Here is a 57,174-nt window from a genome sequence, read left to right on the forward strand (position 1 = left end):
TTAAGAATTGTGCAGACCATTGGTTGGAATTAGAAGCACATGGTGCAAACCAATAAGTCACTTAAATGAGTTGTCAGTAGGCAACAAGTGGCCCATAGAATCGCCTTATCCATTTACAGTAAATGGTTTAATTATCAGAAACATCAGTCTACCTACATGTTTAAAATGATTTATAGAAGTCATTAGGCCAACAACGAAACATCTACAAAGTAGGCTAGTTGTATTCTCACCGCTCAACAAGACAACTTGTTTTAGTTGAATCAAAAATTTTCAGAGTCCGCCCTGTTAGCTCAGTGATTATGCGCCCGACTCAAGATCAAGAGGCGTTAGTTCGACTCTCGGGGTGTGCGCTTGAGCAACGCACTTCAGGACTGCTCTTCAATCTGCTGTGCCTAGCGTAGGCTATGGAATAATTATCCGGCAATAACACTTCAACAACAGTCGGAAACTCCACTCCGTCAATCTCGGCGACCGGACCTGCGTCAGTGATTCAAAACCTCTACAACTAACCCAGTAGCGTAGCCAGTAATTTTGAAAGGGGGAGTTTTGACCACCCAACGGCGGGAGGTCTGGGGGGCCTCTCCCAGAAAATTTTGAAAAATTACTTTGATTTTGGTGCATTCTGAGAGCATTTTCAACAAAAATGTGGGTAGGCCTACAAATATTCCTGTAAAATGGTGCTGTCCGGTAGCATAGCAAAAGGATAAGATAATGTTTTCTTCGGCATTTTTCGGAAAAAAAAGCTAAGTCTCTGTGTTTTTTTGTTGCTAATTCCTGGCTGAGATGTTTGAATGTTTGGTATTGGCAAAACTCGCTCTTTTAATGCAATTTTGTTTAAAATTAGGCAATTTTTTTTAGACTGAAAGCATCATTCTCAATATCGTGACGTCACACGCGTGCCAAAAGGGGGGGGTTGTAACCGCCAACCCCCCCCCCCCCCTTGGCTACGCCACTGAACTAACCTATGCGAAACTCAGGGGCACCAGAACGATTTTTGACTGAGGGGGCAAGATTGCGAAAAAAGGGCACTTTGTTTACTAAAAGGCCAATTTTTTTTCAAGTTTTAAGATAAGATATACCGTTATTAGCGATAACGCTAATCTATCAGCTCACTATGTATTGAGTAATGATATAGCCTACAAGTGTCCGGTATACAAAGAAGGGCATCATGCTATGTTATAATGATGTAACCTACTGTCAAGCCTTAAAGCAGCCTACGGCCATGGCCGCTAAGCAAAGGTGGGCAGAGTTACTTTCAAAAGTAACTGAGTTACAGTTAGGCTACTTGACCAAAATAGTAACTGAGTTACTGTTACAGTTACCGATTTTTAAAAGTAACTAGTTACAGTTACTGTAACATCACTTTTGTGAATATAAAAGTTGTGTGAGCGAAATCAAAATTTTCCTATCTGGAAATTTGGTTGTCTGTTGGATTATAGAAACAACATTTAAATTCTCCCTTTGTCTGTAGCGTCCGGAAAAAAACAAGTCTATTAACTATCTTAGATTCTGACAGTTTTCAGACTCAAAAGGAGTCTATGCCTCCTTTAGTCATATAGTGGCGCCCGTATTTCTGAAATTGTGTTATTTTTAACTTTCAACGCATCGAAAATAGCCTGTGTTGTCGGATTCTTTCTCGTTGATTAATTATTGTGAGATTACATCTGTGTATACATTGGCATAGCACAGTTTGACGTTGATTCTATGCTAAATAGGTTCGCTTGTTTCAAAACGTATTTCTTTGTGTCAATTTCTTAAAGACTCGTTGTATTGTGAAGTACTCAGCATTAGCGTCAACGAACGGCCTTTTTATGCAACTTTAACGTTTTTACATTCAGCATCAGGAATAACCTTTTTTCCTAATTCATGGCTTTAAATAGAAGAACTTCGCATTATTTTTCAAATTCAGCAATGATAGCTCATCTACGCGAACATTCCTTTGCGTCAATTTCACACGTAATAAGGGATAGAATTGTTGAGCAGTTTAGAAATAGATTACTGTATTTGTTAACTGAGCTATTGAAATGAACTCTTGATCGTAATTTAAGAAAGGTTATATTAGACTTTCTGGAGTATTTGTTAACTATAATTCTATTCTATTTAGTCGTGATATAATGCTTAGGCGTATCACCTTGTAAATGCATTCTGGAAAAAGGGTTGTCAACAACCGGTAAATATGAATTTCATTTTATTCATAGTTTGTCTCATTTGTTAACCAGCCGTACATCTCTTATGAAATTTAACATACCAAACGTATGATGTCTATATTGTTGTAACTGTTTATTATTATTATACGTTTTCGTATTCGTAAAGTCACGGTTATTTTCCCCAGAGAAAAACCGCGACCTGACGAGGACAAATTGAGTGCTTCGAAGACAATTGCGCGTTTTTCCAACATAGAACAATCATCCCAGCTTGTTGGTGGTATGCGAGCAGACAAATTCGAGTGGAATCACCTCAGTGTAGATCGGGTGTTTTAACATCAGTCAACCCGCACCGCTATACGATCTTACAGTTACTAGTTACAGTTACTAGTTACAGTTACTAGTTACAGTTACTAGTTACAGTTACTAGTTACAGTTACTAGTTACAGTTACTAGTTACAGTTACTAGTTACAGTTACTAGTTACAGTTACTAGTTACAGTTACTAGTTACAGTTACTAGTTACAGTTACTAGTTACAGTTACTAGTTACAGTTACTAGTTACAGTTACTAGTTACAGTTACTAGTTACAGTTACTAGTTACAGTTACTAGTTACAGTTACTAGTTACAGTTACTAGTTACAGTTACTAGTTACAGTTACTAGTTACAGTTACTAGTTACAGTTACTAGTTACAGTTACTAGTTACAGTTACTAGTTACAGTTACTAGTTACAGTTACTAGTTACAGTTACTAGTTACAGTTACTAGTTACAGTTACTAGTTACAGTTACTAGTTACAGTTACTAGTTACAGTTACTAGTTACAGTTACTAGTTACAGTTACTAGTTACAGTTACTAGTTACAGTTACTAGTTACAGTTACTAGTTACAGTTACTAGTTACAGTTACTAGTTACAGTTACTAGTTACAGTTACTAGTTACAGTTACTAGTTACAGTTACTAGTTACAGTTACTAGTTACAGTTACTAGTTACAGTTACTAGTTACAGTTACTAGTTACAGTTACTAGTTACAGTTACTAGTTACAGTTACTAGTTACAGTTACTAGTTACAGTTACTAGTTACAGTTACTAGTTACAGTTACTAGTTACAGTTACTAGTTACAGTTACTAGTTACAGTTACTAGTTACAGTTACTAGTTACAGTTACTAGTTACAGTTACTAGTTACAGTTACTAGTTACAGTTACTAGTTACAGTTACTAGTTACAGTTACTAGTTACAGTTACTAGTTACAGTTACTAGTTACAGTTACTAGTTACAGTTACTAGTTACAGTTACTAGTTACAGTTACTAGTTACAGTTACTAGTTACAGTTACTAGTTACAGTTACTAGTTACAGTTACTAGTTACAGTTACTAGTTACAGTTACTATAGTTACAGTTACTAGTTACAGTTACTAGTTACAGTTACTAGTTACAGTTACTAGTTACAGTTACTAGTTACAGTTACTAGTTACAGTTACTAGTTACAGTTACTAGTTACAGTTACTAGTTACAGTTACTAGTTACAGTTACTAGTTACAGTTACTAGTTACAGTTACTAGTTACAGTTACTAGTTACAGTTACTAGTTACAGTTACTAGTTACAGTTACTAGTTACAGTTACTAGTTACAGTTACTAGTTACAGTTACTAGTTACAGTTACTAGTTACAGTTACTAGTTACAGTTACTAGTTACAGTTACTAGTTACAGTTACTAGTTACAGTTACTAGTTACAGTTACTAGTTACAGTTACTAGTTACAGTTACTAGTTACAGTTACTAGTTACAGTTACTAGTTACAGTTACTAGTTACAGTTACTAGTTACAGTTACTAGTTACAGTTACTAGTTACAGTTACTAGTTACAGTTACTAGTTACAGTTACTAGTTACAGTTACTAGTTACAGTTACTAGTTACAGTTACTAGTTACAGTTACTAGTTACAGTTACTAGTTACAGTTACTAGTTACAGTTACTAGTTACAGTTACTAGTTACAGTTACTAGTTACAGTTACTAGTTACAGTTACTAGTTACAGTTACTAGTTACAGTTACTAGTTACAGTTACTAGTTACAGTTACTAGTTACAGTTACTAGTTACAGTTACTAGTTACAGTTACTAGTTACAGTTACTAGTTACAGTTACTAGTTACAGTTACTAGTTACAGTTACTAGTTACAGTTACTAGTTACAGTTACTAGTTACAGTTACTAGTTACAGTTACTAGTTACAGTTACTAGTTACAGTTACTAGTTACAGTTACTAGTTACAGTTACTAGTTACAGTTACTAGTTACAGTTACTAGTTACAGTTACTAGTTACAGTTACTAGTTACAGTTACTAGTTACAGTTACTAGTTACAGTTACTAGTTACAGTTACTAGTTACAGTTACTAGTTACAGTTACTAGTTAGTAGTTACTTTCAGTTACTCACAAATCTGAACATGACTATCTGCACCTGGCCAGCTCTGCATGCATGTCCAGTTTAATCGCAATGTTTGTTAGGCTATAGGCTAAGGTGTTATAGCCATCCATGATAACACAACAGCACAAGTACAAAACCAACAATGTCTTTCAATCAAAAAAAACTTACTCTGTAGCCGATATGTTTATTTCCTTTGAGAAATACGAGCATTTCAAAGTGCTCGTCACTTAGGCCTTCCGTTTTGGGCTTTAAAATGTCTTTACCCAATCGTCGTTGTCGTGTGAATTTCTGGAGCCGAGGGTTTATCCTTTTACCACCCCAGATTAACGATGCATTCGGACTACACTGGAAGGCTACTAGAGAGCAGCCAGTCTTTGGTGTCATCATCCATGACACGCAGACCTTCCACTCCGTTAGGTGGCTTGAAGATGGTACAGTCATTGATGACGTGGTCTGCGGTCTGTTCCTATCGGCACCACATTCACAGGAGGAGGAAGAGGCCATTCCCCATTGGTGCGTAGTTGAGAGGAAAAGCCCGACGCCCGTACAGAGACGGTTGAGGCGCACCTATGCCTGTCTTGGTAGTGTCAGGCCGATGGGCGTGTGTCGGCGTTAGAGATGAACGAGTAAAGTCTGGTGATGAACAAGAACAAGATGCAATGAAAACAATATTTCCACTGCAGCACTTGACGGAATGGGAGTGTTATGTTTAAAAACAGTTTTTTCATCTGTCCGCTTGTGAATCTGGATCCGCTTAACTTGGGCTCAGGGTCCACTTCCAAATACTCCTGTAACAGATTCAACGCTCATTGCTTTCTTTTCTTGGTTTTTGCGTAAAGTGGTGCAAAAAAGTCCTCTGTGGCTCTACCACCATCCACTTCAATGATTCAATGATTGACATCCACTTCAAGAATTGACAGCCCTCCCCAAACTGAGCAAGACTCCAGGAGCCCAACCTTCTAAGGGTTAAAAGTCATGTCGACTTATTCTTGATGCCCCCCTTATCGAAAATTGTTCTTTGTAGTACCGCTTTGAAGGTGGATTACGACTATGAACAAAAGAATAAATTTTAAATTTCAATTTGTATTGAAAATACATGACGTAATGTCTTCCAACCTTATCACATTTTTTTCATTACGTAATATTTACCACCACCAAACCACTTTTGACGATCGAATTTGTTAATTTATTATTCGGTAAAATGTTTAGATGATGTCACGTCATTACGCCGATTTGAGATATAATTTCATTCATGACGTCGTCGTATGGATGAAAAACTTTTACAAGTTTTATACTCTGCTGAGATTAAAGAAGAAACATAAATGACAAGTATTGGAGAAATTGAGTCTCCTTTACAACTTAAGAATCGAACAACTAAAAACTGCTGAAACAAAACGTTTTGTTTAAGTGAAAGAATCACTGCAAGCAACCAATGCCAAAATGCGCGTGGAAGAAGTCATGGGAGTGTGAGATATCAAAAATTTAACAGGTTGTTATTTTTCTACATCAATGTGACGTTAGTTGAAACTTTAAAAAGTCTATATCTTTGCTTCTGTAGAAAATCTTTTTATCTACTGTACAATTTAGTCATCAAGGTTTTCGATACGTTTTTTAAAGGGAGAGCTAATTTTACCCCCCCCCCCCCCCCCCCTTGCAACTTCAGTTGACTTACTTGAGGTTGGGATCCAAATATTAAAAAAATAATATTAATATGTATTAATAAAAAATAAAAATAAAAGATGATGCCCAAAACATTGGGGAGGCAGCTGCCCCGCCTCCCCCCCCCTGCGCCACTGCTAAGTGATCATTTTAGCATTGTTGCAAGTTTGATTCTATTTACTTGTGCTATCGTTATTTTTATTTTGTTCTTTGGCCTCCAAGCACACAGATTTGGCCGCCGAGAAGGAGCTCCCGGTAGACCACGATGGCTGCGGAAAAAAAACGAGTTTTAAGGGATGTTACCTGTGTTGCAAAATTTTGTGCCGTAAATATTATTTTGAGGCAAAAATGAAAGATTATAATTAGGCTAAAACTAAAAGCGAATAGCAGAAATTGTTATATTGTTTTATACCATTGTAGTTCATGTTGAACGATGTTTTCCCCCAACAGTTGCTTTTGCCGCCCTATAATTTTATTTCTAGTTACCGGTAGGCCACGTCATATTATGAACTTAAATCACTGGTAGATTATTTCGTTTCAAATTCACACAGAAACGAGCATTGCTTGTTTTTCAAAGCGAAGGCAATAGGTAACCTGGGCTATAGGTTATTCGATTATAGGTAAATTGTTCGTAAAACAATTGTTCGTAAACAGTTGTTCGTAAAACAATTGTTCGTAAGCAGTTGTTCGTAAAATTAAATCCCTAAAACAATTCTTCGTAAAGCATTTCTTCGTATACATCAATTCTCAATTGCATGCACGAAGAAATGTTTTATGAAAAATTGTTTTACGAAGAATTAATTTTACAAACAATTGTTTACGAACAATTGTTTTACGAACAACTGTTTACGAAAAAAACGTCGGACACCGGTTATTCGTATAAAATTTTTACTTCTATTTCTGAGCAATCAACGCAATTAGCCAACGTCATTTCTTTAGAAATTTGTGAAAGTTCAAACAGCCAAACAACGAGAAGTAGGCTAATTTGTCATTTAATCCCAATCTGCTGTAAACGTATGTTTCCCAGCAATCGATAAGGTAGGCTATATTGGACCAGTCATCATAAAATCCCACCTTCTATCAGAAACAAATGCATGCCTCTAGAAAGCATCAAGGAAAAAAAATTGAAAACCTTAATCCAAGAGTGGCCAACCAACCAGTCGATAACGACCTAGGCTAGGCTTAGCTTAGCCTACTGGTAGATCAGATCGCGCGTTTCCAGGAAGGACCAAAAGTTTTATTTCCTACAGTGGCTCCAATTAATTGTCTCGCGCATGGAATAAACCGACGAGGACAATGTAGCCTATTGATTGTATGTAGAGTTGCAGGGTAAAAGTGTAGCCGACATGATGATTTCCGTAAACTCAATGTCAAGCAGGCTGCAGCATGGTTGTAGCCATAGGCGTAGCAAGGGGGGGGGAGAACGGGGCCATGCCCCCCCCCCAAATTTTCAAAGTTTAGATTCCGAAGTTGAACCCTTTGTTGAAAATATAATATAATTTGTATAAATTTATATTGTTTTCCAAGCCATCTGGCTATTAACACCCCCCAGGACTTGTTTTAGACACACAGAAAGACACCATAAATTTTGCAAATCGTAAATCGCGCAAAGTTTACGCGATTTACGCTTCTTTTAACTAATCTGTGGAAGCAATTTCAGAATCGCTTACTCTTTAGGGTTTTTGTGTAGCTGAGTTTTTTGTGTTCTCTAATTTTAGCCGCAGTTTTTGCCCGTTTGTGTGTAGATAAGAGCTACCTTTAATAAGTTAATAGCTGTTTATCTGCTAATAAGTTTCATACAAATATTACCCTGAAAGTGTTTCCAGAAAGCGTTATAATCCATTGTTTAAGTGTAATTTTGTAAAAATTTTCCGGGGGAGCATGCCCCCGGACCCCCCTAGAATACGCGTGCCTTCGGCACGCTCTAACCCCTACCAGCTTTATTGCTTCCCTTGCTTAACCCACCAGGATGCGCCACTGCACATCAGGTGGCGATGTCTTAAATCAAACATTTTGTCGTTCTCTTTTCATCAAGTATTTGGCCCCCCCAAAATTTTTTTCTGGCTACGCCACTGGTTGTAGCGATCCATTATTGCGTCAGACAAGTTTTCCTTCCTAACAAGTGAACCATTTTAACCCATTCGTCATCTTCTAAACATTTTGTATTTTTCCATCTAAGCTACTTTAAACAGAAAAAAGACAACAGAAATAAAACTGTTCACATCCACCCTTTGACGACGGTCAGACCAGCTCAGCTGAGAAAACATTATATTGACTGTGTAGTTTTACGTAACAATTTGGACGACTGTTAAAATGTAATAATTTGTGATAATGTTTCACTGTCCTGTAGTTTCACTATCCTGTAGTCTAATGTTTAAATTCAGTTTTTGTTATAGATCTACAATATTATACGAACACCTTCTGATAACAATTATAATTCGAGTGATAATTGTGTGGAAATAGTTAATTGAGTCAGATAGTCAAATTAGTTAGAATATCCGTTAGAGAGATAGAATTTCATTAGACAGCTAGGCTAATTGCCATTTTAAACCATCGCTAACCTAAAACTATCCACATTCTTAACATCCTTACACGTAAAATAAATATTACCACATTGAAATCATTGTTATAATCATTGTTATAACCAAAATATGACGAATCTGGTAAGTAGAATATGCTACCAAATTTTTATTTCTATGTCAAAAAAAGAAACAAAAAAAACGCGAGCTCATAATTATCTTCTAAAAAGCATGTTAAAAAACCTTTACGCGTTGGTTTGCCAACAATTGTATGTAATCTACAGCTCTTTTTTTAAGCACCATGCCAACAATCTAGTATTGCTTGTCAAACGTATTGTACACGCAATGGAAGTGATGAAGCAAATTGTTCAGCGGCAGACCACTTATTTCAACAGCCGATGTCGACAATTTCTTTATTTTTTCTAAGATTAGTTATCAAGAAATCGATGTCATATCGATATCAATGTGCATTGTAACTTACATTAAAAGAGGTAATTAACTTTTTCAAAATTTGCATTGAATTGTTTTTGTTCCGTCTGAAATCTCACCTTTGTCATCATTTTTAAAAACTTTTGCAAACCACTCTTGCTTCCCTGCTTATGACGTTTTTTTAACTCACGAAGCTTTGTTGCACTTTCAACATTTCTGTAAGCTACATTTTCTTACTTGGTCGTTTTACCCCAATACGCCCTGGATTTGTGTGTCTGGTTAGGGAAAGCTAAATATATCGAATACTGTTACTTAGTGATCCACTTGCGCTGATTTCAGTGTTAAGTAACTTTCTAGGCGCTATGGCTCAACACTAGGGCCACTTTTATTTGGACCTAAAAAAATTTTTTTCGACTTTATTTTTATCAAACTTTGACTTTATTTTGACCTAATGAAATTGCTTATTTGTAGAGGCACAGTTCTTCCTTGAAGTGACACCAGTTACCAAAACATACTATTTTGTCGATTTCAGACCCAAACATAATACAGTATTTCACCGAAAAGTCAAGGTGTTTTATGGATTAAGTTATGAAAAGTGCGTCGTGTTTTTTGGCGATAAATTTAGCTTTAGGCAGCTTTTGTTATTCTGTCCTTGTGGAAAAGGCACTATGCCTTGATTTTCTCCGCATGGCAAATTCTAGTAAACAGCAAATTAAATAGGGAAGACGTAATGTAACCCCCTTCACGAACAACAGGAAGGTGCTCACTGTCATAAAAAGCAATTCTAAACCAGGTTGCCCAATGCCCATCTCGTAACCAGCACAGGTAACGGAAGCGACGGTAAGCCGGCATCACGAACATCTGTGGACCGGTCTTTGTTTTTAACTGTTGCTACGACTGCGTCTATGACTCTATGTTTTTGAAGTAAGCACAAAACTTCCTGCTTTTATAGGTTAATATGGTTTAATTGTGTCGCAGTTCTTGATTTACAATGCTTCCACTAGGATGTCGACAAAAATTACTCTCAAGAAACACAAAAAGTTTGTCAAAAGCCATAATTTGACAAATTTTGACTTTATTGAAAATTTTGACTTTATTGTCAATTTTGACTTTATTTTGACCTATAAACTTCTTAGAAACAGTCACCCAGGTGCTGAAAATAACTTTAATCTTTGATTCGTGGACAGACGAGGTCCTTAAGAATTTTTGACTTTATTAACTCATCCGATGTATGTTGGCTATATTTCATTTGGCAGATTCGCAAACTTTCCTACGAAAATACATTAATTGAACAGCCGCCTTTGGAGTAAATTTTCAGAGCGAATGCGGGATGTTCTAAGTAAATGTTCTAGTAGATTCAAATAGACATCTACTCGAAAGCCTTGATGATCTAAAAGCAAGGTGCTCTGCACAGGATTTGGCAGAGTTCAACCATAGAGCAAGAGCTGACGTAATGCTCTTGGCTACGGCCGTGTGACACACGATGAAGAAGACTAAATGTTTGTGATAAATTCTGGATCTGTCTGCAAAACTTCGAATTAGATAAGAAAAACCTCCGAATTATTTTTTCGACTATGATTAAGCTCCATTTTTGAGATGTACTTTTTATTTACACAAAGATCTTAACGTTTTACCAATGTTACCTTTCAGAAATTGTTTTCTAAAGTTATAAAATATCTCCCTTTTTTATTTAATTTGATTGAAGCAACAAAACAGCGATTGTTCATTAAGACATCTGTCGTCAATCTTCAGTTTGCTCCTGATCTTTAACAAGTCAACAATTCCAATCTGGAGGCTGATCCTCCCCCGCGAATGACAAGCCGGAAATATCTGGCGGTAACTGGTTCAGGGAAGCGATTGGTCACGTGAGAGTTAGGGTCCCTGTTTCCTTGAAATATCTGAAAAACGAAAAACACGTTGCAAAGCTTCAGTTCTACCTCCCAAGTTACGGCTATGATCGAATTTTTGTTGAAAGTTGCCAGCACTTCCACAAAACCAGTCAAGCTATAATATCACTTTGCGGATTACCCAAGTGATATCATATTGCATGCTGTTAGAGCAGTGGTTCCCAACCTTTTGGTTGTCACGGACCCCTTTAGACAAATTAATAATTCTGCGGACCCCTACCTAAATTTTGCCTGAAACTCAATTAACGTACTATTGACTATTGTAATAATTATGCTACTCAACTACTGTACTGTGTCATATTGCATTGCCGCTGTGACTCCTGCACCAAATATCAGGTTAACAGTTGCTCAAATAAGAAAATGAATGAATTGTTCAAGAAATGTCAGCGGTATTTGAATATTAAGGTGATCCGAAGTGCCATGCCGAAACTTTTTCAACGTAAGCAAATTTAAAAAGAGGGCTGTTGTTGCCTTTCCTGAAGTAAACGACTGAACTGTGGTTGAGTTTTTGACAATGCAACACGCATGTCATCTTCAACGTCCAGGCGATGTTCAGTTTTTATTGTAACAAGAGCTGAGAATCCTGCCTCGCAAAGGTAAGTGGTTATGAATGGTAACAAAACAATAATCGCTTGCTTTGCCAAGAATGGGTAGGTTTGCAGTTGTGAGCACCAGAATTCTTCCACAGTTTTTGAATGAAATTTAATGCGTAATAACTCTTTCGATCTCAAATCATGAGAATGTAATCGACGTGCCTTGTGGTAAATGTAGTTTAAGGTCAATGTAGGCTACACACTGTAGGCAGCAGCATAAATTTATTGTAATAGATAGGCTACCGGTACTGTGGCGGTACAGTTTATTCTCGCGGGCTTGAGCTTGACACATTTGCATTTAAAAAGAGAAATAAAAGTAAAAAGATCGCTTTTCGTTTTTTTTCTCCAAAATTCATCAAGGTAATCACGGACCCCCAAATGCTTTCTCACGGACCCCCAAGGGGTCCGCGAACCCCAGGTTGGGAACCACTGTGTTAGAGTAAGACGATAAGGGGGTGCTAAATTGAAAATTTAGAATTAAAATTAACAATGGATAGAATTGCTTAGCAGTTTAGAAATGTCGCATTTGTAAAATAAGCTATTGAAAAGAACCTTTTATCATACTGTAATTTAAGAAATGTTATATTATATCTTTCTGGAATATTTATTAATTATATTTGTTTCTATTTAGTCGTGATATAATGCTTATAGGCATACCACCTTGTAAATGAATTCTGGAAAAGAGGGTTGTCAACAAACCGGTAAATATCATTTTCACTTTATTCATAGCTTTGTGGCATGAAACAGCTTAACCCGCTTTCGGGATTTTGCTCTATTTCGGTACCACAAACTTAAGTTGTTTCTGATAGAACACAAGGGTCGACTTGCCTTAGCAGGTGCCTTTCTACTAGCGGGCAACAAGAAAGATACACACACACACACACACACACACACACACACACACACACACACACACACACACACACACACACACACACACACAAACAAACTCAATTTAAATCAACCCCTTGTCAAAACGCGCTAGTTCTCAAGCTTGACCCGCCAACTCCTAGCCTGCTCCAACATCAGCAAGAGGATAATCGAGACAGGCAGATCAGCTTGAGGCAGCCAATAACCAAACTTTTACATCCACAGATTACCATCTACTGCGGTGGGTCCCTTCGGTCAGAGTAAGTCCCTCGCCTCCCTGGTAGGTATCTTCCATGTAAGTATGGTGTGCCTGCTGAGTGTTTGGGTGTGTGGACGGCTCCCGGAGCGGACGCACTAATGATGAGACAGAGAACAAATCCATTTCATATGAAAAATTGTAAACCTGCAAGATGTAGTGGTATCCATCTTGAACTCTGAGCGTTGCGCGAAAGGAAAAAAAATCTCGCTCATGTAAGGAAATGTCGGCCAAAGGGCGTGAGGACTAGCGAACCTCTCTCGCACTGGTGACCTCCGACGTTCAGAACAACACAGGCACTCTACCTTTGCGTGTCTCGGGCAAACCCAGCCCTCAGACACTGGTGTGGTGTTATGTGGCATGAAACAGCTTAATCCGATTATGGGATTTTGCTCTATTTCGGTACCGCAAAATTAAGTTGTTTCTTTTAGAACATAACCATAAGCCTACGGGTCGACTTGCCTTCGCTGAGCAACCCAACACAGGGAGCTCCCACTCTCCCATGTAAGGCAACGTCGACTAACGGGTGTGAGGACTAGCGACCCTCCCCCACAGCTTGTATAATTAGTTAATCAGCTGTGCCTCATATAAATTTCTTATACCGTAACTACACTTTGCTGTAACTGTTTTATTGTTTTCGTGTTCGTAAAGTCAAGGCTATTTTCCCAAGAGAAAACCCGCGACTCGACGCATTTTGACGACTGATTGCTTCCACAAGACAATTGCTCGCTTTTCCAACATAGAACAACGTAGGCCTACGGTAATCAGCTTGTTGGACGGTGGTGGTATGCGAGCAGAAAATTCGAATAGAATCATCTCACTCTCAGTGAAGATCGGGTGCAATATCAGGCAACTTGCACTGCTACACGATCTTACGTAGGCCTATATATTTTAACCGACTTGCCACCACATGCACAGATACAAAATTAGCCTACATATAGGTCTACACAGACAGTGGGCTGTAACAAATATAAAAAACATATTTGCAGACACTGTAACTCTGACAAAGAACTTCTGGGAACAAATGGACGCAATATAAACGTTGAGGTCCGACAAAGAAAGGATAAGAGTTGGAGCTAGACGGATTGCCCGAAAAACATTTTGACAAACTTTAAAGCTAATGGTTTGATGAAAGGTGAGTCCCATACTTGAATCCAAGCACCGGGTATGAGAAGGTAAGGTTCTCATTATACTAAGCTTTTGGCATTTAACGGGAGTAGGGTGGCCAGTTCCTTTCTCTCCGCCGCCTTTCCTTCAGCAACTACGCCCACCAAATTTATTACACCCTGGGTAGAGGTGAGCGGTGTTTTTCAACAACTAGCGCCGGGAGTCGAACTAGGATTGCATGATTGGAAAGCGAGCGCCTTATCTGTTGCGCCATCCCACCGCGGTTTGATGAAAACGAACTTTAAAAAGATGAACAATTTTTTTAGTTTTAAGCTCATTCTACAAACTAAGCGCCATTCTTTCGACAGCCCTCTCGACGCGCTGACAATGCAAAACACAATATTAAAAAATTAAATCAGGTGTGTGCAAACTTGCAGCGCTGCTGAGCCAACATAACCAGCTTAGACTGCGGGCCACAACAAGAAATATCTATTGTTCACTATACGCTATTATGACGAATGTGCACGCAACAAATGACCGCTGCGTGCGTGCAAAAGAATGGAACAGGCTATGGGCTACCACAGATAAAATGCTACTGCAATCACAAGATGTAACTACAAGGAATGTAGGTAAAGACTTGTTTGCTTGATTTTACACTTTCACTCAACAAAATAATGTTTACTAAATGTTGCAAACTTGAGTCATAAATGAAAATTATCTAACGGGCCACACATTATTTAAAATCCGGACCTTATCGTGGACCAAACATTTTAAGCTCGAGGGCCACATTTGGCCCCGCTGGCCTCGATTTGTACACTCTTGAATTAAATGAACACTTTAAACAGGGCAATGTTGGTATTGCTGATAGAATTAATTAAAAAATAAAAAGTTGTTTGTTCTATCGATAAACGTAGTTTTATCAAACTCACCATATTTTCCTCATTTTGTTGAATGGATCGCAACTGGTTTGCATTATTTCCATACAATATTTCGTATGAAGTGATCCAACAACAAGTGCTTGGCCCTGCTCCTTGAGTGGTGATTCCAGTAACACGAGTGGGCGCTCTCAAGTCAATCTGAATCCATTGCCCAACATCATTAACATCTGAACATAAATCAAATAAAAATAAAGTATTTACAGAATATAGATGTGGCACGAAGCAGCTAAATCCGTTTTCGGGATTTTGCTTTACTTCGTTACGTACCACAAACCTAAGTTGTTTCTGATAGAACACAACGGTCGACTTGCCTACGCTGAGCAACCCAACATCGGAAGCTCGCATGTAAGACAACGTCGACCAACGGGTGTGAGGACTAGCGACCCTCCCCCGCAATACAGAATATTATGCTGTCTGCATAAAAAATATCAGAATTATATAAAGGTTGCCACCCAGCGTTGCCAAATGGGGAAATAGGATACCAAATAAAAAAAATCTGGTGAAATTTAGAGGTCTTTGGTGTCAAGCTTTTTGACCTTGGAACCAAACAACCTTTTGGGGAAATCTGGTGAAATTTTCCCCACTGAAGTTTTTTCAACTTTTTAGCAAAAAATCCCAGCTCGTACAGAAAACGTTTTACAAGAGGTTTGCGCATGCGTGATGGCACTGTGTTGCAAGTTCAGAGTGACCAATTTGCGCTTTTCAATCAATCTTTTGAATCTGGCAGCAGTACTGTACCAGAAATCGTGTAGCTTTTGGCCTTTTGCCACTGGCATGGTGGCAAGCAGTGGCGAGACATTGCTTTTTAGAGAGTTCTTTTTACCAAAAAATTAGCCAAAATGGCAAATTTTATATTTAAAATTAGTGCAGGAGGTTGTTTTTAGCCCTGAAGCTAGACGTTTATAAACATCAGTGACCTTTTTCGATTCAATTCAATTTATTTTTCTTTGTCAGAAAACAACAGCAATGATAAAGTTACCATCAGTTTGCGGAAATAAAACCAACAAAAGGAAACGGCGGCAAAACCAAGAAGTTTAAAACGTGCATGCCATATAAATTTAAAGGATACGTCAATGAAAGTAAATTTAAGCACGGCCACCAAACCTAACAGTTTAAAATAGATGAATTAGTTGAAAGAATCAGTTGGCTCCACATACCTAAATCAACTGGCTGGTCTGACAGTTGATGAAGCCATGCGGACGACTGAACCTTACAACCAATACAAAAAAAGAAAAATCAAGAAAAATCATCTTACATAGGCTACATTTATTACAGTGGCCACTTATTTCACATTCATGGAATATCCTGAGCAGGATATGCAAAGGTCTTTCAAACTTTTTCATCAGGATGTTATTGCTTCTTTGAGTGCATTTTAACCCTGGCAGTAAAAGTTGTTGCTTTCAAAATAAAAACAGCAACTTTTTTGGTTAAGAACTTTTGATGTTTACTGATAATTATGATTTCTACAATTATAATCCGTGTATGCAATGTGTGATAAAACATGTGTTTTGCATATTCGTTTCATTTTTAGTCTTTAAAAACTATTTGTATTTTGAGGCGAAATTGGTTTATTTAGGGTATTTTAAATATCTGGTGAAATTGTATGCAATCTGGTGAAATTTTAGTTACTTTTTGGTGCCAAGCAGCTTCCAGCATCTGGCAACGCTGTTGCCACCAGAAGATGCTGCACAAGCTTCAATTAATACGTCTCCCTCCCAAAAATTATTTACAATCATTTTGGCTGGAATTATCCCAATCATTCGAAATTACTGCTATCTAGCACCTTGTGACTTTTTAACATATGCCGTGCCTTTGCCGAAAAACCGCAAATTAGACTCATTGCAACTACAAATGTTATGTGCATAGCCTTTTACTTCGCAACAGCTTTTGAGTACCCCAAGCTAAAATGTATAATTACGATCCTGATTTACCTTAGTTGTTTTTTTGAGTGAAGTATTAGTTGAGGCTTATGCAATATCTGCTAGTGGTAATCTTTAATAATTCTGAGTTTTGTTTTATGCAGACTGCAAAATATTCTATATCTTTTCAAGTGTTGACGATTTACTATTTTTGCATGTTTTTCAGTTCCTTTTGATAATCCTATTAAGGTGAAACAAGCTGTTAAGGTTTTTAGTGAACTATAGTAACTAATTTTGATATATAGATATAACTATTCTTTGCCGCAGTGATTTAATGTTCCCTCAACAGTAAATAAAGTGAGGTTATGCTGCTGTTTAGAATCACTGTAGGAGTAGCTGACGTAGGGGGATCCAAGACTGCGAGCATGCGATGCCATGTTGAGGTTTAAGAAAAACTATACGGGCTGCATAAAAAAGTGATTTTCAGCTTGTTTGCCACTCAAAAAAGTGATAAATAAAAATTAATAAAGAAAATACAATACACGAAACATCAAGCTAGCGGCACACAAAAAGATGGTCCGCTGTTTGGGGCTTGGTGTTACAGATACATGTAACTGGGCCGGTGTTGTAGCCCCACTTTACTACTGCAGATTTAGTACGGTCAACACCTGTTCGAACTCTATTCAAGGTTTTCCACTTTGCCTACGACGTGTTTGCTCCTGGGGGAAGAGACTCTGATGGTTGGACCTTCATTTCCGCGTATGATGAGCCATTTTCGAAGTGTTGCTTCCATTGCATAGCCTTGTTTGTTTTTTATTGAGATTAGTGTCTGAACGTGTGTTAGGAAGTTTTTCTTGATTTCAGCCGTGTCTGTGCAGCAGTTTGTCCACAGAGAGTGTCTTTCATCATGTTTGCTTTAGCCTTTCAGCTTCACTGTTAACATTCTAGTGGGGTTCCCTGCCAATGCATTTTTTCAATTTCATTTCAACTTGATGCAAAAGTTTTGTTCTTAGTACCAAATTGAAGGTAAGGGCCTATGGAACAATTCTGGTTCGAGTGTCAAGCTGTCAGATGAAGAAAAACAAAATGGCCGCCAAAATCCAAGATGGCTGTCAATTTCCAGATTTTTTCACATTATGCCTCGTAACTTTTATACTATTGAACCTAGAATGGTGATTTTGGTCTCGAAACCTAGGTTTGCATGTATGAATAATTCAATTAAAATAAAATAAACACGATTGGAGCAATATGTTTTCTTGCACTGGCGCGTGCATTTTAACTTAGTCTTTACGCATTTGCACCGAGGGCAGGTAATTGTGCAAGTGCACTTCACATCTAGATGGAACACTTCCTTGGCGAGGGACAGCGTGGTCCAAATGTGAAGCAGCTTGCCGTCCTCTTCCTTCCACCCATGGTCAATTGGGTTGATGACAGACATCATGGACATGTAGGCTGTTGCCCAGATGCTTGCTTGGAAGACACTTCTTTTAAGATGTTGATCCAAAGCATCACTAGTTGGGGGAATTCTCTCCACGTCCCTAGTTGTCTGTGAGAACAACTTCATTCGGACAAGGTCAACATCATTGTCCTCATTTGAGTACAGTCTACAGACAAAGCTTTTTGCCACTTCCTTTAACCTTGGGGATGTTTGGAATAGAGTGTCGGCAATAGTTGCAAATTGCTCCATAAGGGATGGAACTTCGTGCATCAACGTGCAGCAGGATCGCTCACCTTTGAACTTGAAGGAAGAAGTGCTGTCTGATCCAGTGAATGCATGGAAAAGGGCCATGGCTTTGCGTATTGTCGTGCCTAGGTTTATGGCAATAGTATTAAGGGAGATCATTTTGGTTCGCTTTCCCGCTTTGAATGAGATCCAAATGTCTGCTGCCGGGTTCAGAGCCTTTATGTGATGAAAGTTGCTCAGAAAGATTACCACAACATCTGTGTCTCCAGTATACACCATCCCAATTAACGAAGATTGGGGGTGTGGAGGAGATGTACTAAGACACGCGTCTCAGCTTCCTCATGGTTGCATTGATTCATTGGTGGACCGTTCCCAACATGGTGGACTTGATCACCTCAGTGATGTAGACATTCTTGTCGTTTGGGAACTCTTCTTCTGTTATCTTCGACAGGAATGTGAACAGTTCCTTCTTGTTAGGCTATCAACATTAGCTAGAAACTTCTGCCAATTTCCTGGGATTTTGGCAGTACCAGATATGCGCTGTCGGATGCCTGTTCCTCGTTTTTACCTTGTGCCTCTTTTGATCGTCAGTACACGATACTGGTCCCAAACAATGTCTACTCTTGTCGATCAGTTCAAGTCATGGCGAACTCTTGGGCAAAATACCTTGTCGAAGTACGAATCAAATGTCTTGCCTTGGACAGTTGTACCAGGAAGTGAGTGTATTAGTACTCCACCATCAATAATAACGAAGTCGTAAACATCTGGCGCAAGTAACTCCTCGTCGACAGAAATTGCGCTACTTGCACTGGCTTCCGTGATATATACCAGCAAATCTGACTTGGTACAAGAGTTGAGGGACCCTTTAGAAGACAACGCAGGTGGATATAGGGAAGATTCGTGCTGAAAAAACTTCTCCAAGTTCTCCCCGCGGCTGTCTAATACAAGAAAAGCTTGCCCAAAAAGCTCTGCGTGACGTTTAAAGTGCTGCATTTTCAGCTTAATTGCTGACTTTTTTTGTGTGTTCTTCTCATGGTAGAACACTAAGTTGTTGCGTTTGATCGGCGCTGTAAAACGTGTGTCATTGGAGTCAAGCACATTTTGTCTGAAGTTATTGTACTGCTCTTGTCCTAAAGACTCGACTTTATGGACAGATACAGCAGCAACCGCCGATTCACACATCTTTTCATCTAATATAACCATGTCTCCGCTGAACTCCCCAAAAGGATTCCCACTGCTCAGCAACACCTCCACCAGGTCTTTAACATGGCGTAGAAATCGGTGCTGAGATGCACATCCTTCTTCATGATAAGGGAGTTCTTCTTCATCATCGTCGTGAGCATTTACACCACTGAACTCCTCAATGACACGGCTGATTTCTGGGCCAGTCAATATCAAGCGTTCCAACGTGTCACGATTCTCAGTAAGACCAATAATGCCACCAACTCCTTTCACCCTTTTGTTGGCTTGCTCGTGTGCTTGATCGATAGGTAAGTGATGAGAAACGGTGATTGCTTTGAGTTATTGCCCAGTGTCCCATATTAAATTCTTCCTGGATGCTAAGTAGAAGACCTTCCAGGTCTCGGATAAAGATTGGAATCCACCTTGCGTAATTGTGGTGGTCTAGAGCAAAGAACAGAGGCGCAAGTTTCTGCAAGGTATTAACCATGAGTTCTAACTTCCTTTCCCAATGTGCCCGGATGAACATAAATATGATCTGTCGGTACTTGTGTATGAGTAGCCAGAATTTGAACGTTGGACTCTGTTGGGAAGCTACAATGACCCAATCCTCAAGAGCCATCTCGGTTCCACTGTCTTCGTATGCTCGTTTTAGAAGGCTGTTAAGTACCACTACAGTAACTTGATGGCCATATCTTGTTCTCATTGCATTGGATGCTTTCAGAAAAGCTGTGGCTGCTGCTTCTGTCTTCACTAGCCAAGATTTTCTCAGGGTTTCAGGCCATCCAGATCCACGCAGAAGATCTCCCATGGTGCTCCACAAAGCCATCTCAATGTGGAGCCCACCTAGCATAATCACAATCTTTTCTTCCCCAAAAATGTCAAGGAAGGTCCACTGCATTTTTTTGGCGATGTCATAGAGTAGTTGATCCACTACAAACACAGGGACTTGGTGTGGGTTGAGGTGCTCAGTTTTCTTTTTCACCAGTTCCATTCCATGTTGAATCATTTCTGGAGTGGTGGCTTTTTCGTGGAAAAGTGGCAAGAGGGCTTTAATGCATTTTTCCGGTTGTCCAACAGAATCTGATCGAGCAGCGTGGTAGGAAGATCACATCGCTGGAGTGTGCATTTCTGCATCGCAATCCATCAATAGGATGCTATTTACTGCAGCCATCCATGCCTGTTCGTGATGTTTCTCCTCATCGAATGAACTCGTTATCACTAGTTGCGGATCTTTTCTCGAAGGTTAGTTGACAAGATTTCGGCCCACTGGTGGTACAAACGTATACGAACGAGGCAGAATGGGTTCACTGTTACGGGTTTCTGTTTTCTGTGAATTGATTTGCAGATATTCTTGGTTCAACCCAGGCGTCTGTGATGAAGGAAATTGAAATATTGAAATATCAGTTCCATGAAATGATGAGCTTGCAGTGCGTGATGTGGGATTGTGATCCAAGTTATCCAGAGCTGCCACCGTGAAAATGCCCTGACGTAAGTTTGTAGGACAAACTATATCAGTGTTGTTCCTTGCATGAAATCGCCTAGGTGCAAATTTAGATTCAATGCTGAGGACTTTCTTATATGACACGCTCAGAGCCAAACTGTGTAGCACAGGGGTTCTTAAACTTTTTGAGCCGCGCCCCCCTTTGACGTGCCATCCAAACTTGAGCCCCAACAAACTACAAAATTAGCAAACATTAATGTGTAATGACTACAGGAATTTATATTTAGCTTTTATCAATGTGAGGGATGTAATTGTTTTTCGGAAACCAAAAGTTTAATTCGAGGCTTTGTAGCTGCTAATGCACACCTCAGATCGGCTTCACAATCAATAAGTTTGTTTCGATGTTTTGTTTTTATGTTCAAAAGTGTAGAAAAGCCACTTTCGCACAGATAAGTGGACGAAAACGGAAGAAGTGTGCGTATCGCCACGCTACCCACTCCCTTGTATATGTGCAAATATTTAACCCAAAAATCAGTTAGTGGCATTGCTTCATAATCGTCTTTTGCAGTACAGTTACACTTTATTTCCAAGAATTCCTCTTGCAAACCGTCGGGAAGAATGTCCTCGTTAACACGAAAGGGATTTCTTGTCATTTTCCATTCTGGAAGGTCGGTGTCACCTAAGTCTGGGAAATAGCATTAGCAATTCTTGTTTCAAAAGCTGAATGTGAGCCTCCACTTCAGCCTTAAGCTCACCTTCCGGTTCAAGTTCCTTTTTGTCAAGTGCAGTATCTAGGTTGAGAAATAAAGCTGCATTTCCTATTTGTATTCGGTGGTGCCACAACTCCAGCTTTGCCACAAATGCTCGAATGGAATCATAGCTATTAATCCGGTTAGTATTTCTGCCCTGCAAGAGCAGATTTAAGTTATTGAGGGCCTCGAAAATGTCCACGAGGTATGCCAACTCCAGCTGAAACTTCTCTGATGAAAATGGCAGAAGGAGATTACCATGAGCTTTCAAAAATAGCATCAGTTCATGTTTCATTTCATACACGCGGGCTAACATATTACCTTTCGATAACCAACGAACAGATGTATAGAAGAGGAGAGTCTCATGGTACGAATCCATATCCTTGCACAGCTTGGTAAACAGTCTCGTATTGACGGCACTGGTTTTGACGAAGTTGACTGCTCGTATGATTACTGTATTATACTGTAAGCTTATCTTTCATTGCAGCTGGTAGAGTCCTGGAGGCCAGAGCCTCACGGTGAATCACGCAGTGAGATCCAATGGCATTGGGACTTTTTTGCTTTATCCTGGCAATAAATCCACTTAGTCACATAGTTTGATATCGCTCGCGCCCCCCTTGTGAACCTTTCGCGGCCCCCAAGGGGGGCGCGCCCCCCAGTTTAAGAACCGCTGGTGTAGCAGTTGTACCAGCTTCCTGCTTCTTGTTTGGGAATGCAATTTCAGGGCCAGAAACACTGCAAATGGAGGCTCACAATTCAAGTTCGCAGAACGAGAAGTCATATTTAACATGGCCAACTGACTCACAGAGAGAATCTTTCTGGAAGTCTCTTGTACTAGTAATGATTTGGGTTCTTCGAGGAGTTGACGAAAAAATACTTCATACGTTGTGGAACAGATGATTCTTCGCAACCATTGGGAAATGAGCCATCAAACCTGAATGCAGTGTCGTGATCCAAAACAGCTTTACGGAGAACCGATGCTCAAAAGGTACAAGCTGTCTTTGCCAGCGCAAACTTCTAACTACTTTGGTTCAACGTCAAGAAACACAGAGTCGAGAAAATGTAAGATTTTGCTGACGCACAAATAAACGACCAAACGAAGCGGCGTTCACAAATAACAACACAATATGGGCATTACGTAGCTGGTCGTTGAGGGCAGTCAGTTGAGGTCAGTTGCCTAAAAAAACTCTGTTTATGGCGCAAATTATCCACAGGGGTTATCAATCAGTGGGGACATTCTCTTTAAATGCTAGAAACAACGGAAATAATTTGTTTTCCTTGCTATGAGTCGGAGTTACTTAGACATCGACTTCCGATTTCGAAACTAAAAAACAATGATATAATAAGGGTGCGAACAGTGAACGTAACATTGACATAGATTCCTAAATCACCACTCTGTCCTCCAATCATGTTTATTTTACTTTTATCGAATTACTCATACATACAAACCTACGTTTAGAGACCGCAACCACCATTCTAGGTTCAATAGTACAAAAGTTACGAAGCATAATGTGAAAAAATCTGGAAATTAGCCGCCATCTTGAATTTTGGCGGCCATTTTTTTTTTTTTTTTATCTGACAGCTTGACACTCGAACCAAAATTGTTTTATAGGTCTTTACTTTCAAACTGGTACTGAAAACAAAACTTTTGCATCAAGTTGAAATGACTGAGTGCCTGGGAACCCCACTATTCATCTAATACCTGGTGGTGCAATACCAGCAAGCAGGTAAAGTTTGCTGGTATTTGTAGGCTTCAGACATTCTATAATTAGGCGACAAGAATTGTTGAGTGCAGAGTTGAGTTTCATTGAGTGACATGACCTGTTGCAAACAAGGCATGCATATTTTGCCGTGACGTAGCACAAAGCCAATGCGGTCATTCTGAGGGTCTATGGCAGTGGTTCCCAACCTTTTGGTTGTCACGCACCCCTTTAGACAAATTATTAATTCTGCGGACTCCTACCTAAATTTTGCCTGAAACTCAATTAACATACTATTGACTATTGTAATAATTATGCTACTCAACTATTGTACTGTGTCATACTGCATTGCCGCTATGACTCCTGCGGCAAATATCAGGTTAAACAGTTGCTCAAATAAGAAAATGAATGAATTGTTCAAGAAATGTCAGCGGTATTTGAATATTAAGGTGACCCAAAGTGCCATGCCGAAACTTTTGCAACGTAAGCAAATTTAATGAGAGAAATAAAAGTAAAAAGATCGCTTTCGTTTTTTTTCCAAATTCATCATGGTAATCACGGATCTCCAAATGCTTTCTCACGGACCCCCAAGGGGTCCGCGGATCCCAGGTTGGGAACCACTGGTCTATGGGTTAGTGCCCCAGCCAGAATTGGTTTGCTTTCTCAAGGTACTGTTTCTGGTGATAACTGTTACGCTTGTAGGTAAACGTAAAGGAATTGAAAAGAGGTCTCAACACGAGTAGAGCTAAAATGAACTAAGGGCAAATCATTGTGTGGCTACCAAGAAGTCCTGCTGCCGTAATTACCAACTACTCACAGCCACAGGGCGGCACGACGTAATCATGTGCACGTGACCCGGTGCAATGCACTAGGCAATGACCATAACGCAAAATAAACGTTACTAACTGTATCACTCCTCCCTTATAAATTAACACTTAGCAGTAGAAATGAAACATTACAGCTAAGGGAGGGTGATACTAACCAAGTATTCAAGACTTAACATACACAATATATATAGTGCTTCTAACTGATCACTGCAATAATGGTCATATTACAATTAGGGTCAGAAGCACATACGACTAACAAACGTATTGACTAAGCCTGATAAAAATCAGGTTTGCGTCTGTTTCGAACTGGATAGCGTCTCTGTGGGACAGCTTTACTATGCCCAGAGTGTTCATTGGTATCGGTCGGTTCGGAATCTTTCTTTGGACTTGGTGCAACCTTAACTTTACTTGAATCAGAAAAATCACTTTTACTTTCAGCATGAACGTTTTGAAACCTGGGTTGAAGTTGATTTATGTGTCTCTTCCAAACGCCTCGTTCCGTTCGTACGTTGTACAGGACACGTCCCCGTCTTTTAATTACCGTACCCGGGAGCCACTTCGAACCAGATGCATAGTTTCGAGCATAAACTAATGAACCTTCTTCATAGCTTCGCTTATGAGATGCAGGTTCTTGTTTTGAATTACTTTTTTCCTTTGGCGAGAACAAGGACAATAGCGTTTTCGGCTGGCGCCCATGAAGAACTTCGGCTGGAGTCTTCCAGTCGAGGCATGGGTGAGGTGTGCTTCTGTACGTTTTGACTACTAAGAGATGAGCATTTTGCTTGCTCACTTCTCCCTTATAGTTTTTTTCCATCGCCCTTTTAAAGGTTTGGACGAAGCGTTCCGCTTCGCCATTTGATGCAGGATGGAACACTGGCGAGGTGATGTGATGTATTCCTAACTTGATGCAAAATGTCTTCAACTCTCCGGACGTAAACTGGCTTCCGTTGTCTGAGACAATCGTGTCCGGAGAGCCTTCTATCGCAAAGATTTGTTGAAGTGCGCTGATCGTTGCTTTAGAAGTTGCCTGTCCGATGTTCTGCATAGAAACATAAGGATATTTTGAGTGTGCATCAACGCAAATCAGCCACATCTTTCCTAAGAAAGGTCCAGCATAGTCGAGATGGATCCACTGCCACGGCTTTGTAGTTTTCGGCCATGCTTGGTACTCTTTGTCCGGAGCTTTTGCGACAAGCCTGCAAGGTCCGCACGACTTCACCATCTCTTCGATGCTTTTGTTCAACTCCGGCCACCATACGTATCTGCGTGCCATCTGCTTCGTTCGGGTGATTCCCCAGTGACCTTCATGCAAGAGTTTTAAAACCTGTGCCTGCAAACATTGCGGAATTACTGCTCGTGGAAAACCGTCACGTTGTAAAAGTATTACATCGTTTTCTACCCACATCGAGTCTTTATACGAAGCATAGCAGCGCAGCTTATCATTGTCAGGTAATCTTCTAGGCCAACTATCCTGGATATACGACAGAACTAATTTTAAGACCGGATCGCGAAGCGTTTTTGTTTTAAGCTCGTTCGAAGTTAAAGGTAAACCGTCCATGGTTTCCTCTACAGAATGAGAAACCTCTGCATTCTCTCTCTCCTCGTTTTCGTCAAACGTTTTGTCTAACCCCATAGGCAATCTAGACAGTCCATCTGCATTACCATGTAGATTAGTTGGTTTGTACTGAATATCATATTGATATGCCATTAAGGTAATAGCCCATCGTTGAAGACGCTGAGCTGTTAGGACTGGTAGATTCTTTTTTGGTGAGAAAATCGAAACTAGTGGCTTATGATCCGTAATTAAAGTAAACTTCCTACCGTACAGGTATTGGTGAAACTTCGTTACTCCATAGATGATAGAGAGCGCTTCTCGTTCAATTTGTGAGTACCTCTTCTGCGTTTCACTCAAAGTTTTCGATGCATGGGCGAGTGGACGTTCCACACCATCGTGCTTCTGCATCAAAACTGCTCCTATTCCGTACTGGGATGCATCGGTGGCTAGTATGAGTGGTTTGCTCTCATCGTAGTGACTTAGCGTGGTTGCATTGATCACGTCCTTTTTCAGTTGTTGAAAGGCGAGTTTGCAATGTTGTGTCCACCTGAACACTGCTCCTTTCTTCAACAAAGAATTTAAAGGTTTTGCCTTGTCTGGAAGATCTGCTATAAAACGACCATAATAGTTAATTTTCCCTAAAAAAGCTTGAAGTTCTTGAAGGTTTTGCGGCTGGGGTAATTGTTTTATTGCTTCGACTGATGTGCTCGACGGTCGCTTGCCGTCTTTGTTGATTATATGACCAAGATATTCAACCAAATCCTTGAAAAATTCACATTTTTGTACTTTAACACAAAACCCATACTCGCTTAAACGATCCCTAAGTTATTCCAATGATCTTTTTCTGTCGGTCCCGTAACTAAGATATCATCTAGATATGCTGCTACACCAGGGATTCCCGAAATCATTTTATCCATGCAACGTTGAAATTGGGCTGGGCTTGACGCCACACCGAAACACATACGATTGTATTGGAAAAGACCAAAAGGTGTGTTTATGACACAAAGTTTTTTTGCTTCGTCATCAAGCTCTAATTGCAAGTAAGCATCCGACAAGTCAATTTTAGAAAAGTACTGACCTTTTCCCAGCGATTCCAGCAACGTGTCCAACGTCGGCAACGGATGTTGATCCACTTGTATTTGCTGGTTCAGTCCCTTAAAATCGCCGCAAATTCGTATACTTCCATTTGCTTTCGACACCGCTACGATCGGAGCTGCCCAGTCGCTATAATTTATTGGCTGCAAAACGTTGCGCTCCACAAGTCTGTCCAATTCTTCTTTGATAGCTTGCTTTTTGGAAAATGGAATTGGTCTTGGTTTGGAAAAAACGGGCTTTGCTTCCGGTTTTAAGTGTATAGAAACTTTTGTCTTAACACATTTACCAAGATCAGACGAAAAAACTCTGGAAAATTTGCAAATTAAAGCTGAAACTTGCCTTTCCCTCTGCTTTAGTAAGGATTCTTCTGTCTGCTGAACTTGTGAAGATACGAGATGTTTTTTCTTGTCTGAAACTTGATCTAACACCGAAATACCCTGACTGGTCAAGCCAAAACTGTCACTCCATTCTAGACCCATTAGGTTTGTGCCTTTGTTTTCATTTAGTACGATTAACTTCATCCTTGACTTTAGTTGACAACCTATTTTAACATTTACGAAGCATTGACCTTTAACATGCAAAGGCCTACCACCATAAGCATGTAGTGAGGTTTCTGATGGATAGCACGTGGGAGAACCTAACTCGTGGTATCCATCTAATCCAACCATGGAACATGTTGAGCCAGTGTCCCGCTGGCACGTGAACGGTTTGCCGTTAACTTCGGCACGGATGCAAATTTGCTTTCCGATGCGTTGGTAAGCTTTTGAGTTCCGCTTTTCCTCCGAATGTGCTTTCAATGTGCTTTTTGTAGCTGAGAGTACGGTCCAGTGTCACTCCAAGATAGTTAGGGCAATGTTTCAGCTGTGTTCCTGACCAGGCTGTTTTTAAAGTGGAAAGAACATACATACAAACGAATATTTGTCTTTAACTATTAAAACAATCAAACTGTTGTGGTTTTTTTCAACTAGCTACTTATGCGAGAAATCTTTTTCGTCTTCATCTTTAATTCAAATAAAGCAAAGAAATCGGCTGCTGCACACTGAAGTAGAGTTACGTGTTTCAGAAAGTAGCCTAAGCCTGCATACAAGAAAGAACATTAGCTCTAAGCTGTAGCTATTGTAATGAATGAAATTGATTGAAAGAACAACGAAATCGTCGAAGTATCGAAATTTTGGGTCGAGAGAATTTAAAACAATTTTTAGAACCGCGCAAACAAGTATTGACGCAACAATGGTCTATTCTAGTGACTAGTCTAAGTACTAGTCAATAGTGGAAATAAAAACGTGGTATCATAATTCTGATTACAGATTTGTATTCAACGTCTCGAATTTGCCACAAAAGTGTTCCAAGTTATGAAGTACAAACCTTGCTGTTGGCCAGTGACAAACAACTCATGTTGATTAAACGAAAATTGCAGGTTTAAGATTTCATAACATATTTAACTTACTTCTGCTGGAATACCAATATCCCCGTTTATCCAACCTTGCTTGGTGTGGACCATATTGGGATCCGTACACAGACGATGCTGTTATTTGATTGTCCATCACTCTGCCATCCTTCATGCCAACGGTGCAGAACTCAGCTGTGACAAACAATGGAACCATATTAGCAACAATAGCCTATATGTGAATTAGGTTTTAATTTTTTATTAAGTAAGTTGAAACACCTTTAAAGAAAGCTTCAGTGCTTCCACAGAGATTCAACTTGAATGATAAGCAAACATATTCTTCCGACTAAAAAATCCAAAGTGTGCTGAAAAGCTTTAAGCTGACACAAACATCAGTCTACAAAAACAACAAAAAAGCAATCTTTAGACTTGAAACTAAATGTTTGGTCGCTTGAATATAACATCAGGGTAAAAAAATAAAGTAAAATTCATGGATAATGCATTTCAGATCTATTGTTAAAAAACGTGCTAACTACTTCGTTTTTATAATGGGCTAATAAATTTTTTGAATATAAGAAAATAAATTACCCTTATAGTTACTTCGGAGAAAATTGTTGTGTAGTTCAATAAAGCTGCTGTTTTGCAGCTGCAAATTTCATACTTAAATTTTATAATAAATGTATTAAAAATTTACAACATTTTTTGTGTTTGCAACTTACAACAGGTTCATTCAATTTAATGCAACAATAAAAAAAACAGTGCCACAGTTTATGCACCTAAAAGCGAAGTCAACTGTAAGTAGTTTTTCTGATTACCTGGAGCGATGCTACACTCGACTGCCGAGAAACATACTTTTTCTTATATTATGGTGGGGTGTTCACACATAGACTAGCCAGAAATTCATGTATTTTATTTTAGGATTTATAAAGCGATATAAAAAAAAACTCAAAGCCATACGTCACGGCTACTGTACATTTTAGTGCAAGATAAACATGCAGATTTTGAAACAAGTCGCTGTATTAACACGTTAACGAAAATTTATCAGATTCAGTGATGGATGGTGCAACTATCATATGGTGCCTTTAGCATTATATTATAAAGCAATCCATGTATCGACCTAATCAGGAGCGTTGACAGGGAGGTCTAGGCAGGGGCGGATCCAGGTATTCACGTTAGGGGGGGGGGGGGCGATGTCATTGACTTTCAGGCAAGTGATCAGCCAGGCACAAATAACGACGAGGGTCTCCCCTAGAAAATTTAGATCGAGTTTGATACGTTGAGAGCATTTCGAACACAAATAATGAGAAATTGACATTCCATAACTTAAAAAACCTTCAACAATGCTGTTGTTTAACAAAGGGAGGGATAAAGAGCTGATATGCCCTTGCCATGTCAAGTTGAAGCCTGAGCAACCTAGCCGCATTTATAGTTGAGACTGAAGGTTTCACTCTTGATTGTTTCACGGCAATTTAAAAATTGACCTCGGAAAGATAATAACAGGTAATTTTGTCTTCCCAATATTGATGCAAACATTGAGGTTATAGACTTACTGTATAACTTCGAGGTTTTATTCCTCTGACAAGTTTTGAATTGTTACAAAGAGCAATGAGGAAAGGTTATGCATACATTCAACATAATGAGCAACAAAAGTGGGAGCCAGGTCAAAACACTGGGTTATGCTCCACCCCCCGTAAAATCGCCACTATAGGCTAAGTATAGATTGTAAATTTTTATTTTGGACGAGCGAAACACTACAATTTGTGCAATAGAATGGCAGTTAAACATAGTGAAATGACGACCAGAGGGATATAGTCCTCCTTAAAACGTGTCATGCACGGTCGCTGCACCAGACAAAAAAAGAAACTAACAATAACAGAAACAACTACTTCTGTGGACTTCACAAATTAAACGAAAATAAAAGCTACTTTGCCGGTACGGGTAATACTAACAGGTGTCGTACCTTTGACTACAACACTAAGTTAAGTTTACGGTTTCTACTGTTGGCAAATCGATTTATCACAGAGTCTGTGTCAATTAAAATGTCCCGATGCTGGTATCGTAAGGCCAATCCATTCAGTCTTTCCTCGCCGATGCTGTTCCTCAGCCAGGTTTTCAACGACCGAAGAGATGAAAAGCTTCTTTCGGCTGATGCTACGCTGACTGGCAAGGTTAATAGTATTTTTAGAAGAGAGTCTACGATTGTGTACACATTTTCATCACACGGTTGTAAAGCTTCTTCGGTAAGACTGCAGTAGTCGTCATCGGTAAGACTGTAGCAGTCGCCGGAACAGTTTTATTTTCCCACTTCTCCTTCCATAGTTGGATCTCTGAACCTAGAGCAGATTCCACACTATATACATGACGTAACAAGCCGTTGTAGGCATTGCAAATGACTTTTGTCAATGCTATCGGGTCGGTACTTGAGCAATTTCGTGGTAGCAATAATGTTAGGTGTCAAGATGCTAAAGTCTCATTGAAAAAAATTGAGCTTTGCTGTTTCTAGATGCAATTTCAAGGTAGAATTTCAATGGTTTTAGTTCCACGTCTGACCGTCAAAGTTGCCAATAACCTGCTCTGTCCAACCAACTTATCTAGGCTAAGGGATTTATCGCTATGCTCTACAGTGCCGGCAAAAAGGTTAGAAACTTTTTAAATTTTAGTAATTTCGTTCGGTAATTAGACTCTGCGACGAAATCATAGCCTTATAGGCCGTACTATGTTATTGTTATAGCCTAGCCTAACCTAATCTTTGAACATGGCGAAAGACTTATTCAACATTGCTTTCGATATGTTGTTTTCCAAAGCGTATACATATAAATGAAGAATAAACCTACTTTCTTGGGTTTTAGGGGGGGCGATCGCCCCAATCGCCCCCCTCTGGATCCGCCCCTGGGTCTAGGTGGTACTTTTGCACCCGGGCCCGGAATACTTAGGAGGCCCGGATTTAAAAGATTCCCCCCAACTTCAAACATTATCAAGATCTTAATATAATCAGATCTAAAGGAATTGCCATCAGAGGTTAAAACAGCCACTTCAGCCGTCAGATGGTAAAGTAACGGGCCCCCTTCCGGGTAAAGTGATTTCCCTAATCACGAATTTTTTTTTTCAAAAACACGAAATATTTTTCTTCACCCACTCATTAATTCTGAATATATATATATATATATTTTTTGGTGGTAATCAGTTCTAGCTACTTGCGTCTATTTTACAAATAATTAATTTCAGCCGAAAACTCCAACAACTTTAAACATACAGACGAAGATCGTGATTGAGAGCAAGGATTTCGCGGTTTACGGAGAAATCCATAATGCGTAATTGCGCATTTGGGGAAATTCGTGATACAACAAATCTTTGAGAATATAATGGTAATCCTCAAACCAAATATAGTTATTACTATAATCCTCTTAATTTAATAATAATATATAAATGATATTCTTCTTAATTTTCTACTTTGAACTGCATGTGTCATCTTCATTTTAACAGCACATCAATAAAAGTTTGTACACAACCCTTATAGGGGAGGGTGGGGTAAGAGGAGCACCTTTTTGCTCAAGTCGCTTTTACAAACGAACGGTTTGTTTTAGAAAATTTTAAAATGGTGAATTTAAAGCGCTAGTGAATCAGCTACATTTTAGATCGGGTTTAATTACCTTGCGATGTTTATGTTTTTTTATATTGATACTTATTTGCGTGTTGCTCAACTTACCCCGGCATAAATTGTATGGGGTAAATTGAGCAATGACCTGGGGTAAGTTGAGCAATTCGATTAAGTTGAAGCATTCTCCTGTCAGTTTGTTTGTATTATTGCGAGGCATTATGCTTTACCACACAACACTGTTTTTTTTATCCAATACGAACCTAAAAAGACACAAATTCAAAAGTTCAATCATTAAGTAAGCTAAGGTTATTTCATTCAAATGTATTTGTTATGTCCACTGAGAATTGCATTTTACAAGGCACGCAATTATATTGTTTACGTCAAAAATTCCAATTTTTTTTTATTTTCCAAAAACAGAATAACTTTATTGTTACACTGATTAAATCAAATCTGTTTTTTGTATTGGTAAGTATAAAGTGTGAGGATATTCAATAAAACGTTCAGGTTGGTTAGTCTTGTAGATTTTTAATTATTTGTAATTTTGTCACAAAAACCAGGTTGGGGTAAGTTGAGCAACTGCTCCAAGATATTTCAACTGGCATTGCACATTTTACCCCAACCTGGTTTTTGTGACAAAATTACAAATATTTAAAAATCTACAAGACTAACCAACCTGAACGTTTTATTGAATATCCTCACACTTTATACTTACCAATACAAAAAACAGATTTGATTTAATCAGTGTAACAATAAAGTTATTCTGTTTTTGGAAAATAAAAAAAAATTGGAATTTTTGACGTAAACAATATAATTGCGTGCCTTGTAAAATGCAATTCTCAGTGGACATAACAAATACATTGAATGAAGTGGCATTATGAGTGATACAACCAGAATAAAAACAAATTCCGCCGACTCGTTTTTCCAAAAACAGGGTTTGCTCTTCTTACCCCATTGCACACTTTATCCCAGTCTCCCCTATTCATAACATTGTCGATGAAGGGGGCCCGAAAATAATTTGGTACCGGGCCCGAGAAATCCTATCAACGGCCCTGGACCTAATATTCGCTTAATTTTTACTGAAATAGCTTTCGCGGCTCAACTGTGATCTCGCATCGCTTTTGGCAATATGACAATGTATTGACAGTAGCCTATATTGCAGGGTTACTCAACTAATGTTAACAAAGGTCCAGTTTGACAAGTTGAATATTTTTAGCGGTCCGGTAAATAAGTTATTTCATACGCAACCACGAAACTTAAATTATCTGTACCAAACCACTTTTTGAAGTAAAATGTAACTCGAATCGAATTTCTGAGAAAGTGTTGGGGAGTCGAAGTCCCCCCAGCAACTAGGATAATCACAGTAAAAATTGCTTCCCCCTAGAAGAAATCTGTTTAAAGAAGCCCTGAAACGTGGCAATGAGGTTATTCTTCCTAAAGCTCAAGGTCCACCATCAACACCCAGAAGATCCGGATTCGGACCGCAGTCCACCAGTTGAGTAGCCCTGGCCTACAGAAAAGCCTACATTTAAAAACGAAACGCCACTTGCAGCAGCTATTAGTTAGCCGACACATATCTATTGTTTACGCGAGTGTATTTGACTTCGGAATATAATATGTAGGCTAATGGTAAGACCTATCAACTAAACAAATCAAATTAAGCTAAGACCCATCTTAACAATATCGAAGCAGGCTGATGCTCATACAGGAGGTCAATGCTACGCCTGTGCAACTGCGTAGTCGTTTTATTATTGGCGCTTAGCCACGCTTGCTGTATGTAATTTCCGTGTCCCTATTCACGTATTGAAAAGAGAAAGTTGTAGCACAAAAACATGTTTCGCTTTGCTTCTGGTGAACTGTTTAGTTGCATTATTTACTTACCGTTGGTAGAAGTCGCGATGGTAGTGGAAGTGACTGGTAATGTTTGTTGACGTAACATTGCTGCAAGTTTGAAGAGATTAAAACAACATTTACAAGATGGAAACATTATAATATGAAGTACAGAGTCCAAAATATATAACTGCAGGCTACTCAATTTGAGCAAGTGCTACAAAAACCATTAAGATGGTTCAAGCATTCTTTCCAATCACTTTGCTTGTTAGAGACCATTAGTCTGCCAAATGACACCTTTCGAGATGCAACTAATATGATTTGCTTTGTCGTCGTCGTCGGCGTATGAGCAGGTCTTTTCAGGCTAGATTGGAGGGCAGGAAGTCATCAGCCACAGCAGTCTGGTCGTCCAGGACCCTCAGACCATGAGCACCATGTGGATTGTGGAGGCCGGTGGATTAGGCAGTGATGAATGACATGGTCTGCGGTCTGTTTTGTGGCGCCACACTCGCATTCTGAAGGAGGAGTCAGGCCCCACTTGTGCATGTCCGAGCGAAAGCGGCCGACGCCAGTTCGAAGGCGGTTAAGCCTGGCCCACGCAAGCCTTGCAAGGGACAACCCCGGTGGACGGGGATCGGCGTCGAGCATGAAGTTACAGAGCGTGGAGGTGTGGTTTTGCCACTCCATGTTCCACATGTGGTTCGTCCAGTGTTCTGCACTTAACCCAAGTTCTTCTGTGTTCTTAAGTAGTTGTTGTGCGCAGGGCCTCCGAGAGAAGTCAGCACTGGTCGGGAAACAATACGAAAAATGGGCCCCACAATATTTTTTAGCAAATATACAACTAATTTGTATCTTGCGTTGCATGTTCGTGTTAAGCCGAAATTAGCCTACTTTCCTCAGCATGAAAAGAACTTCGTTCAATGTAAAAATCATCAATAATCACTGGATTACACTGGCAGCAAAAATGCCATTGAGGCAAACTATTTTGTCTAGAAAGCTTTGTAAACACACAATAGGCCTACAGGCAACGAAAATAAGTTAGTTCAACCAAGCATTTAATTCAGGAGTGTCCAAACTTTTTCCCACGCGAGCCAGATTTGATAATAAGTGTTCGGCTGTTCGCGGGCCAACAGCCACAATAATTTTTCTGAAAACTGCAAGTTGAATTTATATGATTTTTGTGTGTCTGCAGGCCAAAAATAACACATTGTACAACAACAGGCGCGGGCCATACAAAAACGTCTCGTGAGCCGGAGTGGGCCCGCGGGCCGGACTTTACACATCCCTGATTTAATTGAACCCTTTCTAGACTTTTTGCAATGCAAAGTTACGGATCACAGCATCAAATGATAAAATTTTGCGACATCTGAATTGATGCACAACATGTATAGTTAGGCTTTTCAATCGGTTTTGAGTCATTGGCCTACTGGAGCGCAAACAATTCTTTACAAATTTCAGTAATTGCTAAAACCACGTTCTCAAAGCGCAACCGTTGGAGGTAGGCTAGCTACCGGAACACAAAAAAAAATCATAACAAAACTACTTGGAAAAACCATGCGAAATATGGTGCGGTTCATTCTGGTTTGCAGCTGAAGTTTGCTGTGTGGCTTTCTGTCAAAAGTACCAACTCATCCAAAATGTCTTGAAAAATGTCATTGTTGTAGACTTGTAGGTATAGCCTACAAATGGTTTAAATTTGTCCCACATGCCCGCAACTGCACAACAGACATACGATGAAATTTTCATGGAACTTTAAACTCATCGACGATATGTTTGAGTTTGTCGATAGCCTACATTTGTCAATTCCAACAACTATCGAATCCTTTGCAATGTACGGTAGAATAATTTCCTTCGAATGATTCAGCTAGTTAAGTGGAGTTATAAAAGCGTTCTGTCCTCAGGAAAAGAAAATCATTTTCTTGCAAATTTAGTATAATTGCTACTGCAACTTTAGCTTGCGAGTAGTAGCTTACTCTTCTCAGCTTTCTCTTACTTAGATTACATCTTCCTTTAATTTCATTAAATTCATCAGTGAATCTTGTTTAAGACCGTAATCCACATAATGCAAAGCAGTCACAAATTTAAAACTGCTAGTTGTAGGCTACTTTAGCATTGACTCAGCTTCCGATCAAGCTCTTGGTTCCAACTTGATGCATTTAAGAAACGTCTTTAGCTTCAATTGCAAAAGGGTAATGTAAAGCATTGGGTTTGACTGCACCACGCCTTGATTACCCTCTCGAAGTCAATTTTCTTTGCAAGATGAAAAGACAGCTTTTTTAGATTTTTTAGAATTTTTCCTCTGACTGGGCTATAACTGTAAAGATGCCACAAGCTTACAGATAATCAATTACTCCAAAAATAATAAGACATTTAAACAACGCTGTCTGTAGTGTAGGCAACATTATGAATTTCAACTAGATTTAGCCTAAGCAACAACATCCATAAACAAAAAACTCAAATATAGAAAAAACTCTACCTTCCAAAATCACATCATGAGAAGCATGACCACCAAAAGGCTACTTGACCACACGAAAACAGAAGATCTTTTAACTATGACAAAATTACATCCAATTGCAGCAATAATAAAATCAAAAGTTTTAAAACTGTTCTGCCACACTAAAAGATCACAATTCGGAATCAGCAAAGTTTGCACAGAAGGCAAAGTAGAAGAAAAAAGAAAACGTGGCAGACAATCAAAACGATGGCAAGACAATATCCAATTATGGACCCGACTCAACTTGGCGACACTGGGCGAGCTGGCTCAAAATCGCCACTCTTGGAAGCAAATAATTCATGTTGATGCGCAATCTGCTGCAGGCGGAGATGATGACTGATGATGATGATGACCCATAAACAAAAAATATACAGGATTTACTTTCTTAAATCGTGCTTGGACTGATACCTTTAACTTTCCCAGATAACCTATGTTGAATACAACTTCTTATGCCTGGCCAACGCAGATTATGAAGTCAAGGTTCAGATGTCAAGCAAAAATAGTTCCCGCTTAGCTAAAACAGCACCAGTTTTCAAGTTGAAACTATCAATACAATCGAAACCGCTCAGTGATACAGAAATCATTTCAGCTTCAGATTTTACGTCTTGAAGCTGTTCAACATTGCCTACCTTAACACGAAAATGATTTGTTCTTGATGAGAAGCATCGAGACTCTCGGGAGTGACATTTACAATGATTGAGAAATACTTGGAACTACGCACTTCATTTAAGAATTTGTTGATTATTTAGTTGGTACATTTTTACTTTAGTACTAAAAATGGGCCCCCCTCAAAAGTGCAAAAACAAAAAACTACTCGTTTTTCCTTTACAATGTTTTGCTAGGGGGGAAACTGGCCCGACTTCCCCCCCCTCTCGGAGCCACTGGTTGTGCGGCAAAGGGGCGTCTTTAATGCAGCCGCTGCTTTGTAGGAGATGGACGCTTGAATGTTGAATGCATGGAATGGTCGGGGTCCAGAGCGCGGCGAGCAAGAGAAATCGTGGCTCCTTTATGACGTTGCTCAGCGAGTTGGATGCTTGTTAGGATGGGCAGGCAGTCCGTCGGAGTGGGACGAAGGCATCCGGTCACAGTACTCAGCGTATCGTTGATGGCGGTATCAATATGGTGGGTGTGAGAACTACGGCACCAGACTGGTGCGCAGTACTCATCTGTGGAATGAACAAGGGCTAGGGAAGCTGTACGAAGAGTTTTGGTTCCAACTCCCCAGCCGAAACCCGCAAATCACCTCAAAACTGCGACTAGTGTAGATAGTTTATTCCGCAGAGACCAGGTGTCGGCGGTAGCCTATGTGAGTGACCTGTCCAGGGTCCAGGAAAAACTTGTGGAAAAGTTTGTGAGATCAGATTTCTAGCAACATCATTTGTCAAAATCGAACTTTGGAAAAATCAGAAGGCGAGTTAAAAAAAATGCAACAAAACTTTAGTAAATAAGGTTTGCGTACAACTTGTCGAATGCTAACTTTTCAGATAGTCTACTTGTCAGGTTTATCAAAAAGTCTTGCTGGCTTGCCTGTGGAAATTTCGACATCATTCGCAAATGTTGCGAGTTGTGAGAAACTTGATTTACTAAACTTTTCCCCACAAAATTTCTTTCATCTAGCAGTAATCGCTTACGGAATAGTCGTTACAGAATGTTGTTTTATCTGCAGAGACGATGCAGCATCTCCTCTGCTTTCGTTGATAACAATACCACAACTTTTCAAGCTCTCATTTGTAAAAAAAATCATATCAGTTTGTAACACGTTGTCAGTTATCTTCCGTCGTCGTCGTGGTTATCTTTCAACAGATGGATTTAGGAACCAATGCAAACGGACTGTTACTATCAGTCTTAGTATGCGGTCTATTATGACTTAGCTCTTCGGATTGAGCATTTGCTTTGTTTTTACTTTTTATGCGTGATTGCAACATGTTTTGAGTCGGATGCAAATAAAAAATATACAAATAAGCCAATTATACACTCGCCTGTTAAACGAGTAATCAACCTCTTTTTTAAGCTTCAAAAGTAAAGGCACATGTCATATTGTTTTTCCATTAAATTCTGGTTTAAATAAGAGCCATCATGGAGCCATCAATTACCTTTAGCTGATAATTAATTAGGAATTTGCAAACAAAACGTCGCAATATTTATAATCATATGATCATCGTAATTATTGTTGTCACTTATTTTCAAAATAAACAAAGCGTTTTTACCCAAACCGCCTCTCAGGCCATCCACTGTTTCCTGAAGCATCGTCACAGTTTCTGGAACAAAATGCCTGTGATTGTAAATTTTTTCAAGTCTCCAAGTCTTTGATAAGAGAAAATGAAATTGCAGTGACTAAAATATACGAAGACCCATGCTTTATTCGACCTAGTTTGCTAAGATGATTCGAGCATGTGCATAAGCAGGGCCGTGTTAACCTCCCACCGCACCCTCCAGCGGGGGAATCACGGTTGTTTAGGAGCCCACTCATTCTAATCTGTTTAATGTGTTTTGGCTGTTTAAGAAATAAAAAGCTGCTACAAAAGCCTTATTATAATCAATAGCTTAAACCAGTGCTTTTCAACCTGTGGGATGGTACGCACTTGTGCGGATGAAAAAAATTGCAGTGCGGATGACAAACGTGGTGCGGATGAGTGCAGATGGAAATTGTGCATCTTTTTTACTTGTTCTGACATGGAATAATTCAAATAAACTTATTCATTGTGATTTTTTGCTTGCAGAATCTATCGTATTGTTCTAATACTCTTATCAGTCTCTCTTATTTAAGTTTTGTTCTCTGGGATTTATTCTTTTGTCACAACTAAGCATTGTTAATTTGGTTCATTGTTCCGTCACAATAAAACAATTGTTGAAATTTGTTTGTGACTTTTCAATCACACGATTGATGTTGATCTGTGCTAGGTAGAATAAGCTGCAGGCTAGACTAGCAAGGTTGCAAATACTTACAGATTTGTATAGAACAGCTCTTTTAGTAATGTTTTTCAGGCTTGTGAATGTCAAATTTTAACAAGTGATTATTACATGTAGGTAGCAGTTTCAGCTATTATTCAAAATTTTGATTAATCAATAATATAATACCATAGGCTGAATTTAAAATAATGAATCTTATGAATTATGATGGCTTTACCTCTAATAAGAAAGATGCAACAGTACAAAACGAAAAGTTGAAAAACAATGAACAGTTGACACCAGAAGAAAAAGTTAAAACGAAAAAGCTGCAATCGAGCAAAAAGCGGAAATGGAACGATTCTTTTACTGAGCTTGGATTTATCATAGACTCTTCAGACGAAAACTACCCTTCGGCTCGCTGTGTCTTTTGCCATGTCATATACCACAATTCATCAATGGAAAAGCATAAGCTAAAGAGACACAGAGACACTAAACATTCTGAACATAAAAACAAGTTGGTATCGTTCTTCAAACAACAAACACGAGATTTCGCTGAGCAACAGCAACAATTCAAACAATTAATGATGCCACGCTCCGATCAACCTCTCGTTGTATCATCACTAAAAATAGCTCATATCCTTATGTCTCAAAGGAAGCCATTTACCTTGGCAGAAAGTGTCATAAAACCGTGTCTGAAGATAGCAGCGCAAGAGATTCATGGAGGAGCCACGACTGTGACCAAAGTGTAAAAGCTAGCCTTGTTCGACAATACAATGCAGAGGAGATCTTCCATGATTGCTGTATCACTAAAAGAGATTGTTCTAGCCAAGCTTCGTCATGCGCCTTGCTTTGGGCTTCAATTGGATGAAACGACTGATATCACAAGTTAAGCTCAATTGATTGTTTATGTTCGCTTTCCAGACACGGAACGCAAAGAAATTGTAGATCACTATCTGTTTTGTCTTCCCGTTGGCATAGACACCACTGCATTGAGCATATTTACGAAAGTTGCCAAATTTACTTTTCAGAACATGAATTGATGTGGTCGAAATGTAAGACTGTGTCCACTGACGGTGCCAGGGCCATGGTCGGAGTTCGTAATGGGGTTGTTGCCCTCATAAAGAAAATCTCACCGGAGGTTGTAAGTATTCACTGCATTTTGCACCGCGAAGCATTGATTGCCAAAAAACATGTCAATGAAGAAATCAACTGCCAACTCGCTGACGTGATTTGTGACGTCATTAAAATTGTAACTGAAATACTGAAAAGCTCAAAGTCAAATCGTTCGTTTCATGAACTTGTCAAAGAAATAGGAGATGGTGAGCATCTTGTTTATCACTCTGAAGTGAGGTGGCTCTCTCGCGGAAAAGTAATGGAGAAGTTTTGGAAATTGCAAGGGGAACTTGTTGTGTGGTTTAATGAGCGAGATGATCATAAAGGTCATTTGATTCAAAACTTCTTCTGGCTTGCCAGGCTAGCTTATCTTGTTGACATATTCGGTATGCTTAATGAATTCAACGCCACTCTGCAAGGAAAGGGAATTGATATATTCGAAGCGACCTCAAAAATCACTTCATTCAAGCAAAAAATTCAAATTTTGAAAGAAGAAATCTGCAGTAACAGTCTTAAAAGTTTGAAGACGCTACACACCTTCATGTCTACATGCAAATGGGAAAAAACAGAACACAAGTTGGAGCAGCGTATCATGAAAGTGGTGAGCTCTCATGTGCCCACTCTGCTTGATAGTTTTGAATCTTATTTTCCAAGCCATCAGGCAGAAGCATTAAAAACAAAGCTGTGGGTTCTGAACCCCTTCGGTGAACAGGAGCCTCCGGGACCTTTGGGTCACACTCTCAAAACCGATTTCTGCCAGCAAGCATTTTTCAATCGCGGAAAACACGCTGCATTTTGGATAGGAGTTCTGGATAGTTCTTATAAAGACCTGGCCATCCAAGCACTAGAAGTTCTTGTACAAAACCCCACAACTTATTTGGCTGAAAAGAGCTTTAGTGCACTAGTTGACATCAAAACGAGGAAAAGGAGTTGTCTTCTTGATGAGACACTTGATGACCTAATGCGGGGAGCTTTAGAGCAAGAAGTTGTACCTAACTGGTCTGAAATTGCCAGAAATATTCAGCAGCAACCGAGTCATTGATAAACCGATAGCCTACTTGTTGGACATTTGAATAAAAAAATGTTAAGTCTCTTCATTTTCTTTTTGTGTAATAATTTTCGGTTGGTTTGTGCGGATGAAATTTTTGCAAAAAAAAATGTGCGGATGGTTCTCAAAAAGGTTGAAAAGCACTGGCTTAAACCATAGCCTACAAGGTCGTATTTGCTGCTTCCCAAACCTGTCGGCTGGGGGCCTACCTCCGTTTAGGGACCCCTCTCATATTTATTTCGTGCAGCGTTTTTCGGCTTGTAATTTTATATATGTATTTTTCCATTTTTAAAACTTTTTCTCTCTCGCTTAATCACATTTTATTCATCTCCCCAGCGATATTGGGCATAGCCTGGTTTCAAAAGTGGATTAAGGAAATAAAAAGATTTTTGCGTCCATGAAGAAAACTTACAAAATAGTACACTATTCTAAGTAAACACTACTAACTCAAATAACCTAGTTAATTAACAATTAAATTGATAAATTTACTGTTAGTGTAAATACCGTAGGCTATGAAGTGAAATGTGCTCAGATAGATTTTCAAAGTTCTAAACTGCTGAAAGGCGATATCACACTAAGCTATGCAAACTTTCGAGAAATAAATTAATAAAATTGTGCTGTTGTCGTGAATAGAAAACATTTAAAATAGTAGGTTAACTTAAATTTTATACCAAAATTTCTACCGAATCTATTTTAATTTGATGAATGTGGCTAAATACATAGCGACCTATGGTTAGATACAAAGTATGCATCTTAATAAAAGAAAAAGTTATTACGCCAAAAATGCTAAAAAGCGACCAAAACAAAATTATACTTGTAAAAAATTTTCGGGGGCAAGCTTCTAACATCCCCTTTCAGACTTTACTTCTTCGGACATTAAGTTTTGCATGGTCCATTTACCATATAAATTTTGCTTTTTTGAAACTCTGGTCCTACCCCAACCTTTTTTTAGATCCTCCACTGCATTGAAGGATGAATGCGTATTTTTTCCATAGATTGAAAAAGTTTACGCCCGTAACCTAAAGCATTCCTATCTTATTTTTACACGTTATCACTAAACACTTGTGGATTTCGGGGGTGGGGGAGGGGGAAGGAGAGAGGGCAAGATGGTGCTTACATGGCTCTGCACATAAGAGTTTTAGATTTTTTAAATTAAATAATGCAAAGACAGTGGCGGCTCGTCCTAATAGGCTGCAAGGCTAAAGCCTACCCTCATGAAGTTGGTGAATCTCGTTATGTTTTTGCAACAATAGATAAGAAAAAATATCAAAATTTTAAACTTTTTGTCTGTAGTTTTGGTATAGCTTTTTTTAATTTTTTGGCAACACTGCTTTAAAGTAATATTTTCTCTGCTTTCAATCGTGGAGACATGCTTTGTTTCAACTTTTATAACTTCACAACACAAATTATCATCTTTGCTTTCTCTCTTCATTTTAGGCTGCAGACGCTGGCGCCTACAGCCCAGGTGCTAACGCTACAGCGCGTTGTTGGAAAAGAGACAATAAAATGCATCAAACTGCATGGCTGCAATCAGCCAAAATATCTTCGTAATGAGTGGATAGCGTTCAGCTTTAACCCTCTGTCTACCGTGGGGTCCAATGGACCCCAAAACAAATTTTGCTCTGCGATTTCTCAGGACATATAGCAGATGCGATATTGATATACCTTGACTTTTCACAGCTTTTCTTGTTCTTTAGGACCATATAATAATTATTGATCTCAAACAAAATTTGGTAGCATAGAAAAAAATAGTAGCATCTTGTACCGTGGGGTCAACGGTCCAACGGACCCCAAGCTTGCTGCATTCGAAGTAATCTTGTATCACAACAGCACTAAAAGAGTAGTCGACACTATATTGACAGAATTTTTAGGAAATACAGTTCCAAAAGAATGACGAGAAGATGGCCGATAGCTATATTTTACTATATAATCGATGTCACTGCTGTCAATGCTTTTGTGATATGGCATCAATTGCAAGGCGAAAATAGCAGCACAACATTGAAGCATGCCTGCATGAAAGAGAAGAACATTTTAGATCCAACTAGGAAAAAAACTTGCTGGATTACCAGCTTCGACTTCAATATCAACAAGACATGTAGGTGCTGGTTTAGGATCGGCCGCCTTGGTTAGTGACGTCACAAAAATATGTGACGTCCTGCAAAAAAACGCAACTACTTGTAGGAAGGGTGCAAAAACGCGGAATAGAAGTAAAAGCGGAAAGCCTATTGATTTTTAAATATTTGTAGGCATTATTATTGATCTAGCGCTAACTTAAACTGTTACTATTTTGTACCAATTTGAATTTTTACAATAAAAATAACAACTTTCACGTTTATATGTTATCTACAAAACGAGCAATCGTGGTTCAGTATAAGCCGCCCACAGTTTGCTGTGATCGATGAATACTGCCTCCACCAAATATGCTGTAGCTTTTTCATTTCTGCTTGGATTCTAACAATTTAACTATCGTTGGATGGCATTATGATTCATCTACTCGAATGGATTAATTGCCAGTCTAAAGTAGGCATTACATTTATGTAGCGCTAACTTAAACTTTACTATTTTGTACCAATTCTCAGCAATTCATTTTTTACAATAAAAATACCAAACCAACACAAATTAAAAGAGTATGTCTTGGTTTATTCATATGTTAACTTTCACATTTATATCTAATCCACAAAACGAGCAATCGTTGTTCAAACGTAACCGCTCGACGAAGCTTTTTACCAAAACAATGCAAACACAAAGCGATCAGTTTCGAGTGTTCATTACAAGCCGCCCACAGTTTGATGCGATCAGTGAATAGTGCCTCCACCAAATATGCTGTAGCTTTCTCATTTCTGCTCGGATTTTAACAATTTTACTATCGTTGGATGGCATTATGCTTCATCTACCCGAATGGATTAATTGCCAATCTAAAGTAGGCATTACATTTATGTAGCGCTAACTTAAACTTTACTATTTTGTAACATTTCTCAGCAATTCAATTTTTACAATAAAAATACCAAACCAACACAAATTAAAAGAGTATGTCTTGGTTTATTCATATGTTAACTTTCACATTTATATCTAATCCACAAAACGAGCAATCGTTGTTCAAACGTAACCGCTCGACTAAGCTTTTTTCCAATGCATTTTTCAAGGCGATTCGATCGTGGTTCAGTATAAGCCGCCCACAGTTTCATGAGATCGATGAATACTGCCTCCACCAAATATGCTGTAGCTTTCTCATTTCTGCTCGGATTTTAACAATTTTACTATCGTTGGATGGCATTATGCTTCATCTACCCGAATGGATTAATTGCCAATCTAAAGTAGGCATTATATTTATGTAGCGGGTAACTTAAACTTTACTATTTTGTACCAATTCTCAGCAATTCAATTTTTACAATAAAAATATCAAACCAACACAAATTAAAAGAGTATGTCTTGGTTTATTCATATGTTAACTTTCACATTTATATCTAATCCACAAAACGAACAATCGTTGTTCAAACGTAACCGCTCGACGAAGCTTTTTTCCAATGCATTTTTCAAGGCGATTCGATCGTGGTTCAGTATAAGCCGCCCACAGCTTCATGTGATCGATCAATACTGCCTCCACCAAATATGCTGTAGCTTTCTCATTTCTGCTCGGATTTTGACAATATTCCTATCGTTGGAAAGCATGATGCCTCACCTACCCGAATGGATTAATTGCCAGTCTAAAGTAGGCATTACATTTATGTAGCGCTAACTTAAACTTTACTATTTTGTACCAATTCTCAGCAATTCATTTTTTACAATAAAAATACCAAATCAACACAAATTAAAAGAGTATGTCTTGGTTTATTCACCTAACAACTTTCACGTTTATATGTTATCTAAAAAACGAGAAATCGTTGTTCAAACGTAACCGCTCGACGAAGCTTTTTACCAAAACAATGCAAACACTAAGCGATCAATTTCGAGTGTTCATTGTAAGCCGCCCACAGTTTGATGCGATCGGTGAATAGTGCCTCCACCAAATATGCTGTAGCTTTCTCATTTCTGCTCGGATTTTAACAATTTTACTATCGTTGGATGGCATTATGCTTCATCTACCCGAATAGATTAATTGCCAATCTAAAGTAGGCACTATATTTATGTAGCGCTAACTTAAACTTTACTATTTTGTAACAATTCTCAGCAATTCAATTTTTACAATACAAATACCAAACCAACACAAATTAAAAGAGTATGTCTTGTTTTATTAACCTAATAACTTTCACGTTTATATGTTATCTACAAAACGAGAAATCGTTGTTCAAACGTAGCCGCTCGACGAAGCTTTTTTCCAATGCATTTTTCAAGGCGATTCGATCGTGGTTCAGTATAAGCCGCCCACAGTTTGCTGTGATCGATGAATACTGCCTCCACCAAATATGCTGTAGCTTTCTCATTTCTGCTCGGATTTTAACAATTTTACTATCGTTGGATGGCATTATGCTTCATCTACTCGAATGGATTAATTGCCAATCTAAAGTAGGCATTACATTTATGTAGCGCTAACTTAAACTTTACTATTTTGTAACAATTCTCAGCAATTCAATTTTTACAATACAAATACCAAACCAACACAAATTAAAAGAGTATGTCTTGGTTTATTCATATGTTAACTTTCACATTTATATCTAATCCACAAAACGAGCAATCGTTGTTCAAACGTAACCGCTCGACTAAGCTTTTTTCCAATGCATTTTTCAAGGCGATTCGATCGTGGTTCAGTATAAGCCGCCCACAGTTTCATGAGATCGATGAATACTGCCTCCACCAAATATGCTGTAGCTTTCTCATTTCTGCTCGGATTTTAACAATTTTCCTATCGTTGGAGAGCATGATGCTTCACCTACCCGAATGGATTAATTGCCAATCTAAAGTAGGCATTACATTTATGTAGCGCTAACTTAAACTTTACTATTTTGTACCAATTCTCAGCAATTCATTTTTTACAATAAAAATATCAAATTAACACAAATTAAAAGAGTATGTCTTGGTTTATTCATATGTTAACTTTCACATTTATATCTAATCCACAAAACGAACAATCGTTGTTCAAACGTAACCGCTCGACGAAGCTTTTTTCCAATGCATTTTTCAAGGCGATTCGATCGTGGTTCAGTATAAGCCGCCCACAGTTTGCTGTGATCGATGAATACTGCCTCCACCAAATATGCTGTAGCTTTCTCATTTCTGCTCGGATTCTAACAATTTTACTATCGTTGGATGGCATTATGCTTCATCTACTCGAATGGATTAATTGCCAATCTAAAATAGGCATTACATTTATGTAGCGCTAACTTAAACTTTACTATTTTGTACCAATTCTCAGCAATTCATTTTTTACAATAAAAATACCAAACCAACACAAATTGAAAGAGTATGTCTTGGTTTATTCATATGTTAAGTTTCACATTTATATCTAATCCACAAAACGAGCAATCGTTGTTCAAACGTAACCGCTCGACGAAGCTTTTTTCCAATGCATTTTTCAAGGCGATTCGATCGTGGTTCAGTATAAGCCGCCCACAGTTTGCTGTGATCGATGAATACTGCCTCCACCAAATATGCTGTAGCTTTCTCATTTCTGCTCGGATTTTAACAATTTTCCTATCGTTGGATGGCATTATGCTTCATCTACCCGAATAGATTAATTGCCAGTCTAAAGTATGCATTATATTTATGTAGCGCTAACTTAAACTTTACTATTTTGTACCAATTCTCAGCAATTCATTTCTTACAATAAAAATACCAAACCAACACAAATTAAAAGAGTAGCCTATGTCTTGCTTTATTCAAATGTTAACTTTCACATTTATATCTAATCCACAAAACGAGCAATCGTTGTTCAAACGTAACCGCTCGACGAAGCTTTTTTCCAATGCATTTTTCAAGGCGATTCGATCGTGGTTCAGTATAAGCCGCCCACAGTTTGCTGTGATCGATGAATACTGCCTCCACCAAATATGCTGTAGCTTTCTCATTTCTGCTCGGATTTTAACAATTTTCCTATCGTTGGATGGCATTATGCTTCATCTACCCGAATAGATTAATTGCCAGTCTAAAGTATGCATTATATTTATGTAGCGCTAACTTAAACTTTACTATTTTGTACCAATTCTCAGCAATTCATTTCTTACAATAAAAATACCAAACCAACACAAATTAAAAGAGTAGCCTATGTCTTGCTTTATTCAAATGTTAACTTTCACATTTATATCTAATCCACAAAACGAGAAATCGTTGTTCAAACGTAGCCGCTCGATGAAGCTTTTTTGACAATTTTACTGACGTTGGAAAGCACGATACTGCATCTACCCGAATCAATTGGTTGCATGTCCATTGTCCAAGGCAGTAGCGTATTTAGGGGGGAGGATAAAGGGCGATGGCCTCCCCCTAATGATCAGGTAAAAAAATAAAATACAAATTTTGCAAAAAAAAAAAAGTTGTAGCGCAATAACTGCTTGGATGATTCATCCTAGCGCGAGGGGCGGGGTATACTTTTTGCAATGTAATTTATCAACAGTTTTTCTTCCTTTTCTTGACAATTGCATGGCACAAATTCACGATAGATTCAATGAGCACTGCTCAGCTTTTAAAGTCAGCACATTTCTGCTTTCATTGATTCATGAAGATGAGGACTGCACGATCGACGAGATTTTCGACTTCTACCATGGAATGCTGGATGTTGAACCAAGCAATTGCTTTGCAGCTACTATTGAATTGCGAAGATGGAGAGCGAATTGGCTTGCAGTTTCTGTGGATAAACGACCTGCGACTCTTGTGGATGCGTATCAAGCGGCTGAACAACTCGGCACTTATCCGATTATCCATAAATTATTACTTCGAATCTTTGCTACGCTTCCAGTTACAACTGCCTCCAATGAGCGATGTTTCAGTTCACTAAAGTAGCTGAAAAATTATTACCGCACGACCATGACCGAGCCACGTTTGGATGGTCTAGCTCAGATGTATTTAAATAAGGATATTGTACTCGAGCATGATGCAGTCATTGATATATTTGCCAAGCACAGCAATCGTATTAAACTGTAAATTGTCATTGCGAATCGCAGAGAATGTTCAAAAGGTATTCGAGGTCGGGAGGACTAACTTATTGTTTATGTTCTGAAGTGTTTCATATCTTTTGTTGGTTCATTGATCGGAACAGTAACTTACTTCTGCGGATTCGCTCTTGATTTTGGACCCTCTCTTCCCTTATCTGACAGTTTCAGCTAACCCCCTCCCCCCGTTCTGACGCATCATATGACATTTTGATATACCCCACCCCTATTTAAAGGCTCAAACAAGTCTAATTTCAACCCAAGTAGAATAAATTTAAACCAATTAACTGCCATTTTCATCAAGTTTGAGCTTTCTGTGTACTACCGTTGACTACCCCGTGTGTACTACCCCCAGACCCCCATTGGACTCCAGCCGCCGATTCAGCCGCTGCGCGGCTGACTGACTGTAGATGAAGCCTAATGCCACCCAACGATAGTAAAATTGTTAGAATCCGAGCAGAAATGAGAAAGCTACAGCATATTTGGTGGAGGCAGTATTCATCGATCACAGCAAACTGTGGGCGGCTTATACTGAACCACGATAGAATCGCCTTGAAAAATGCATTGGAAAAAAGCTTCGTCGAGCGGTTACGTTTGAACAACGATTTCTCGTTTTGTGGATAACATATAAACGTGAAAGTTGTTAGGTTAATAAAACAAGACATATTCTTTTAATTTGTGTTGGTTTGGTATTTTTATTGTAAAAATTGAATTGCTGAGAATTGGTACAAAATAGTAAAGTTTAAGTTAGCGCTACATAAATATAGTGCCTACTTTAGATTGGCAATTAATCCATTCGGGTAGATGAAGCCTAATGCCACCCAACGATAGTAAAATTGTTAGAATCCGAGCAGAAATGAGAAAGCTACAGCATATTTGGTGGAGGCAGTATTCATCGATCACAGCAAACTGTGGGCGGCTTATACTGAACCACGATAGAATCGCCTTGAAAAATGCATTGGAAAAAAGCTTCGTCGAGCGGTTACGTTTGAACAACGATTTCTCGTTTTGTGGATAACATATAAACGTGAAAGTTGTTAGGTTAATAAAACAAGACATATTCTTTTAATTTGTGTTGGTTTGGTATTTTTATTGTAAAAATTGAATTGCTGAGAATTGGTACAAAATAGTAAAGTTTAAGTTAGCGCTACATAAATATAGTGCCTACTTTAGATTGGCAATTAATCCATTCGGGTAGATGAAGCATAATGCCATCCAACGATAGTAAAATTGTTAAAATCCGAGCAGAAATGAGAAAGCTACAGCATATTTGGTGGAGGCACTATTCACCGATCGCATCAAACTGTGGGCGGCTTGTAATGAACACTCGAAACTGATCGCTTTGTGTTTGCATTGTTTTGGTAAAAAGCTTCGTCGAGCGGCTACGTTTGAACAACGATTGCTCGTTTTGTGGATTAGATATAAATGTGAAAGTTAACATTTGAATAAACCAAGACATACTCTTTTAATTTGTGTTGGTTTGGTATTTTTATTGTAAAAAATGAATTGCTGAGAATTGGTACAAAATAGTAAAGTTTAAGTTAGCGCTACATAAATTTAATGCCTACTTTAGATTGGCAATTAATCCATTCGATAAGATGAAGCATAATGCCATCCAACGATAGTAAAATTGTTAGAATCCGAGCAGAAATGAGAAAGCTACAGCATATTTGGTGGAGGCAGTATTCATCGATCACAGCAAACTGTGGGCGGCTTATACTGAACCACGATTGCTCGTTTTGTAGATAACATATAAACGTGAAAGTTGTTACGTTAATAAAGCAAGTATTTTTATTGTAAAAATTCAAATTGGTACAAAATAGTAACAGTTTAAGTTAGCGCTAGATAAAAATCAATAGGCATTCCGCTTTTACTTCTATTCCGCGTTTTTGCACCCTTCCTAAAAGTAGTTGCGTTTTTTTGCATGACGTCACAGATTTTTGTGACGTCACTAACCAAGGCGGCCGATCCTAAACCAGCACCGACATCTAAATCCGCAATAAAATAAAACAAACAGCTGTTGAAGGTCAGGTGCCAAAATCAAAGAAGGCTAGATGCTATTTTTGGGAAAAACACAAAGCCAAAAATGCAGACAATTCTGTAGCCTAGCCTACTACATGTAAACTCGAAGTTTGCCAAGAAAATTCGCAATTCATTTGCAATGAATGCGATAATACATAAACTCACAATATTTCTTGTGAAGTAATATGTAGGCCGAATATGCGTTTTTTAGCCAAATCCAAAAATCAAATCTTTCAATAGTTTGACGATTGCTCATGAATAGACCAATTCCGTGTCAGTTTGGTTTGTGCATGGGCTACTGTATGACTTGTTTGTTAAATTTCGGGTTTGGTTTTTCTACAGTGTTTATAAGTTATGATTTTTGAAGTCTGTTACGTCCTTTCCTATTGAGCTTTAATTTCATAATCGGAGCTGATTTTTTTTTTGTCCAAAATAAGTACTTGGAAATTTGGGCTCCAGTGGACCCCAACGGTAAAACTTCTAGGCTATATATTTTTTTCGGTAGTCAGAGGGTTAAACCAACAAACGAGATTCTTTGGGTGTAATAAGCTAAGATAGTTGTTTTGTTTTGTGCATTAGACTGAATGGAAATTTTAAGTAAACGATCTGGAATATGTCTGTTAAAAAGATGATAACTGACATTAAAGATTTTAATCAAAATGTAATAAACACTTCAATTCATTCAAGAATTGAAAAATGGATTTTATATTAAAGTAAATGTTATTTTGAAGGAAAAAATTTGTTTCATGCTGTTTATTTAAATTCGAATAATATATGTTTAATGTGGAGCAAGTTTTTGTTTCATTTTATTTCCTTTTCTGATGAAGTACGAAAGCTTGGCATCAAGATTATAGTTCTGCGACTTGAAACACGCGAATTTGATGATAGTTGCTTTTAAACGCAATAGCTCAGAATTGCTTGGCTCAATTTGGGTGAGAATAGGATTTGGGTTTTTGGTGATTGAATCTATATCTTTTGTCCTGGTGTACACATGTATATTGTATACCATCATAACATAAGTGTGCAATCCAGTTAACAATGATGTCAATCCTTTGTAGTAAGTTTTTAAGCTGCTTCAGTAAAATATTTTACCTATTAAATATAGCCACGAGCCGCCACTGTGCAAATTTATTTACAAAAACTATTTTTATTTCTAATTATGTTCCATAAATTATCAAAAAATATTGCCCAACGTCATCGTCACGTCATTCAAGACCGTCCACTCACCGTTTAGTAGCGTCAGTTCATTCTGGAGCTTTCCAATATTTTCACAACGGCACTCCCCCGGTTGGCCAATAAGACCCTGATCCCCTTTCGGTCCAGGTCGTCCAGTAGGCCCAGCCTTCCCCGGCGGGCCTTGGTTAACTCTGGTTGGAGGATCACTGTTTGCTCGGATAGTCGGGATGCAGTTATCTTGAGATCTTACATATCCACAGAGCATCAATACGACAAGAAGTTGCATTTTATTGCGAAAGCAATAAACCCTGACAACAACATATTGTAAAGTTGAACCATAAACAGATAAAACCAAACAACGACACGGCATTTCACATAATACAAAGATATAAACTAGAAATTAGGAACACTTTCAGCTGCAGCCTACAGAATATCATCCTTTGTTAAGGATCTGAACAATTGACATGCACATACAAGAAATAAAATAATTAATGCAAAAGATGGAACTAAACATGGCAAAGAAAATAGACCGATTTTATCCTTTTTCATTTCTGATTTAGTTCATGTATGTGTTGTCCTATGTCAGTAGTTCAAATGCTGAACAATAGCTTACATGCTGTATAGTCAAAAACGTTTACGATTTCTAGTTACGGTATTTATTTATTTATTTAAAATGCGGTGTCGTTGTTTGGTTTTATCTGCTCATGCTTCAACAAAGCTACCTCTACCAACGCTGTGTACCGTAAAGTTTCTATTAATTTTGTTTATGAAAAATTTTGTTTATGCTGTGCAGTTTTTGTTCTTTTCTTGCTAATAAATTTGATATTTCACCATTGTATTATGTTTAGATGTAGATAAAAGTACTGTCTGTTGTTCCTAAAAAGGTCATTATGTGATGTTTTAAACGTTCGAAATTTGTTTCAATGTTGTTTTTTTGTTTTCTGTAAATGTTACTGTATAATAAACTGACATATATTAAATCTGGTTAAGTTACCAGCTTTGTATGCTTATGGTTCAACAAAACAAACTCTTTACCAAACCTCTACAATTAGCAAGTTCTTTTCCGTTCCGATAGCTCAGTTGGTTAGTTCTCCACTTTGTTGACGAAGAAGCTGATAAATTCAGCGTCGCTTAATGGATGAAATAATTTACACACAACTACTCTGCTGCCAGATTTAAGTTTTGAAGAAGCTTTCTAAATTTGAGGATGAATATCTTCGTAATCAATCAAATATTGCTTTAGCATTCATCTCTTGCTTAGGTTACAAAATGAAACACTCCATCAAGCTAATTAGCTACTTTTTCATTGCTTAATATTTGTAGACATGAAAAGTGATAGATTGTCTCATATAAATTAAAGATTTAATATACTTAAATAATATACTATTTATAAATTTAATGTACTATAATTCCATGTTTGTCTCAAACAAGCATATTTTTTAAAAAACTTTTTGGAATTTCTTAGCTATTTAATTCTTCGCTGTAAGGATCGGAAAACGCTGGAGCAATGTCATAGGCCAATGAAGCTTTGACGCTGAACACTGCAACAGAAGGAGCAACACTGCCACATGAAAAATATCCCAGATATCTCGGAGTTACACTTGACAGGAGCTTAACTTTCAACACTCATTTCCATAACATTGCAGCTAAAGTCAAAACAAGAAACTCGCTAATTAAAAGACTAGTTGGAACAAGCTGGGGTGCTTCTCAAAACGTATTGCACATTTCCACTCTAGCACTGTGCAATTCAGTGGCGGAATACTGTGTTTCTATGTGGGAACAATGTGACATTGAAAAAGTTGATGTTCAATTACGAGAGTTATGGCGCATAATCATCGGAGCGCTCAAATCGACCCCAATACAATTGGTACCCACGAAGAGCGGAATTGCACCATCCATGGCCACCTGGAGATGCGGCCTGATTTGTCACATTTTTCAGATTTTGATTACAGCTACTGCTAGTGCTTGACTGATATTTTTTGAGATGTTTTTACTTTTTGCGATTTCTTAATGACAAAAAACTTTTTTGTTGCCTTGGGAAAGCAGTAGCAAATGAGAAAAAGTAAGTTGAAAAACACTAAATCAGACTGTTATTGCAAATTAACAGTTTGACTAAAATCTACAGAATCAAATTTTCTTTGTTTTTCAATATGTGAGGATGTTAAAACCTATTGTGTCATCTGGGAAAAAGAATAAAAAAAGCGTAAAAATATAATTTTTAGAAAAATTTAATTAAACGTTCGCCCAAAGTTAAAAAAAACCTGCAAATTTCTGCAAAATGTGACAAATCAGGCCGTATCTTTAGGTGGCCATGCACCATCACATCTGAGAAGAAGAGAACTCACAGCCTAGCTAAATCAAAGCCTTCAAGAAGCTGGTAATACATTGAGTAGCTCACTATTACAAAACATAATCCAACAAAAACCAAACACCTACCAATTAAAATCACGTCATCTTTTTCACAATCAAAAACAAACAACTACATGTCTAGACATAAAAAGAAACTTGCTGAAAGTTGTGACGCTTGTAAACTGCTGACACCTGGCAACACAAAAGAACGAATTAAACATCACAATGAAGAAACTTTTTCTTTTAAAAGATGTGATGTTGATTTAGATAAATTTAATGGAAAATCTTATTTATTCACTCTTGACTATTAACCAACTCTAAATTTATACAGTAGAAGCCGATCTGTGGACATCTACATCCTTAATGTATGTTGCACACTGTTTGAAAAAACATTTTTCCCGATATGGTATTTCAAAATGATTTTAGTCTGTATTGGAGTGAATCGATTTTGTTGGCTTAAAAACGACAGAATATGCAGCTCTGTTCCGACGCCTCGATCTTAATCGTTATTTGTGTAGCCGAGAGTTTAGAACGTCGTGCTTTTAACGATTTTAAGTCGGGTATTTCTTGTTTTTTTTTGTTAGGTTATTGTGATGCTGGTACGTTGCAGGTACGTTGCAGCGCCTCTGGACGAGGTAGTTTTCTACATTAATCTCGACTTGGGGAATTTTCACAAGCAGCAAAGAAAAAAAGAAATTGCGACCATCAAATAATAGTATAAGTAGTGAAGCACCATCCACTCCTGAAAGAATAGTATTGATGTCTTTTAATCTATGACCTGCCTTTAAATTGTGGATCTACCTCTGTTCTTTTAAAGTAGAATGAAAATATTATCAGAGCAAGAAGTTTGATAGTAATTGCTAGTTTAAAGTCAGCTTTAAATTTGTTTTAATTAAAAAGATATTTTTATTTAATTTGATTTAGTTTCTTGCTTGCTCATGATTTGATTTGATCTTTTTGGTACGACACTCTCTGCTATTTTTTTAATCGTTGAATTTATGATTTTTTTATGCTTTTGCAGAATTCTGCAGAAGCCTTTACGTCGTCAAAAGCTCTAATAAATTATATTAGTTACTAGAAAAATATTTATGACTTAACCATAAATATGAAAAACTCATTTTTATTCAATTTTCAGTGATTTAAGCTGAAGAAAACAATACGTAATTTCACTGCTTAGATCTTTTTTATGGCTCAAAATCGATATTTTTAACTACGGTATATCACGTTTTTATCACCAGCTTCGTATGCAAATACTATGATTGGCAATGGTAATGCTGATTTAAGTCGACATTACCGCCGCTAATGAAAAAACTTACATCGTTTGACATGTCCACAATAAATTAATTTAGACTAGGCCTACATAGCCTACTGCCCAGCGAACTTCCCAGCACTCTCACCATCATAAAAAAGGCAGAAATCAGATAGGCAGGCCACGTCCACCGGATGCCGAACCATCGCATTCTCAAACAACAGCTCTATGGAGAACTGACTAATGGCAAACGCCATGTGGGTGGTCAAAGAAAACGTTTTAAAGACACTTTAAAAGCTTCCATAAAAGAATTCGCCATCGACGTAGATTCGTGGGAAGACTTAGCCGCAGAACGACCAACATGGCGCAGTCTTATTTATAAAGGCGCAGAATCAGCTGAGAAACACCGTACGCTATCTGCTGTCAAAAAACGAGAACATCGCAAGGCCCGAGCCTCAAACAACCCTGGCGGCCCTAACCAACCATCCTTCCAATGTCCATCCTGCAGCAGAAGCTTCACCGCACAGATAGGCCTCATCAGCATTCTTCGCACTCATGCAGCCTACACTGACCAAAGCCCACACTAAAAAAAAGCTTGATTTCAGTCTCATTGGCCATCTTCGGAAACGAAGGGCGAACATTATTGTATGGCCTACTAATTCAGTCTATTGAATAATTTTGAAAAAAGTATATTTTACTATTTTATTTTCAGACATGATAGCATTGCAACAAACTCACAAATGTGTTATGACCAATGTAAAAGTGTCGGCCATCTAATAACAAATATTTAGTTTGAAGCTATGAACTTCATCGAAGATTCTGAAACAACTTTGCTGTTTCAACGAAACTTTGATCCAAATTGTCACTGCCACTTTTTCAGTCCAGCAGTGCAATTTTTCTACTACCAGTTAAAGCCAGTTCTTTAGCCTGTCCTTAGCAAACTGCAATGTCATTGTGAAAAAATAAAGTACTTGCACCGCTTAGTGTTGCACGTATTTGGCACGTTGGGCTAAGTGTTGCACGTCTGTACGTTTGGCATTTCTCAGACAAAATGACTTTTCTTTAAATATAGTAAGCAAAAAGTTTGCGAATTGCGAATTGTGACTGGATGCCTGCGCCCAACTCCAACAGAGTATTTGCCAATCCTTGCAGGCATCCAACCTGCTGAGCTTCGCCGAAAGGGAGCCATTATACACCTGGCTCGCCGGGCGGGGATCCTGACCACTTGCTCCATGCAAAACTCAACATCCCACCTCAGGAATCTCCCCGGCACGGCAACTAAAGTCAAGACACCCCTTTGTGCCAGCTGCTGTTGAATTACTACAACCATTCAGCGATCGTGCCATCAGCGCAGCACACTTCATGGAAGACACTTGGAATGCAGCATGGTGCGCCACCGACACCAAACTACATGGTTTTATGCCCCACCCGGTGGCGCGCCCCCCTGGTATGGACCTTCCTCGGCCGACTTGGGTCAAGCTCAACAGCATCCGAACCGGAGTCGGTCGCTTCCATTCCAACATGCACAAGTGGGGTCTGGCTCCCTCATCGGCCTGCGAATGCGGCGCGGAGGAACAAACTGCTGACCATGTCGTTCTCGAATGTCCCATCTACAAGGCACCAAATGGAACGCATGGTATAGCAACGCTGGACGAAGCTACACTCACCTGGCTCTCCACCACCTGCCCTGAAATTTGATCTAGTCTCAAACGAAAGAAGAAGAAGAAGAAGCAAAAAGTTTAATATTTAAAACACCCATCGCTGAGTGTGGAGAAGATCACATATTTTGACATGTTTTTGTGGTTAAACATGCTCTAATTCTCATGAGATTTTTGACACTTCATCATTAGGCTATTGTACTGTTTTCTACAAACTTGGCATTTTTTAGTTTAAAAAAAAAGAATTGAAACGTGTTTACGTCTACCAGAATAAAATGAAGTGTACACCAGAAGTGTACAGGAGCCAGACTTTTGAAGTGTTGAGGAGCCGAGTCTCGGGATTTGGT

The 57,174-nt window shown here is 38.6% G+C and overlaps 1 protein-coding gene across 2 annotated transcripts; it reads right to left on the reverse strand.

The window, feature by feature from the left end:
• Positions 1-10,832: 10,832 nt before the first annotated feature.
• Positions 10,833-52,743, reverse strand: LOC145786993 (EGF-like repeat and discoidin I-like domain-containing protein 3). 2 transcript variants are annotated; one of them, XM_082598743.1, is made up of 7 exons: positions 52,612-52,743; positions 51,623-51,879; positions 38,452-38,502; positions 33,802-33,861; positions 28,386-28,520; positions 14,838-15,013; positions 10,833-11,073 (listed from the first exon to the last, which is right to left on the reverse strand). In XM_082598743.1, exons 2-7 carry the CDS (start codon positions 51,855-51,857, stop codon positions 10,942-10,944), a joined length of 789 nt encoding a protein of 262 aa, XP_082454869.1. In that variant the 5' UTR covers positions 51,858-51,879; positions 52,612-52,743; the 3' UTR covers positions 10,833-10,941. The 2 variants fall into 2 exon arrangements, with proteins under 2 accessions (XP_082454869.1, XP_082454870.1); XM_082598744.1 differs by lacking the exon at positions 33,802-33,861.
• Positions 52,744-57,174: the final 4,431 nt, after the last annotated feature.

The sequence above is a fragment of the Aplidium turbinatum genome, chromosome 17, assembly GCF_918807975.1.
Source record: "Aplidium turbinatum chromosome 17, kaAplTurb1.1, whole genome shotgun sequence".
NCBI lineage: Eukaryota > Metazoa > Chordata > Ascidiacea > Aplousobranchia > Polyclinidae > Aplidium > Aplidium turbinatum.

Excerpts from the sequence above, each read along its gene's own strand:
- LOC145786993 (XM_082598743.1), bottom strand. The coding sequence starts at position 51,857 with ATGCAACTTCTTGTCGTATTGATGCTCTGTGGATATGTAAGATCTCAA. Across the intron at positions 28,521-33,801 it reads CATCGCGACTTCTACCAACG|CTGAGTTCTGCACCGTTGGC; the intron begins GTAAGTAAATAA and ends TGTTTGTCACAG. Across the intron at positions 15,014-28,385 it reads ATATTGGTATTCCAGCAGAA|ATGTTAATGATGTTGGGCAA; the intron begins GTAAGTTAAATA and ends ATTTATGTTCAG.